General features: G+C 39.9%; 6 protein-coding genes and 1 long non-coding RNA gene across 9 annotated transcripts in view; 4 read left to right on the top strand and 3 right to left on the bottom strand.

Moving 5' to 3' along the window:
- LOC110065183 (FAD-dependent oxidoreductase domain-containing protein 2-like) overlaps positions 1–2,775 on the bottom strand; it is a 23,567-nt gene extending 20,792 nt beyond the window's left edge. The window contains exons 1-2 of the mRNA XM_089288943.1: positions 2,561–2,775; positions 2,340–2,411 (exon numbers count right to left, since the gene is read on the bottom strand). Coding sequence (XP_089145069.1) covers positions 2,340–2,411; positions 2,561–2,669 — 181 coding nt within the window. The 5' untranslated portion in view covers positions 2,670–2,775. The remainder of the gene's footprint in view (positions 1–2,339; positions 2,412–2,560) is intronic.
- Positions 2,776–6,710: 3,935 nt separating this feature from the next.
- Positions 6,711–13,480, bottom strand: LOC110065199 (cytosolic Fe-S cluster assembly factor NUBP1 homolog). Its single transcript, XM_020772308.2, has 10 exons — positions 13,427–13,480; positions 13,230–13,334; positions 12,515–12,648; positions 11,868–11,936; positions 11,129–11,161; positions 10,864–10,954; positions 10,147–10,301; positions 9,634–9,744; positions 9,002–9,188; positions 6,711–7,555 (listed from the first exon to the last, which is right to left on the bottom strand). Exons 1-10 carry the CDS (start codon positions 13,455–13,457, stop codon positions 7,515–7,517), a joined length of 957 nt encoding a protein of 318 aa, XP_020627967.1. The 5' UTR covers positions 13,458–13,480; the 3' UTR covers positions 6,711–7,514.
- A 7-nt stretch (positions 13,481–13,487) lies between these two features.
- On the top strand, positions 13,488–21,908 carry LOC110065200 (ubiquitin domain-containing protein UBFD1-like). The gene is made up of 9 exons (XM_089288953.1): positions 13,488–13,548; positions 13,663–13,965; positions 16,188–16,223; positions 17,004–17,150; positions 17,701–17,732; positions 17,867–17,932; positions 18,265–18,370; positions 19,363–19,445; positions 20,691–21,908. Exons 1-9 carry the CDS (start codon positions 13,527–13,529, stop codon positions 20,799–20,801), a joined length of 906 nt encoding a protein of 301 aa, XP_089145079.1. The 5' UTR covers positions 13,488–13,526; the 3' UTR covers positions 20,802–21,908.
- Positions 21,909–24,955: 3,047 nt separating this feature from the next.
- On the top strand, positions 24,956–32,060 carry LOC110065110 (Golgi apparatus membrane protein TVP23 homolog B-like). Of its 2 annotated transcripts, XM_089288955.1 has the most exons (7): positions 24,956–25,014; positions 25,143–25,222; positions 25,993–26,227; positions 27,191–27,310; positions 27,999–28,127; positions 28,689–28,765; positions 30,178–32,060. In XM_089288955.1, exons 1-7 carry the CDS (start codon positions 25,003–25,005, stop codon positions 30,227–30,229), a joined length of 705 nt encoding a protein of 234 aa, XP_089145081.1. In that variant the 5' UTR covers positions 24,956–25,002; the 3' UTR covers positions 30,230–32,060. The 2 variants fall into 2 exon arrangements, with proteins under 2 accessions (XP_089145081.1, XP_089145082.1); XM_089288956.1 differs by lacking the exon at positions 28,689–28,765.
- Positions 31,628–51,091, bottom strand: LOC110065119 (ATP-binding cassette subfamily C member 4-like). 2 transcript variants are annotated; one of them, XM_089288936.1, is made up of 8 exons: positions 50,855–51,091; positions 48,759–50,475; positions 44,451–45,004; positions 43,515–43,894; positions 35,678–36,936; positions 34,749–35,319; positions 33,967–34,103; positions 31,628–33,007 (listed from the first exon to the last, which is right to left on the bottom strand). In XM_089288936.1, exons 3-8 carry the CDS (start codon positions 44,985–44,987, stop codon positions 32,133–32,135), a joined length of 3,759 nt encoding a protein of 1,252 aa, XP_089145062.1. In that variant the 5' UTR covers positions 44,988–45,004; positions 48,759–50,475; positions 50,855–51,091; the 3' UTR covers positions 31,628–32,132. The 2 variants fall into 2 exon arrangements, with proteins under 2 accessions (XP_089145062.1, XP_089145063.1); XM_089288937.1 differs by having other exon boundaries at positions 49,309–50,475; positions 50,855–51,090.
- LOC149112544 (uncharacterized) lies at positions 42,392–46,504 on the top strand. Its single transcript, XR_016207047.1, has 2 exons — positions 42,392–42,784; positions 46,349–46,504. It is a non-coding gene; the product is annotated as an uncharacterized LOC149112544 (long non-coding RNA).
- Positions 51,092–51,589: 498 nt separating the features above from the next.
- LOC149112545 (uncharacterized) lies at positions 51,590–58,459 on the top strand. Its single transcript, XM_089288933.1, has one exon. The coding sequence runs from the start codon at positions 52,697–52,699 to the stop codon at positions 57,374–57,376; it is 4,680 nt and encodes a 1,559-aa protein (XP_089145059.1). The 5' UTR covers positions 51,590–52,696; the 3' UTR covers positions 57,377–58,459.
- The last annotated feature ends 4,060 nt before the right edge of the window (positions 58,460–62,519 follow it).

Genomic DNA, 62,519 nt, shown 5'->3' on the forward strand with positions numbered 1-62,519 from the left:
ACTCGCTCGCACAGGTTTTCCCGCGCTTACCGGCGGCTACGTGTATTTGCTCTGAGTTTTGATTGGTGCAATGGATTGACTGTATGTGTAATTTGTTACTGGCCAGAGTGATTACAATGGTTTTGCTTTAGTACACTAAATTGAAAACTGCTCCATGATAAATTATATACAATTTTTTTTTCTATGAGTATATCGAGACTAATTTGTGAAATTTTAAGAATATTTTAAGAATAAATCTGAGGCTGAGATTTTGAAAAGAGGATGATTTTTTTGTGTTGAAAATTTGTAAATACAATACCATTATATGTTATTTACTAAACCGTATAAAATTCTTCCGTTCTCTATACTGCAAAACTAGCCAGAAAACAACAAAAACAGCACCAGCCGTGTGTTCGATGCTATAACATTTCTGCAAGAAGATCTGTGTGTCATATCAGGCCTTATTGCCTACAGTCTGGCACCAAAATTACTTCAACGCCATCAAAGTTAATGAAACGGAACTGTCATACGCTATAATCTAAGAATGTTCTTAAGAGTACAGTCTTCCTATAATCGGCAGAAAGAAACAAAAAAAATTCAGCCTGGGCTGGGTAACAAAATTTTTAAACATATATACAAAAAAAGGGCAGAGGATATTTATTGATATCTTAAACTTGCTTTGATGGACGATTGAACGAACCAAGAGACCAATTAATGAAGAAAAAAACCAGAAACATAATGTTAAACTAAAAACGGGTCATGCTTGCTTTCTTTCTATTTAAGTGTCAAAGATGAAAAACAGAAGTGATCAAGAGAAATTTTATGCCTTTCCTATCAACTTACAAACAATATGGGGTTTAACACTTCTTTTCTTCTCTGATATACAATGAGCATATTTGTTATACAAAAGAAACTTTGAAGGATACTGTAACAGCAGATGTACAGGTGCACATAACGCGGAGACAGATGTTTTCATTTTTCAAAGAAATAGACCTAATAATCATGCAATATTGACTTGATTTTTACATAAAAGAAATCCTATATATTGCAAAAGTACCATTTGATATCTGAAATGCCCTAGGAAACAAAACTGAGTTAAAACCGAGAGTCAATTTCCACTCAAACATCTGCCCTAAGCGATATGCAAGATAATATTTTGTTGATGAAGATCTGCACGTAGTGAGACAAGTAATATTTGTCACTCTTAGTTACGTTGAGATCACTTGTTTAAGCCTAAGAGAAAAACATTTAAAAGATCTGCCGGAAAATGCCATTGATTACCACAAATGTTTTAAAATAATACCGTTACGAAGGTTTGCATAATTAAAGAAAATTTACCCACACGTCACTTTGTATTGACATCGCAACATTATCACCCATGTAGTAAAATAGAGTTCCAAGTTTAGTTTCACAGAACTTAGGATAAAAATATAAATAACTTTATTGTGTTATAAAGGAAGCTCAAGGAAACTAGCTCTGTACGAGGAGGTTGAATTTAAATAACTTATTACTATCTGACCTGCAGACGGCTTCAGTACTTGTCCGTTTCAATCTGGGCCCGTTTCTCGAAGGTCCCGAAAAGTTTTCACACCCGACTGAGCCGTAGCAAAATCTCAAACCTTACGATTACAGAGCTGTTTTATTTACATATTCTTAATGTGACCAGAAGTTCCCTTCATACAAGAAGTTTTAGGTGTATACACCTTTCTGTTTTAAGATGCAGATTAATTAAAACTGGCTTTGCGGGCCCGAAAAGTTTCCGAGGCTTTCGAGAAACAGGCCCCAGTCTAGAATGACATGTTCTTTTAGTAATAACCACGAATTGTTCGAGAAATTATAACATTTCAATTTTTTTTCACGTCTTTTTTTATCTCAACTACTTTTGATGGTGAGCATGTCTTCATTTTGAACCTTTAAAATAGGTCGTCAGTGTAGTTAGTAAAGCTTATTTACCAGTTCTGCCTTCTCTTTCCGCTTATTTATACCTGACTCATTCATAGTACTTTCCCTTTTTCGCTCCCAACAAACCAAGCTGCAGTCTATCAGTTGGAAAGGCAGCGCGAAAAACGGAGAGAGAAAAATAGGGAGGGGCTTGGGGCGAGGAAAGAAAGAAGGTCAGTGAGCATTTAAGCAAAGGTCCTTTGAAGATTCTGGCATACCAGGTTGTATTGTTTTTTGTTGTCGTTCTCTCGCTTTCCTGCGTTGCACTGCTGCCCTACTCATTCTCTCGCCTTTTTTCGGGCAAATGTTTTCCCCAAATAACTAAACTTAGCCTAACCGGGCAACCTGAAGGCGATAAAACAGGGTTTTAGAGTAGCTAGTAGTGATATTAAAAGTACCATTATCTTTTAAGAAAATACCTGCTAGACCATCTCGTTCAAAGATTACATAATCGCGCCCGGCACGTTCAAGGTAAAATCCTATTTGAAGACCTGAGGGAGCAAATTTAACAAATTTCAGTATCAACAAGTGCACGAATAAAATTTACAAAGCACTGTATAATTAACGAACACATTTTAACTTAATAGATTATGAACAACAAGGAGTAACTTCCATTAAGTTGAAATTGAAAATTACCTACCTCCCGGCCCAGCGCCGACAACACAATACTCGTGGAAAACTTCCCCGGACGACTTCGCGAACGAAACACACGAAACGAGAATTGCCAGTAAACTGGTTAACCGATTCATCGCGTAATAACAATTCAAGAGAAAACGGCGACAGCAAAATAAATCTGAAAACTGATGTGCTTTCAGTGACTTGTAAACTCACAGTGTGCGCGATTTGCATTCACTAGACGTTAGTTTAAAGGAAATCAGTACAAAAAAAAATATTCTGGTTTGCAATATTCAGTTACCAAAGATATCTATTTTCTTAGCTCGTTCCGGATTGGCTGCTAAAGATAAAGTAAGCACAGGGAATTGTGTAAGACCCGAAACGTCTTCCCACTTTTGAATTCCTTCAGCAGTTATCGACCTAATATTTTTTCCAGTGTCCGGTGGAAATGACTCAGTTTTCTCTGAACGCACCAATATACACTGCATGTTCAGTTCCATTAAGTGACTACCCGCCTGAGCGTTTATTACAAGCCAAAAAATTAAGTCAGTTGTCAACTTTTGGACAAGAAAGGAGACACGTTTGAGGTGACTAAAGATCTGTTCTATCGTTCAACAACCGTCTTCTTCCCTTCAGATTTAACTAAAACTGAATTTATCGCAGACTTAAATTTCTGTGAACAACTTTATATTCGTGTCAACATGTTTCGCGAGATCAAGTTCCGAGCGTGTCCTTTGCCAGCAGAGAATTTAACTGAAATTTAAAGTTCGAAAGACGCAGAAAATTACGGTACAAGCTGCGCCGAAAACCCTCAGTGAAGCAAAGTTTCGTAATAAGAAATGCAGTCGAATCTCGACTTTTGCGAAGCACCAAGGAAAACGAAAATGAGTTTAACACATTGAGATCGGGTGTAAAATTACAGTGAGGAGAGGGAAACGGCTTTTGGTTCGAGTTATCGGGAGGTTCGAAAAAATGAGGGTTAAGTCGAGAAATCGGCGTTCCACTGTATGTTGAACTGAACTTGTGAATTGATGAAAATTGCTTTCCGAACCCTATTCAAGTTGGGTTTAATTATCTCTCGACGGCTGAATAACAACCAAACTATCACCTGTTCATTTCCAATTGCGAAATGTTAATGCTTGGGAGACTAAGAACTTGCGTAAAAATGTCCTGTGACGTTTAAATTGCAGATCAAAAGCAGCGTGTAAACCTTCCATGTGTTTTCCGCTGTTGGGAGGAACATAATTACCGCTTTTATTATTTTTGAACAAAAACAGAAGCTCCGGGTTGTACGACATTTATTTTTTGCATGCGAGTTTAATTTTGCGGATTTGAGACAGGGTTTGAGCGGGAAGAAAACAGAGAAAGTTGATAAAACTAACCTCGCTGGGTCACTTTTGATTAACAATTACGTGAATAAAACCAATCCATAAACAGATAAAATGGTTGGCGGAAGAGTAACGTCGCAATTGTTGATAAATCGGAGCTGTGTGACCCGAAATGCAAAACGGAACAACTGACAGTAAAACAACAAAAACAATGGTTTCCATATATGATAGCCACGATCGTTTTAAAAAAGTTCGGCGATTGTTGCGATCATATCGAAACAATGCTTCAGTGATTGTTGCGATTGACAAATACTTTAATTCTATCTCGTCGACCGCAGACTGATCGTAAGGATCAAATGGAAACAGTCGGTCTAGCAGCGATCATTTGAATACCAGCCTTGAAGGAGGTAGCTACCTCGTTTCAGGATAACGAGAAGTTGGCCGGCAAAGCCTTCCTCTTTCCCTTTGATCTTTGCTTCCTGAATATCAGCTGTCTAAAAACTCGTAAGGATCAAATGGGAACAGTCGGTCGTAGCGATCATATGAATTACCAGCCTTGAAGGAGCTACCTCGTTTCAGGATAACGAGAAGCTGGCCGGCGAAGCCTTTCTCTTTCGCTTTGATCTTTGCTTCCTGGGTATCAGCTGTCTAAATACTGCTGTCAGCCATGAAGCGCTCATTTTAGTTATAGTAGAAAAGCTGAGTTCATTTTCAAAAGTTTGTCGAAATTTATAACCTCCGAGACCTTTTTTTCACTCTTTGAAGGAGCTCGGTCACGGCATTTTGATTTATTTTGGCCATGTACAAAATTGCCTTATATAAACTGAAGGGAACCTGAAAACAGTAGTTTACTTAGATGGAAAAACACCAAAAAAATAATAATACATCATAAAGAAGCCAGGATGGTCAGGGATGGCGAAGATTGACAAGGATTTAAAACGGAAAAATTTAGGCTAAACTTTTTAAAATGCGAAACTGTGACGAGGAGCAAGTACAAGACAAGACTCGTCCTTTCGGAAATCCTCGTTCTCATGGTATTTTTCCATTCCGCTACTGTAAGTTGAAAAGAATTTAGGGATGCAAAGAGATCATTAATCTGTAAACAACAGACAGCCCCCAGTTTTACATAAAAGCTTACGCTCTGTATTACTTAACTGAAGGACACCAACGGTTACATTACCTAAAACCGGTCAGTAAATTAAGTAATTGGTCAAACTAAAAAATGCTTTAACCGCTTAGTGATTTATTTAAAAAAAAATTCAAAATGGAGACGAGATGTCGGAAGACAATATTTATGTTGCATTTATATCTGCGTATACAATAAAGCCTAATAAAATGGGTAAATGGCATGATATCTCTGCACTTCCTTATCTTCATGGTTTCCAGCCACAGTTTATCATCGTGGATGTTTTTGGTATTGATAGACCTTATCAGACCTTATCACGGTTTTGGAAGCCATGTTGACGAGTAGGCAACATCGTCAGAAATTACAGTGTTTGTTTAGGAATCCGATGAAATTCCGGCTGAACAATTTCTGAATAGCAAAGTTAAGATTGTGGGAGGCGCGGTGGCCTCATGGTTAGTGCGCTCGTCTCCGGATCGAGCGGTCCGGGTTCGAGCCAAGGCCGGGGACATTGCGTTGTGTTCTTGGGAGAAATACTTTACTCTCAAAGCGCCTCTCTACACCCAGGTGTATAAATGGGTACCGACGAACTTAATGCTGGGGGTAACCCTGCGATTGACTAGCTTAATTTCATCCCCCTTCCCTTGTCGCTTTGATTCCGGCCGAGATAGACGTTGCACGGACGTTCCCCGCAATATGTTGCATGAAAATCCGCTGGTTTTAATTTTGTGCGTCATGAAGTATCGTGTGCACTGCTCTTACAAACCGACATAGAAATCAATCAATATTCGCTTCGTGCGCACCAGCTGGCGTACTGTCCCTGCAACATGCGTTCTATGCGTACACACAAAGGGGCTTGCCATCGCTTCACGTCCCCACAACACATGCCCTAGGGTGAGCCGATCTTATAAAGAGACCAGGAAAGCTGAAGTGCACAGCCAGCTAGAATGATATACAGCGGAATCCCGATTTTCCGAACCTCCAAGGAAAACGAAAATTGATTCGAAAAATCGGTTAGTTCGAGAAATCGGGGATAAAATTACAGCGGTTGACTAAGGAGGGGAAACGACTTTTGTTTCGAGTTACCGGGAAGTTCGAAAAAACGAGGGTTCGAGAAATCGGGATTCCATTGTATCGATATTCTTACATGGCTCCGAGGTTCTTATTTGGCGGTGCCTTCTTTGTACCGAATTAGCGCCCGGCATGCTAATTTCAAAATTAGGAGAAGACGGGGCGCGCTTAATCGAACGGGGGGGGGGACTTATTAAATTTTTCCCAAATCGTGGCCTGACATGATCAATTTTTGATACATCACCTGCGCAAAAACGGCAACATAAGCTGTGTATCGTCATAAAAAGCTGATCCTAAGGCACCGTTAGTACTTGTAATTTTTTTCCAAACTTAACGTGTTCACAAACTGAAACAACATACAAATCTAATACTACACGACGAAAACTATAAATCCTTTATTTGTTGTCTCATTACTCGTCCACAAAATGGGGGAGGGGAGGGGAGTGCTTATTCGAGGCGGGGGGGGACCTTATTTTAAATTGGCTGATAGGAGGAGCGCTTATTTGAAGGGGGCGCTTATTCGAGGGGGCGCTAATTCGAGGATTTACGGTAGTTCAACTTCATTCGCAGCCAGGCGGTTTCTGCAAACGTACCCTTGCAACAACAGTCCCAAGATTGAAATTCAAATTTTTCCTTAAGTGTAATACATTACCTTTTATGTGAGTTTTAAGAATTTACTAGCACATCAAGAGAATATCTTACAGCTGAAAATTTCCTCGCTATCACTATCGTCTTGACAACGTAATTACACCGTAAGAGGAGATCACATTACAATCAGTGAGACCATGAAACCACAGATAACCCACTTGAAATTTCTTGATACGAACCAATGTCACACGGCTAAACTTATTACAGCAAGCTTGAGTGACAGCCGGCGTGACAATATTACGACGGCGTAGGTAGACACTGGAAGTGCGTGACGCATTACGAGTCAAACAAAAGTCTGCGTAGGAGCATAGAAGGCGCAAAGCGTGATCTCTACAAGATATTCTAGCATTCTAATCTCTACCTACCTTCCTAGACATAACCTTCCTAGACATGACCCATGGAATCAAGCTGCACACAAAATTTTCACCGGCGCCAACTGAATGAGTGCAATCATTCAAAGTTAACAATACGTCTCTTTGCTTCCTTTTCAGATAGACTGTGTTGGAGACATGTTCTTTTATCATGCATATCAGTCCATGGGTGTTTCAGAAGCAGAAGGAAGAAGTTTATCTTTAACTATCAACCTGCCTAACTGTTCTGCAGCAAGCTTAAGTGTGTAGTCGGGTTTTTATTTAAAGGCATGTTTGTAGTTAGTAATCAAGTCTCTCGTCTTCCTGTCCTTTCAATCCGTGGGATTACTTTTATCCTGTGTCGACGATGGTTGTAAGTCTGAGCGTTATTTTCAGGCGATACCACTCATCAGCGCATGTTGTTCTATGCAGTTCTCCTTAATCTTTAACAATTTGCCATTAATTGTCATCCAGTTTCTTCCCACAGTAATCTAAAATCTCTGAAAAAAAGAAAGTGATGACAATTCATGAATTACTCGCGATACACTAAGACCCTGTCCGCACTACGCCGGAGAAATTTGAAAACGCAGCTTTAATTCTACGGTTAGGCGTACCGTCCACACCAATCCGACACAAAAACGCAGCTTTTCGAAAACGCTCTTCAAACCGCAGGAATTTGAAAACGTCGGCTTTGCGTTTTAATCAGTGTGGACGGTAAACAATTTGAAAACGGAGCTTTCCGAAAACAATGACGATACGATAATCATGTGATTTCCTTGCCCAAGTTTTCCTCAAACACAAATCCAAAATGACCGGTGACTGTTGCGTTTTCAATTATCTCCGGCGTAGTGTGGACGGAAAACATTTGATGCGTTTTCAGAGTGAATCCTCCGTTTTCAAATTTCTCCGGCGTAGTGTGGACAGGGCCTGACATTGTAGTGAGACACAAAGCAAGCAGAGCACGCGATTTCAGTAACGTAACAATCACTCGTAACATAGAGCGCGCGCAATACAATAACGTCACAATCAAAACACAAAAAATAGAGCGCGTGCAAAGTTCTACTACTTTCGCACAACCAAGGGCGCGCTGTGATTTGTTATCGTAACAGTCGGGCACACAACAAAGAAGTGCGATTGACTACCGTCCTAATCAGGGCTTTAATGTGTTAACAATCAAGCACAAGGACAAAAGCGCTAGTCACTAATAGGTTTTACAAAGGTGTCCGTTTATTGAACGATTGAAGTAATTCCAGTTGAACTGTCGGTGGATTACTGATACTGTAAGTATAACATAACTTATTTCTATGTTTTTTTCGTGTTTCTTTTTTTTTTTTTAATTTCAGGTGCTTATAACTGCTATTCGTTGCACTTGACTTATAACGACTGTTTGCAGCATAAAGCGGTTTTCAGTTGATGGTCGTAAAACCAAAACCAAAGTAATCACTCCGGCCAATCACAAAGGACACAAACAATACAGTGAACCAATCGTTACTCGCATGTAGCTGACGCGAAGCGCGGGAAAACGTGTGCGATCGACTCAGGATTGGTTTTAATTTAACTTCTGATTGGATGAAAAAGTGGCGCGAGATTTTTAAGCCAATCATATAGCGTAGTAAGTGCAAAACCAAAGTACCTTTCGACACTCAATTGAAAGCCGCTATAGACGTCTAGTGTGTCACACTTGGGGGAGCTACGTCACGGTTTGTGGAAAAGTTTAGCCTATATTTTTCAAGTTGGTCGTTTATAATCCTTATCAATCTTCTCCATCCTCAACCATCCTTGTTCCCTTATGATTTCTTATGATTTCTTTCGTGTTTTTCTATCTTAAAACACTATTATTTTTAGGATTCCTTCAATTTAAAGGCAATTTTGTACGTGGCCAAAATAACTAAAAATACCGTGACTGAGCTCCTTTCACAAGTTATCTACCAAGATCAAGAACGTACTTTGAATTATTTGCTTGTAAGCATCAGCTGCCGGTGACTCTGGCACTTCAGACAGAAAAGATTTCCCTTCATCACAGCAACGACCTATTCTGGGATCCAGCGGTACTTTGCCTAGAAAGGGTATCTCCATATCAGCCGCCATTTTCTCAGCCCCTCCTGTGGTCGGTGGAAAGATCTGAGACTCTTTCTGTGTCGATAAAAGATAACAACAACAACAACAAAAAAACAATTTTGTTGGGAGAGGTCTGAATACAATGTCCAACATTGAGTACAATTTCACAGTTGAAACATTTCCAGAAAGTGTCACACAAAAACATCGTGACTGCAACAAGTTAAAAGTAGAATGAAAAACAACATTCAGGGACTGAGGGCACGCTTTTACAAACACACACGCTGAAATCTGTGACATGTAACTGTGTTTAAATAGAGGTTGTATGTATGTTATTGTATATGTAATGTATGCTGCCAGCTTGTGTCACACACAACACTGCACCACTCGCCAGGCCTTTTATAAGAAACAATAAACATTCAATTTGTAAACTTCTCATTAAGTGTACCTTGAGGGAAAAGAGGAAATTGTTACAACCTGAACACTACAGCAAGTCGGTATTTTTGTGTTGCACAGTAATTACCTTGCATTTAGGACAAACAAAACCACTCATATTTTCCACCACTCCAATTATAGGCATTCTAACTTTTTTACAAAAGTTGATTTCTTTACGCACATCAAGCAGTGACACTTCCTGAAATGAAAGAAAATCAACAATAATTATATAAAACATGCTGAACTTTGTATAGCCTCAATAATAACAAACACAAAAATGTAACACCATCCCCTCCCCCTCCCCATCCCAAGCTATCACAAGAAAGAGAAGAGAACAAGAACAAGAGGCATGTCCAGGAAAAAAGTTGACGTGGGTAGGGAGGGAGGTGGACAAAGCAATTGCCATAAGAATACAGGCCTGCAGTCTTGCAGTAAATGGCTTAGGCAGTGGCTTTGAATCAGATGGAACCAGTTTTGTCAGCACACAGACTTCAACAAGAAGTTCACAACACAAATTGAACAGGATACACTTTACACCCTCAAGGACTTCTGCAAGACATGTATCTGGAGAGAATTGTAATTAACTGATCTATGTCCTTGCCTGTGGAGTTGTTATGATAATGGCTCCATCGACATATGTGTTGCTCAAGTACTGCACAATGGACAGGTGCTCATCAGAGGTGCCCGGGGGTGTGTCCACCACAAGGAAGTCCACCTCACCCCAGTCAACGTCACGTAAGAACTGTTTAATTAAACCTGACAACAGACATACCAGTGGTGGTCAGATGGACTAGAGGCATGTTTTAACTCTTTTGCAATACAGAGAATTAATTTAAAACCTTTTTTTACTTTCTGGCCTACTGATTCTGGAACATAAACAGGGTTCACAACGCTGTTCCCAGCTCCAGTTTTTGCAACACTTTGAGTATAGCAACTGTCTGGATGGGAGAGTATGTGTATATGAAATGTGTCTTGCTAAAGGCCAAGGCACTAATTCCATATGTCTGTAGGAAGTTAAAAGTCTGCATTCAAGAATTGCAGCAAATCAGGCCAGTACTAAGTACAAGTTGTTCTGCTCCTCCCTCACAACATTTCCCCCTGGCATATAGTTTGGTACAGCTGTAGTACTCATTTATAATCCTTGGTGCAGAGAGGCACTGCGAGAGGAAACTGTCTTGACAGGTACACAATGCAGTAACCCGGCAACCAGGGATCAAAGACAGGACCACTGAGTCCAGAATCTAGTGGAGTAATCTTTAGGCCTAAGCACCTCCTCCAAGAATGAAAAAGGAATAAAATTATTTATTAAAAGCCTTACCATTTTTCTTCGGTCCTCTCCAAATGACAGCATCACTGGGGTTGCTTAGCAAGAACCCCACAGACATAACACCAAGGTTGTCTTCTACATACTGAACAAAACAAATCAAATAATGCAGGCTTAAAGTGAAACAATATAAGCGCAGTAACTGAGCAGGTGATAAGAATGAATGATCTCATCATCTGGTTCTCTCAAAGAGAGTAAATTTAAATAGAAAATTACAGAAGCTTTACCACATAACAAGGACACCTATTGTAATTCTTACCACAGGTGACCATCCTGAGCCACTTTGGTGTACCTGTGAGCAAACAAAAGTAAGATTTAACTTTCCAGTTAAGTTGTTTGGCATAGTGCCACAACATTGTCAATGCCCTCGTTCAGACCTGTCAACCCCTGATAAAGGGAAATAAAGAGACCAAACAATATCTGGAGATTCTACAAAAAGTAGAGAGAGTGAGATTCTATTTTTTTCCTGGTAAAAATTCAACAAATCCTTCTTTTAGCCATTTTGATCTGATATGGGATCGCTCTCCCACCCAGCACATGTTGCATGAACTTGCAAAGATTACAGGGAAAGTCAGCATGAAATCAAGGTCCAGGGTTAACTTCTGTCTTCAAAAAATGGTAAACAAAAGCACAAATCACACAGTATAGTACAAATCATTAAATGTTATGGTGGGTAAGAAAAACGTTCCCATTTATAAGTTTATCACTTTATGGCCAGCACTAGTTAGCATTCCCCATTAATTTTCTATTTTTTAGTCAACAGGGTAGTATTTCATTTCAGAATTTTCCCCAAAAAATCATGAGCTGGGGAGTCTTGTTGCAAGGCCATGAGAAAAGGAAAAATCAAGAGAGAGTTGGCAGGTCTGCTCAAAGGGTATGGTAAATCACAGTATTGTCTCACACAATGTTGCTCTATAACCTGAAAGATCTCTTATGCTAAATTTTCTATGTACCTACATCAGAAGTTCTTAGTCTGGTGGTCAGACAGCAAATCTCACCTGTTCTCCCTCAAGACCCATCACTTTAGGAATAGAAGGACCACAAATATCAACATCCAATACTGCAATCTGAAATATGCAGATAATCATCAATTTTTGAAAAAAAAAATCCAGGTTGGAATAACTATTACCGTAATAATTTGATTTAGCAGCCCGGGTGCTTATCTACTTTTGGTACCTCAAAGGAGGGTGCTTATTTGAGACAAGGTGCTTATTTAGGACAGGGTGCTTATTTCTAATTTGAGAAACAACCCGAATGTTCAAAACAAAACTTAAAGATGAGATCATTTGTTTGAAGGAATTATGCCCTCACATGGACATAATAGTTGGGAAACTCCTTTTTTGAGGGAAACACAAACAAGACCACTGTTCTTGTAAAGCGGCATTAAGTACTGTATGTGAACAATTAAGGAAGATGAACCTCTGTTGATATGTACTCTGACGGCACTGTAATATTATAGTATTAAAATAGGGGCGCTTATTTATAAAAACACATTTGAAGGGGGCGCTTATTCAAAAGGGGGCACTTATTGGAAGGAGGGTGCTAAATCGAATCATTATGGTATGTTAACCTAGATTTTGTACTTATGAATGACAGAAATATGATACATGTATGTGAATCAGGGAAGTGAATAATTTATTTTTACCTGTTTGCTGTCATCAGCTGCAAGCCCATGTGCTAAATGGGCTGTAAAAGTACTTTTGCCAACTCCTCCTTTGCCTGACAACACCAGGATCTTGTGCTTCACTGAGGACATTCTTTCCTTTACCTCTTCTACAGCTAAAACAATACAAAATTATTTTATTTCATTACGCAAAGTATAAAAATTGGTATTCTTATTATTGATGCTGCAATTTCTGGCAGCATTACTGCTCATGATAGAAAACAAGACGGCACTGAACCAAGAATATAATTATATGGACTAGGCAGGGGGTAGCAAATGGTAAATGTGAGACTTTGCAAGACAGTGCAATCTCTTCAAGGTAAAGACTTTCTTAGCATTTTAGAAGAAATCAAGGCTCCAAACATTTGTGATGGGGAAGCATGTTAGAAAAGGATATCACAAAGATTTGAGAGGAATATTTGGGAATTTTCTCTCACAAAAAAAAAAAAAATTGTAACTCGGGACACTTTGACTTAGGGTACTTGTCACACCCTGTGTGTAATCAGCCTGGCAAGCACGTGCACATAAGACAAATCCCCTCCCCTCCCCCAGAAAACCACGACAAGACAGCAAAATAACAGTGACAATGCATTTATTTAGATTTACCATTTTTAAGGGGACACACATAGGACACATAATTACGGTGACTTTAAATATAAAGTACACTCCCAAATATTACTACGTGTAAACAAATTACCTGGATCTGGTCCCAACGGTTTGCTGGCGGCGCAAATACTTTGATTTGGACAACCTTGACAAGCGCTGCTTTTCCCGGCCTGCTCGCTTCCCGTTCCGGGGCAGTCTATCAGTTAAAGGAAAAGGAGTAAGGTCGGGCAACAAAACTCACAGATCGAACTTGTTAAAGTCAAGAAACACATGGCAAATCATGCTTACGTTCGGGTGCATTTTCCGGAACGTCCGCCATTTTGATTTTTTATGCGAGCCTGCGATCAGTAAATACATCTTTGCGCATGGTCTCTGAGAGAGGACAAACATGGCGGAAGAAGAAGGCTCTGGTACTTTTTTTCCCTTGATGTATTGAAATCAATCTAATCACGGAAATCTAGTGTTTGAACATTTCAAGTGTTTTCGAAAAGAGACTGTTTAAAATGTTTTCCCTCTCTTTTCAGTCGTAGATACAGAGGACAAGTTGAAGGCAGAACCAGACCAAACTGCGGGATCGGACCCTTGTCAGCCAAAATGTTGTCTGCAAAGTGCTGATGTCGAAAACGAAACCGAATGTATGAACGAAAAATCAAAAGAAGATTTTAGCGTCGAGGAGAAAGAAAAAGACACTACAGAAGAAGACCAGGCTTCTTCGAGTAGAGAAACTGCAAGTTTCCGTGTGGTTTGGAACAAAAAAAATTACGAGGTTACTTTTCCTGTTGATGAAACAGCTGATAGCCTGAAGCAACACATCGAAAATCTGACAGGTTTGGTGACATGTTGGCTCGCGCTTAATGCCCTGTTTCATTCTGTTTAACGTTTCTAAGTTTGTTTGCCTCTGCCCTGTTTAAATCCAGTTTTAACACATCATTGCTATTTAACAATTGAATTTATTGAACGGTGCGGTAAAAAAAATATATTATTGTAAACTTTAAAAGCAGAGTACAGTACAATGCTTGTGATTTTTCGGGCTGAGTGGATTTTTGGATATGACTTGGGGTGGTGTGGGGTGCCATCCCAATTCCCAGATCTTTGCAGTCCCTGCCTGGAAGAGATCAGTGTAATGTCTGGCAAAATTTGTTTTGGTTGTATGGTCATGCAAGCAATTTCAACTAATTAGTTGACATGTCATGTTATGACATGTTCTCTAACAAAGAAATAAAATATTTGGGTGTGGATGAAGGGTAATTTTGGTCAAACATTTGTATTGTTAATTTAGATAGCAGGTATTCTTTCAGTAACTGGTCATTTCGCCTGATGTCAGTTTGCCCAGACTGAAAGTCCCTTTGCCGAAACTGAAAGTTCAAAGAAGGATGTGGTAACTCACCTCTCTTTAAACTAAACAAGCAAAAAAGATGATGAAACAAAAATACACAAAACATGCCTTTTCTCGTTTGTTAATCCACTGACTACAGAGCTTACAGTCCAGATGAACCAACTTTCAGTCCGGGTGAACTGGATTTGGGCGAACTGACTTAAGGGGGAAAATGAACACAATTCATTCTTACTCATACCTGGTAACTGGCATATTAAAGAAGAGTCTGGGATATAATAACAGTTATGAAATAATACCTCTTTCATTGCTAAAAGGCCAATTGTTTTTCATATGGTATGTTGTATTGATTTTGCATTACTTTTTGCATATTAGAACTTGATCTGTTAAGTGGGCTGTCTACCTCCCCTTGGTACCTTCTGTATTCCCCTATATTTTTGAACAATGTTGCAACCGTCCCTCCTACATGTATGTCTCTGTGTTCCTGCCAGGTTGGAGTCCCACTTCCTGTCCTCTCTTACCTCCTGTAAGGTTCCCACCCCTTTTACTCCTAGGTTCCCATCCCCACCCATTCCCGCCCTCCCTGTCCCCCTCCACTATTAACATTATCAGTGAGTCTGTCTTCTATTACTGGAGAGTTATCTCACAATAGACAAGTACTTCATGGAGAAATATGTTTAGTGTCTTTGGTTAATGGTAGCTGTTTTTTTGCATGCAAAAATCCAATTTATATAATATGTCAAATTATTCTGGCTTTTTGATTGGTTCTTACTTATATGATCAAGTGAAGGACAGATGCATAGATAACAACATCAACAAGTTGTTTTTATGTTTTATCCCATCTTACGGTGCACCTGTTCAGTAATTGATAACAAAAGATGTAAAAATGTGGTAAGAACATCAGTGACACACTCGGCCATGGCCTCATGTGCCACTTTTTTGTTCTCAGCACATTTTGATGCCATCTGTGATCAATTACTGAACAGACACATGGCAACATGGAATCTATTTGTTAAACTGGGCAAAATCCAAATAAGAGATTAGCAAATATGAATCTCTATATATGGACTTTATCAGGACAAATTTCAATGTCTCTATTGTAATAACATAAAATTCCTCTCTCAGGGAAGAATTGAACACTGAATAGAGTCAGTTTACTCGGGTTACATTTGACCAGATGTCTAGATTTTGCCCAGACATAATGGATATCTGGTCTTTAGTGAGGCCTTTCAAGGGGGTAACTATGTCGCCATGTCACATCCTTTAGTGTACTAATGTTGCCTAATCAGCAGAAGCAAATGTCACTGTCATTTTTCCGCATGAAATCATATGTCGCTGCTGTTACAAGGTTGATTCTCTCAGAGTTTATGAAAAGGAAAAGCACACAAGTTTCTGACATTTACAGACTTTACAAGAGAATACAATTTCTAAATAGGCAAAAAGTCCAAAAAGGTCAATGTCACTGTCTTTTCTTGTGCTTCTTGTGTCGCTGTCGAATTTAAGTGCTGCATTCAATTCGCTTGTTGCTGATTAGAAATTCTTGTGTTGCTGGTTTTCAGGGTCATGTCACTTGTCGCATTTACCCCTTGGAAGGCCTCTTAAGTTGAAGTTACTTCCTTTTCATCTGCACTTGGCTTACTCAGCCTTGCTGAGCTTTATCATTTGACTAGTATTTTTGTGGTGGTTATTGTAATGAATATAATTCTTTCAAAACAGGTTTACCAGTGTCGATGCAAAAGTTAATGTACAAAGGTAATGACATGCAGGAATTAGTCATTTATTTCCAAAGATTTGTCAGTGCCATTTATATCAGTGTTTGGTAACACTCTTTCAAGTTGTAAAGTGTTTTAAAAGGCAAACCTGTTGTTCAGTAAGAATTTAACCAATAACTCTGAGAAGAACTTACTCGTTGAAAATATGTTAAGATTTTTTTTACAAAAAAGTTAGTTACTGGCCTTTTATAAAATTGTTGTATCAGTTGTGGTTCAATTTTGCTCTTGGTACAATTTGGTATTTTCCTTTGTTCTGCTGTATGGCAATATATTTTATATGAAGCAAACAGGGGGAGTCCAGGATCTTTCAAAGGAAGGGATACTTTGGGGCTGCCCAAAGTTTTTGGCTTTATTTCTGCCAAAATGTTCACAATCTTTTTCATTTTTTTTCATTTTTTGCTTTACCAGGAGAAGCTAGCCACCCAATCCACCCCCCCCCCCCCCCAATCCACCCCTGACAAAGCAAATTACCAAACTGTACCAAAGCGTAATATTGAACCACGACATATTCAAGTGCTGTCAGAAGTAACTGTGTTGTGGTGTTGGGTGTGACACCTTACTCTCACAGTGCCTTAGTCCCCACCCTTAAGAGTGAACGAGAACTGTTGATGTGTTCAGGGAATCTTAGCACAATGCTGGTCATTACCTTTCAACATTTATTCCCAGAGAAGCATTTCCTCCCAGTTGCACAGGGAGCTAAGCATCTGAACAATATAACACGGGGGAGAATCATTTATTTTTATTTCCTTTTATTTCATAGGGCTGGTCAAGGATGGTAGCAAAACGTTAAGGGAATTAAATGTCACCAATGGTGTAAAAATGATGGTTGTAGGCTCAACCATTAATGATGTCATGAAAGTCACTCCCCCGCCTCCAGGGGCTTTAAAAGAAGAGAAAACAACTTCAGGTAGGGAGGGGTGGGATAAAGGGTTTTCTGTTTTTGGAAATACTGGGTGCAAAGAAAACAAATTTGGGGGCTTTCCCTTTGGGCAAGTTCTAACTGTAATGTACTAGCCCAAAACTCCTTCTCACTAACCCTCAAAAAGTTCATCTCTCACAATAATTCTGTAAATCAAAACATTTTCCTAGTAAGAAATTTCACACATTCATCTGGCAAGTGACAAATAGAATTCACTAGCCCTCCTGGGAAATCCACTAGCCCCAGACTACAATGGGCATGACCTTGTTTGCATACTGAAATGTGCTTCAGGGCAAAATGCATATAGGGTTGTCATATGATGACCATACATGTATATTAATTATGTGACTGCCTGTTTATTAAAACATATGAAGCCATGTGTTTGTTTTGGTTATTTTTAGGCCAGTTTGAGTGTTATTTTCTTTGTCTCCTTTCCATTGTCAATCTGATACAAAGGAAATTGAAAAAATTTCAACCAAATATGAATTTATAGTCTGTCTTTTCATTATTTAATTTAATGTCTTTTTATTTTTAACAGGGTCTACAAAGGAACCTCTGTGTAAACAAAAGGTTCAAGACATGAAAAACATATATATTTTTTTCATTTCTCTTTCATTTCTACGGAACATCGTAATCATCAATTTTACTTGTGATTTGCTGTTGGAGGTGCACTGAGAAATGATTGTCATTTGTGTCATTTTCAGATGCATAAAAAGGTTTTAGACAAAGGAAAACCAGATGACATCATGCCAGGAATCAAGAATAAAAAAGTAAACTTTTGTGATTTTGTTGAATCCATTTTACAAAATTCTGGAATTTGACTTTAAAATCCCCCCCCACCCCCCCCCCCCCCCAAAAAATCATATTAGCGTATTATGATCCTCATCTTGGGATCTCTGGCTAGGGCCACTGTTGTAGTGTGTTTCTCAAACCAAGAGCTATTTTTTTAACTTCATTTTCTATCATATTGGGATGATGATTTATGCATGTATGGGACTGGGTTTAAATTTCGGTACTCGGCTTATGGTGGTACTGTGGTGACATTCCTCTCCAACCATAGGCTGGTGAGAGATGAAATCTGTATTAATTGATTCTTGTATAGGAAAAGTTACCAAATGTTCCAATTGCTGGGATGTACAACAAATATGGAGGAAAAGTCAGATTAACATTCAAACTTGAGTTGGATCAACTTTGGATTGGAACAAAAGGTATCTCAGTATAGCTAAAAGAGCAGCAACTTCCTGGTAGGGTACATATAGTCACCTTACTCGTTACCCTGCCTTTAAAATAAATGCTAAAAGCAAGCAAACAACAGGGCGACTTTATGGATGGTCTACCAAGAATTATATGCCTGTAAAAAGTCTCTAAAAATTCAAGAGCCTACCGTAAAAACCCACGTTAAAGCCCTGGGCTTATATAACTTCACAGGGGTTTTGGGTGGGCTTATAAACTGGGGGTGGGGGGGGGGGGGGGGGATGGACATATAAGCGGAAAAAAAAATGTTTTGGAACGACGAGATAAAACGTATCTGAGAACCTTTAGAGCTATTACCCTATTATTAGCCTGTAACTTTCGAATAAAAATTTTGATGTTTGTAAAGAAACGCAAAAGGAACGCACTTATACATTAGATGGGCTTATATCCGGGGGAGCTTATATCCGGAATAATATCTTTGTTAGCAAATAGAAGAGCTTATAACCGGGGTGGGGGGCTTTAACGTGAGACTTTACGGTATATGCCAAATATTTATCAAAATAATGAAACATCTATCGGTTATTGATAGGCATTAAAGAATCTATATTTTTATTTACTCTTTAACACCAAATTACGGACTGTGTGTATATCATGGGCGTGGCAGGGCAGGTGGTCGGGGAATTTCACGTTCAGTGTTCTCAGCTTTGGCCGTAAAAGAGAAGACTGTCAGTACATATGTAGAATTACCCAGGCAATAACAGAGTTTGTATAAGCCAATTTCATTATGTTTCAGTCTATCCATATTTGCAAGCTTTTGATTATATGAAAAGTTCTTAATTATTGTTTTTCTTTTCCTCGCACGTTCGATTGCAAGCTTCTTGAACCCAAACGCTCATTCCAGCCCTCAAACGCGCACCCAAATACAGACCGCTAGACCTGTTTTTTGTGTGAAATTTTTTATTAAATAGAAAGTTACTAATTATCGGTTTGTTTTTTCTTCATATAGAGCGAACAGAAAAGATACCTATGGGATCAATAAAAAATGTAATATCAGAACCAATTGAAGACCATGATGAATATCATATGATGGTAAGAGAATCTCCTCACAAATGCGCTTTTAACGCCCTTCTCAAACGGCTCCCTCGTAGTTTTCTTATCCAGCACTGTTGTGTGAAAATGTTTGAGCCATTTCAGTGATTTCACCATCCAGTTGGAATATGTTGGAGGAAAGGTTTGATCGAAATCAAATTTGCGACCTGCATTGCCCCAGTTATCGCACAGCGGGTGAATATGGCGTCATAAGAACAGTGGATTAAACCAATCAGAAACTTGAACGAAACATGTAACTGGTGCCAAGCGCGGGAAAGTTCGCGCCAAAACACGATTGGTTTTTTGAAAGTTTCCCTCTGATTGGCCGTAAAGAAAACGCTAGGCTTCGATTGGCCCATGCAAGTTTCTATTTTTCTCTCTAGATGTCAGCGCGGAACGCGCGAATTGGCGTTTGCTGGGAAGCCTCTCAAACCCACACTCTCATCCCAGGCAACGAACTCACACCAAAATAGTCTCTTTTGTTGTATGAAATTTTTAAATATGTACCTTTTGACACCAGCGAGCATCTGAATTTTTCAATTCAGTATTGAAATTATAATATGCTCGAAATCCTGGGTTAGCGTTTCATGTCAAGTCTTTATCTGGCCTGAGAGTCCTATTGACCCAGAGTTCAGTCACCGTGCGGTTTCTTTGGCATGGAGTTTTAGGCACGGTGGGAGTCTTATGTCTTGCTTAAGAACATCACGTAATCAGTGAGGGTGATCAGGGCTCTAACCCTGACCGCTCGAACTTGAGCTCAGCGCGGAGCGCCTGCCCTTTAAAACTGTTGTTTCGGAAACAAACTCGTACAAAGTGGTGTAACGGAAAGAATCAAAGAAACTGTTTTCACTTTTCCAATGCTTGGCACCATTCGCATCAGTTCTGACTGGCTCATTGCGCATGAGTAGAAACTGCCTAGATATAACATTTTTGGTTTTGGCTGAACCCATTCCTACATTGTGATTGGCTACCCGAGCTGCTAAGATGGCGCTCTCTTGCCCGCTCGGGATTACCCACTGGGTCCCGCAAGAAAATGATATTGTGCTTCATATAATAAATCCTTTATTGACCAAGTTTGTTTGGACAAGATTGCTGGACATTGGTCTCCCCTTTTTACGTGTTCATAAAACGCGCAAAAAAAGAACTTGGCCAATAACCAGCCATCTTGACCTCACGCTTGGTCAACCCATATATATTGCAGCTCTGTTTAAAGTTCTTTAAACGGTCTTGTTGTTTTTGTTGTAGGCCATTCAGCTGGGACCAACAGAAGCTTCTAGATACTGGATCTACTGGGTTCCTGCACAATACGTGGACGCCATTAAAGACACTATTCTCGGCAAATGGCAACCTTTTTAGACCGTTCTACGCAGTCTTCCACCTATGAAGTCAACTTACAGAAAAAGCTGCATTGTTCAATGGCTTGCTTTTAAACGGAAATACTAACGATGTATCGTCTCAGTTCATGATGTGGTCACAGAGTCAGATATTTTTTGAAGTACAGCAGTTATTGACCTTTTCGAGATGTCAATTGCTGCCATGCCGTTAGTTAAGTAAGCTACTCAGTCATCTTTGGTTCTCGTGCTGTTGACGCCCTGGAATATTCTTCTGTTGCCAGTTTTCGAGCAGTTGTGCCAGTTACAGCTATAAAGGCAAAGAACCCCTCAGTTAACTAATATAATTTTGTTTGGCTATTTTCGAAAGACGGCACATTTTTTAAACTTGATCGTTTTGGTTTTTCATTTGGTGCGTGTTATGAAACCTTGACAATAAGGGTTCCATCAATGGTTGCATCAATCAGAGTTATCTTCTGTTCTCTCGGTAAAAAATCACAACCGAAGTCACTTTAATTTACTTCTCCTTGCCTTGCTGAGAATGATGATGTCATGGCGGTTTTGCATTGTGTAAGTGTTTCAATTGAACCAATCAGGACAGAGTTACTGTACCATTCATCCAACCAGATGCAAGACCAGAACCAATGGTGATTTCGCTAGCACAGAAAATACTTGCCTTTGTTTGTGGCAATGTAACGCCGCGATTGAGCTTAGCCTTGCGTGACGGACAAAGGGCAAGAACACTTGTGTTGTTACACTGATTCTTGGAGGTCGTCATTACAGTCGTCACGCGACGGTGAGAGCACGTTGCGTGACGACACGAGTAGCATACTGCTGTGTGGATATATATGGTTTTACTCAGGAGACTTCTGATTTTACTTTATTGTCTACTTTAAAAGTGACCTCTCTAAAGCTAACACTTGTGAGGAACACGCGACGCAAGAAAGAAAAAGCGATTTGATTAAAGGAACTATTTAAGATTTTTGACGAGTCAGGAGTCAGCTTGATTCTTGTGTACTGATGCTCGCTTTTGGAATTCGTCCGCTCCTAGAACTCTGAATATTTTTCTCCCTGGAAAGTTTGTATCAACTTCATATTAAATAAGCTACCGACACCGATTGTACACATGAAATTATGTGCATAATGACAATGTAATATATTAGGACGTTGGTATAATTCTTCTTGGAAGCAAGGATTCAAGGAGTATTTCCAGCCAGGTGTAGCGTAGACTGTTCACAACCCTCTATTTTCTCGTATTTCTTAAATTTGATCGTTAAACGCGCAGATAGAATCGCGAGAGAACTGGACGCCAGCGCAAAACGGAAGACTTGACTGGGTAGAAAGGGAAGTATGGAAAATTATAGAATTTCCACTCTTGTGTTAACCTGCTGATCCTAATGCTAAATACTAACCCCAACCTTCACCCTATACTTGCGGACTTAGGCCTAGACCCCCTGCGGGTGGGCTCTGCGGGTAAAAAACAGTCACTTCTCATCGCAGTCCCAGCCGGGGGAGGTGGCTGTATTAGCTGGCAGCTCCCGCGCACGATCTGAGAAAAGTCAACGATAGCCTGCGAACGCGGACGTATTTTCGGCTGTCGCTTTGTCTCCGCCGAAAATAACGTCTGCGAACCCGAGCCAGGAAATGATTTCTGTGACGTAATGAGTTTTGTTTCTCCTTGGCCAATCAGATTCCATGATCGAATGAAACTCGAGTGCTCCTCGCAGCTAATACCTCGCACAGTAGTTCTGGGGCTACGTGAGCTAAACTGTGATTCCTACGTCACAGAAATCGTTTCCTGGCTCGGGTTCGCAGACGTTATTTTCGGCGGAGACAAGCGACAGCCGGAAATACGTCTGCGTTCGCAGGCTAAGAGAACGACTGCTAGGTTCGATTAGCGCCTCTCTCTCCGGAATCTGCTCTACTCTCCAAACTGCGCAAGCTAGGCAAGTCTTAACAACTACCCGCCTTGAAATAATGAAATAGAAATGAATTCATTACACCAAAGTTTAAAAAAAAAATGGTCCACGATGAATGAATAAACAGAAATCTCCGCTACACAGCTGGTAAAGGAGTATGGGATAGAGTTAACCTCCGTATAAATCTTATAAGTCGTATGCTCAAGGCAATCCCTCAAGTTTTTTTTTTAGATACGGTATCCAATCATCCCTCTTATAATGCTGCCAAGTGCATTGCGGAAATGTTTTCGTGGAGGATCAAAATGCTTGTAAAAGGGGGCGGGGGTCCCCTGTGAAAAGGTCGGGGATGCACGTCGCCTCGCTTAGTGCTGTATCTTAGCTATCTTTTAGGTTTGCACTCAAAGGATGTCCGTTTTAAAGTGGTACTTTTTAGGGCTCAAATGAAGCTTGAATCACTCCCGCATTGGTCTCTTGTAGCAGTTTAAATGTTAGATGATTTAGACCGAATTCATTTGAGAGCAACAAGAATTATTAATAGTCTACCGCATTACATCCATGGTGATCACATCAGGAACGCTCCATATTGGAACCCTATTGTTTCATTTTACATTAAGAGACTTTTAGTTATTACATACAATATTTACCATGGAAATAGCATCAATCCTCTAAAGGACTTACTAGTGAAACCCGAATCTACTTATAGCTTTAGAAAATCCTTAAATTTTGAGGTGGATAGACCAAGAACAGAAGTGGGAAGATCTTCTTTTAAACATCGTGCTGCATTATCTTGGAATTTCCTTCCCGATGACATCAAGTCTTGCTCTAACCTTGATTCTTTCAAGAAAAACTTAAGGCAAATAAGAGTCTCTTAAATTCTATCAGTTTCACTAAAGCGTCCTGCTGCGTTACTAACAAATCACTGGACTTCAAATATTTTTGATTAATTTATTTATTTATTTTTACTGTACATTGTTATTAATTCATCTATTTTACCTATCATTATTTATTCAGCTATTGTAAATAAATTTTGGATCATGTATTATGTAGGATCTTATTGTAATTTATTATCTTAGATAGTGCAGGTCCACATCAGGACTTAACGTCTTGCCAATTGATCTGTAACCTGCTTTATCAAATAAATCATGTATGTATGTATGTATTTTACTGTCACGCTAATAAAATATAGTTAATAGAGCGTGACGTACGTTCTCAATGAGCCGCTCATGGCGCCATCACTTTCTATAGAACTATTGAGCAGCAAACTGTAAGCTTTATTGTAGCTAAACCTAAAACATTGTAGCTTTGTTACCTTCAGAACGCTATAACGAACCATAGCATTGGTGCAAAGCATTAAAGCACTATTCACTATTCGTGCTAGGGTAAGCTGTTCGGTAGTACAGCCTTTTCTACTGGCTTACCAGCAGGCGAACGTCTCCATATAAAAGTTCAGACAACTGTTTGGAGTCCATTTTGAGTTCGTCTAAGCAACGTAGCCATTACTTATTGTAAATCTGTCGTTTAATTTTCCCTCCCTTTGGAGACGAGGTTGGTCATATATTCCTGCATAATAAACAAAGGGTCACTCCTGTGTGGTGCGGTAAAGTCTGCGCAGCGACTTCCACCAAGCTTATTGTTTTTTCATGGCCTTTGAACATCGCTTGCTAACCGGCGATACTCTTGTCCGATCTAGCTCGTGCTGTCAGTCATTCGGCTCGTAGTGCTGGGGGGATCAGTGAGGTTGTTTTGTCACGCTATCGCCGGAAGTCACATGGGCTAACCGAACGTAATGCAGTGTTCCCCGATCGCGAGTTGTTTGTATTTGATTAATAGCTCTGGTTCAATTGCAAGTTGCCACGATTAACTTACTTTCGCTAGGAACAACAACATTAATTCAAATTTTCCGAAGAGCATCCCCGAACTTTTCACATGGGCGGAGAACCCCGGGGGCTTAGACCGTCCGCATGAGTAAAATTCGCGTCACGCTATGGCCGTTTCTAGACCCTCCTGAGATTTCTGAGGGTGGGAGTGATCTGCAGACTGCCTTAGGAATAAGTTCTAAGGGGGATTACCCTTCATGTTCTCTTCGTTGTATCGTGGAATGCAAGAAACTTAGTTTCCAGGTTCAGGCTGGACCGATATGAGATGATGCACTGAGATATGGAAACTTTTGAATAATGATTGTGAGTGAATGACTGTGAGGCATGACTGAAAAGGGCATGTGCTCAAATTTACATAAATTAGCGCCTGATTAGCGCCTTTTACTGCCACGTCTCAATGTAAGTGGTCAGCGGCCATTCAAATTTCAAGATGGCGGACACGGTAGGTGCATTTGCTTATTCTGCTACATATGTTTTGGTGTTTTTCAAGCTTTGCTGCGATTGTGCTTGTTCTGCTTTCTTTTAGTTTACATTTTGATATCGACACTTTTATTCATCTTTATATTTTAGGACCATTTAGATGCTACGGAAGATGTAGCGTTAAATTTTGGAGATGAAGATGAAATTTTGAACAGAAAAAAGAAATTTAGGTTCGTTGTACGTTATTTTAAGCAGTTTTAAGCTTATGAATGTACAGTGGCATTCTCTAAAGTAAGACGCGTTTACAATGTTCGAGAGAAGGCAGCTAGTTAATGTTTGTATGTAGTGCGTTCGAAAAAACTGCTACCAAAAAAGGAACAGGTTGAAGTGCCATTCAAATAACTACAAATAATCATAGCGTTTGGCCTTGGCGACTGTCCAAGGTGCCATTTCAAGTTTGTGAAGAGCAATTGAACATAAGTTTGTTATTTGTCTTGTGTTCTCATGCATCGTTCTTTTAAAAAAAAAATTATCACTAGATTAGTTTTCTACATCCTGCACCTCACATTGTTTTTCAGAGTTGGTAAAACAGTTTTCCTGTGAACAGCAACAGACATTAACTAACGTTACTGTGTCCTTCTCAAACTCATTAACAACTTTTCAAGTTGAAACATAGGAAATCACATAACCATGATGGTGTATTCAGACATCTGATTTCTATTAGCATAGAGCTTTGCTAATTTATTTGTTTTACCACATTTCCAATACAAAAATACTCTGCTGTGCATCATATTTTCTTCTCAGTGTTTAGAAATGTGGTAAAACATTGTCTCTCATGTTTGATTTACTACTTTTTAATAGTTTGTTTTGATAAGAGGTAATTCATCATCATCACAATCCTTATTGCCCCCAGTGGGGCATGGGGCTGCAAGTGGTAATTCACTGCAATACAGTTTTGCTAACTTAATTTAACATAGAACTGTTGTCAATTCATTTTTAGAAGACCTATGGTAGCAGCCTTTCATCTTCTTTTCCGAGTGGCATCAATTATTGCATACCTCCTGTGTGGTTGGTTCAGTGACAGTTTTATAACAAACTTTATTGTCATAGTGATGCTGTTATCATTTGACTTCTGGACAGTCAAAAATGTCACTGGACGGTTATTAGTAGGGCTTAGGTGGTGGAACTATGTGGATGAAGATGGGAACAGCCACTGGGTGTTTGAGTCAAAAAAGGTATACACCCTGTGAGAACGTATGCATAAGAGCTGTGCATGTCCTTCTTTAGCTTGATAGAAACACAAAACCAGTACAAGCTGTTGAGGTAATGACTGCACAAGCAAAAGAGATTTTCATTCTATAATCAAAATAAATGAATGATTTTTCTGTTTTTCTCAACGTGTTTTCTGAAAGAAATTGAAATCATTTTCTGTGTTTCTACTAAGCTAGAGAAAATATTTGTAAAAGTTTGGGTGACCTTTCTCCCAAACGTCCCATTGACAGTGTACACATCAAATTTAAAGGTCAATACTGTGGCTGTGTTTGGATATCTGATCTTAATTAGCAAAGATTTTTACAATTTTACTTCTCTGTTTTCTCCTTAGTTTTAGTGGAAATTGGGAAGACATATCAAACACACGAGAAACACCTCAAACTTCGCCAAAAATAGTTTGTGGCACACTAGATTTTCAACTTTCTTCTCGGTATTTGGAAATGCAGCATTACACAGTCCCTAATGTTAGTGATGATATATTACTTCCACTTTTGTTTTAGCCTCCTACGCAGACACTCTTTGGGCTTGTGACTTAATCTTCCTCCCCCACAAATCCCACAAAGGAAGATTGCGTGATGAGCCCAAAGAGCATCTGCAGCTACTTGTGTTTCTCTGAATCCGGATTGATAGAAACACAGAGTTAATGGCACTTTTACCAAAGGAATAGTACATGTAACTACACTCCAGGGCTGGGTTGCTGGAGAGCCGGTTAAAGCTCAACACTGAAGGAGAAACAATTTTTAAACAGAAAATGTCACTGAAACTTACAAAACTAAAATCAATCTCTAATCCTAGGTTAGCTTAATCAGGCTTTGAACAGCCTACCCCAGGTCTAGAAGTAAAGTATGAATTCAAGACCTGGCTAAGTAAGAAGGGACTGCAATTTATTAAGTTTGCACTTGTTTTCACTTTTTGTTAACTGCCAGGGTGACAAAAATGTGACCACTGTTGAATCACGTCTTTTCTGGCTGGGTTTGGTCATTTGCCCTCTGATTTGGATGTTCTTTTTGGTTGCTGCATTATTTTCACTGAAGTTTAAGTGGCTGGTGAGTAAAGAGCTGTTGTTGTCTAAATAATCACTTACTTTTGTTTAATGGTTTGGTCCCACACAATGCTAAGTGACTTTTATTACCTGAAGTTTGTGTGATCCACAGTTGTCTGTAGCAATGATAACGATACAAATTACCACTAACCTAACTCCTTACATGCCAGTTGCAGCTAGTTGCATTTCATGTTTGAAAGTGTGTTGCTTATGAACATTTTGGGGAAGAAATAGCCTGTTCCAGACTCTCGGGCAGTAGGGACAATTGAAAAGTGGGCATGAGACAAGCAGGGTCTGGTACCTCCCCTTTTTCTCTACCAGACCTTGCTCATTGCTCATTGTGCATCTGCTTATTTCAGTCGTCCCCACTGACCAAAAGGCTGGAACAGGCTTGGGAAGAAACAAGTACCAGTACTGCACGTGAAAACTCTCCAAACATAACAATATATAGCACCATTAAAATGCCAAAAAAGGTTCAGTCTACAACTGGCAGATTATCACAAGAAGTGATCTCTTTTTTCAAGAGTTAAATTTACATATAAACCATGCATGATGTTCAGATGTGGTTATTACCAGAAAGATTGTTGCATCTAAGATTTGGGGCACTTATTTTCAAAGGTTTTTTTGAAAGGTAGGAGAGGGCTTATTGTCAGAATTATACAGTATAACACATTCTGTCAATTATGTTTCAGCTGGTTGTTGCTGTGGGCCTCTCACTGAACATTGCAAACCTGATTGGTTATGTCCGTTGCAAGAAGGATGCTGGAAAGAAGATCAAAACTTTTGCTGGAAACTTCTTAGGAAGGCAACTCCTCAATCAGGTATTTTTTCTTCATATGTAAAGAATACTGAGTGATAGGACTCTTTTTTCATCAAATAGTGTGTCAGTGAGCACCAAGAATATGCATGCCCTCTTTAAAAAAGGTCACTGGAAATTGCAAGGGAGGGAGGGCAGAGGGGCTCAAAAGCAAGAAGCTAAGCTAGAATATTTTCCAGAAGGGTAAGGTTGAGGGGTGGGGTGGGGTGGGGTGAAGGTTCAATTCAAAACACTTATGTGATGGTAGGGGTATAGATATTTTCTGGAATAACACTAAATTAAAAAAATTATGTGAGTTAAAAATTGAAAAATCATAATGTGAGATCTCTCATGTGTTAACAATATTTTATGCTTAAAGGTCTTCTGCATACATGTAGAAAAAAAGAAAGATTGATATAGTAACACATCGTAACGATAGCCACTTAAGAAAATATAAAAAAATCTATCACAATCCTTACTACCATGTACTTTCTGCTGATAAATCATGAGACTATTCTTGGAACCCTTGAATCTTTTTTGTCTTTAACTGTCTCAGTTCTGTGTGGCATGGTTATATTTTACTCAGCAGGTTAACACTCCTCGCAATCGGCCTCCTGGAAGATTCTTTGTACAAACCCCTTCTAATCCTGTTCCACAACTACTGTAAGTCTCTGAGTGCCTTTCACTTCATTTCTGTTATTCTCTTTACTTAACTCTAATATCTAATTCTGTTATCCCTGAGATGTTGGGGCCATGTAATAAAAGGCTGCTTATCAAAGTGACTCCTTATCAAGGACACAAACATATATCTTGGCTTTACTCTTTTGGCTTAAGTAGTGCGGGGCTGCTTCTCCTATGTTGTTGATTGTATGGATTGCAAAACACTCCGACTAGCAGAGAGAAGAAGAAGACAAAGAAGATTGCAATGAGACATTGCAAAATTACATGGAAAAGGACAATGACTTTGACTTTAAAGTATTAAGGCAGCTGTGAGCAAAGACCAACTTTGCCCGGGTTGAATCATAACAAATATATATAAAGAAACAGTAAGGAGAATTTTAATGCTGATCCACTGTTCCTTGAGTTGATCATGTGGTAGAGTATCACTCCTGTCTCTTACAGTCAACTACAAACATTTTCTTTTATCGTGGCAGTACATACATGTATAACAAAAGAGTCATTTGAAATAAAACCCAGCAATTTCTTATGCTGTCTAGATTTATATCATTTTGTTTCAATATGTTCTTCAATATAGTGATTCATCTATGAAAGACAACTTTACTATTAAAATTATACAGGTCAAATGCTTTGAACGTGAAAAAGATAAAAATATATATATAATTTAAGATGGCTTTGAAAAACAACTCATTATAATAATAAGATAATAAAATGATTATAAAATATATATAGAAAATCTCTGATACAACCAGTTCAGTCTTTCTAAAACCTTCTGTGGCACAAAGTACACTTATAACATTCTGCAAAATGCAGAAATGATGAAATTACCCTGGAGTTGTGAATTCAAATCTTTAACAATAGATTTCTGTTATTTCTTTCTGCTGAATTTAAATGCCACCGTGTATATATTAAATGTGTACTGATGAGTTAAAGGATGGTGCCTACTTTTGTAAATTTCTTGTAAATTCCTCTTTTGCTCAGGATTACTCTCTGAGACCTACAGTTGAACCTCTACAAAATGAACCCCTACTGTAAAGACCTAGATTACCATTGTGTTTTTATTTTATCTAGTGATTATTTCACTGGTGATAAGTTTAAGTCGGCATGGGAATCCTGTGATCCATGACACTGACACAGTTATCTGGGTTCAAGAACATTAAATGACCAAGAAAACATTATAAAATCCTCAGGTTCAGGTTTGATTGTGCTTGTGTTCACTTTCAATATGGGTTTCTGAACATGCTTAGAGAGACTAACCGCTTTAACTAATGCTGCCTCACCTTCCAATTTCTCCCAGAGGTCTCGATTTCTTGGTGGTAATCAAAAGGATCGTGGCCACTGGGAACGAGATTGGTGATTAGTTGGTTAATTTCTGTATCGCTGTTTTCTATTCACAGGCCATGGGCTCAACAGACACCCAGTAGCAGCAGAGAAGTTCCAGACTTATAACCTGAAGGTCGTCAAGAGCCTCTTTAGTAAATTATTGGATGGTTTTAAAAGGAAATATGTGTCCAAAGTTTGTTGGAAATGTAATGTAACCTACATGTATATGTTTGTTTAAAGACATGGGAAGAGCACTAAACTGTAAAGCCATGTTGAATAAGGATTTTCTTTGTGATGCCATATTAGATGTCAGGAATAATGATGTCACAGGCTGCCCTGTTTATTATAGTAATAGCTATTAGCTATTTTGTGGCATTGCGGGGGAGGGGGAGGTGATGTCATAGAATCAAAGATGGTGGCACTTCATGGCCAATACTCATGTTTAGTTCACTGCTTTGCCTTACAACTTTGACCGTATTTCCATTAAGGTAACAGCAATCTGGAGGTTTCCTTTAAGCTCACTGCATTAGTGGCAACAACAGGAAAGTTACTAAACAATTATCTCATCAATGCAGTGGCTTTATGAGAAGCACATGGTGTTGTGGTAACAGGTCTGGGTTTTAGCTCGGCCAGAATCCTTGCACTGTGTTCTTGGGCAAGAGAGTTGATTCACACAGCTCCTCTTACCACCCAGGAGTACAAAGACCTTGACTTTAAGTTAAATCGACAGACTAAAGATTATCGCACGCGTTGGGGACATGCACACAATAAAATATGGGTCGTTTTTGACTTTGAGAATCTCGACACTTAATGACACTGAGCTGTGCAGACTTTGATTTTGACCTACATAGGCTTGATTTCGAGTAGCGAAGACGTTATATTTTGGAGTTCTCTTTTAGTTAAATCGACAGGCTAAAGATTTACGTACGCATTGGTTATGTGCATAGTCTATAAAACATAGGTCGTTTTGGACTTTGAGGGTCTCGACGCTGAGGCGCGGAAATTAATTTCATTGTCTTGATCAGCTGTCGGGTTGTTTCAAGTATCAAGTAAAGTAAAGCTATTTACCTTCAACTTTATGTTCTTATTTAGATGGCTATTAAAATCGACATTAATTTTAAGTGGCCATTTCGTTATCAAAACCGAAGAGACAATGATCAATGCTGGCAACAGAATATTGCCATACCATCCCGAGATGATCTGATAATTAAAGTTCTTATTTTATAATGAGTCCAGAAAAAATTATATAGCGTCAACACTATTTTTTTTTCTACTATTGCTGACTTCATCTAGCTGTGAACAGTTTTATTGTTTTTCTAATAAACAACGCTACTGGCCGAACTCTTATATTGATAAAATTAGCATCAATATCACGGTTATTAAGGTGAAAAGTTTTGTCTGACTACTTTTTCCCCAAAATCGCCCACCCAAACTTTTCTTTTCAAAACAAATACTTACAAAAAGGGCTTACTTTCTGATTATCTTACCATATTGTAGGTAAGTCTCGATAAGTCAGGTTCTAAATTTTTGTTTTTTTCGCTGTAGATCGCAATTAGACAAACTTGTCGGATATCAACCTAACCATTACAGTTAGGAGTCTACTGAAATGCTCCTTCCTCCAGAGGCTTTTAATTCACCTAAAAAAAACTTGCACGTCTTGCATGCCTATTTTTTTAAACATGTAGGGGACTCAAAAGGTGCATCATTGCGAGAGAGATGATATCGGTAGTACAAAAGTTTGTAAGTAATCAGGCAATTGATAACGATCGCCAGATGACAATCGATGAAGTTATGGAAATTTAACTTGTGACTAGCGAGTGGTCATCAACTTTGTTAAACATCCCATAAAACAAGTAAAAAATAATATTCAGTTACCCAGCACCACTTAATTGAAGACGTTTTTCTTAGCGACTGCCTTGATGATTATGAGAAATAAAAAATGTTGTCAATGACTTAAGTTCATCATTAGCAATGCACGATTCTTCATTGTTCATTGTTATCCGGACGGAGAGAAGGTCCACAGAGTACACTATCTATTGATATCGCTCAGTAGCATGTCAAAGGTATCAAACTCGGTCACCTCTCCCTCCTTAAAAACCAGAATCTTGTCACAGTCTCTGATGGTGTTCAGACGATGAGCTATTGTGATGACTGTGGAATTCTTCAATTTCTCACGTACTACACTCCACATTGTTTGTTCTGTCTGTGGATCCACGTGTGCAGTGGGCTCATCCAATACGATAATCTTGTTTTGCTGTAACAGTACACGAGCCAGACAGATTAACTGCCGTTCTCCAACGCTGACGTTTGCACCATGTTCCAGCAGCTCGTGATCCAGCTGTCCCTCCAGACCTTCTACCAAATCTTTTAGTTGCACATCTTCTAAAACTCGCCATAAATCTGCATCTTGGAATCTCTCTACGAGATCGAGATTTTTTCTGAGTGATCCACTAAACAGGACAGGGCTTTGGCCAAGAACGGATATACATCTTCGAGCTTGTTGGAGGTTAATCTTCTTTATTTTTACACCATCAACCATTATCTCCCCATCAGCGTCAGGCATTCGCAGCAAAGCTGCCACAAAAGATGACTTGCCCGCACCTGTGCGACCAGCAACACCAATCTTTGTTCCTCCTTTAATATCAAGGTTGATTTTCTTCAACACTTGAGGTCCCCCCGGATAATAAGTCAATGATACGTCTTGGAAGGTGATATTTCCTTCACCTGGCCAATGCTCAGGAGGGCGTCCTACTACTTTGTACCCAGGCTCTGGGTCCAACTTGGTATACGCCATAACTCGTTCCACTGACGTCATGAAATTCTCGACATCTGATGATTTTTTGACAGCGAATTGAGTTAAGGCCGCCGTTTGGATCACATAAGTAAGTGCCAGTCCAACTAAAGCTGATTGAAAAAAGAGAATGTTTTTCTTTTTACCGTTAGTATTATGGAGCAGGGTGACGAGGCCTCAAGGTCAAAATGAAAACTGCTAGCTATTTTCGTCAATTTTTTCACAGAGAAAATGGGCGAATGTTTTACGATAAATTCAGTCTTACTTTGTGGTAAGCAAGAACTGGTCAGCGTGTTATAGGAAAATTTTACCATATCTAGTTGAGTAAACGTACTTGTGACGAACGTTGGATCACTGCAAGTGTTCCGCTGCTCTACAGGATTTCTGCTTTACCGTTTATCATTGTTTTACATTTCAACATAATTAAAGACTTCCAAAGACTCTCGACGAAGATCCGAATATGTAAGGACAGGTATAGCTCCGACAGAACACCTTATATGGCGTATTTAGCCACGAAATAGCGCACTATTTAAGGAATCTGACAATGCTTTAGTTCTTGGCCTGGACCGAACTTCTAGATGTCGGTATATTATTGAAGGATTTGTTTAAATTGTCGTCCGGTAGCCGTGAAGTAACACATGACTTTTTCGGCTGACATACCACTCGCAGATTTGCTTAAGATCATTAACTACTTATTAACCGAGAGTTAGGTCTTTACGGGAAAATCTCGACCGAGACCTTGCCGTATTGACCGAGCTATCGCTCGGTCAATACGGCAAGGCCGAGGGCGCAGGGCACAGGGCGCAGCCCAAGTCAACTATCACGCATAGAAATCGAGAGCGCATAACCTAATTGTTTTAGTATAAATCAACTAGTCATTCAAAACGTTATGTAAATCCTCCTCACAGACACTTCGAAAATGCCAAGAAGCGGCCGTCATTTTGCAAACAACCGCAGACTGCTACGCTTCTCACTAGCTATCACAGAATAGATGGTGAGTAGGGTAGCCAATCAGAGAACGGCATTTGTGATAGAACGCTAGTAGATTTATACTAAAATAAGATATACTTACCGGCATCTTGTGACGCCAAAACTGCCGCTAGGGCCACTATACCAATTAACAGAGAGGTGATAATCTCCATGCGAACCCCAAGCCATCTACCACTGGCGAACACCATAATATATGACTTGTTATGAATATCTTGATATCTTCGAGAAAAAGCAACAGGTACTATAATATATCCAGACTTTCACATCGCAACTTACTTTTCTTCGTACGTTTTATCCTAGATACTTCTTGTTGACATGTTTAATATTCAAGGAAGTCACACTGTATCAGGCTCTTTAAGTTATTTATTTGGATTATAAATGGTCTTTTTTATTGTGCAAACGTTTTCGTTTGGTTTATGGATATTTGTCATTATTTTTATTACTGACCTTTTTTTTTTAAGAATGAAGTTAATAATATATGCACACGGGTTTGTCTCATGTCAACCCTATATTTGAAACGTGGCTGTCTTGTGTCATTAGCTTTCAAAATTTCGTGAAATGATTCGTAATTAAATCGAGATCTCTGAATTTCAAGAGCTCTAAATACGCAAGAAACGAAGTACAAATACGACGTGCAATTAATTAGTTTGCAATGACAATCTTTCCTTTCGAGTTTACGACTACTCTGAATATGGCGCTTATTTTCGATCAATTTTGGCCGATTTTGGGCATCGAAAAGAAATAAACTGCGTCAAAAAAAGATTGATCGAACCTAAACCAATATTTCTGTAACTAGTACCCGTAGTGCTTCATGTTCTGAGCGAGTTTGATGAAATTCCAGTTTTTCGCTATTTCCCAACGTACCTGTTAAATTGATCCACGAAATCTCTTTGTCTCCTTCTTGTTCGAATCGTGTCCAGGCCATTCAGAGTCTCCGAAATGTGAGAGAAGACTGGGCTGCGGCATATGGACTCTAATCGTTTCAGTTCTCTGGAAGTCTTCAAGTAGTACTTGGAGATGTAGAGGACCAACACAGTCAACGGAACAGTAGCAAACAGAAGCCAAGGATTTGCGACAGATGGCACGATGACGGATGTAAACAACAGCAATACCAACTGGATTGAAAACAGAAATCTTAGTGGCAACAGTTCGTCCATACAGCCCACATCTTTAGAAAATCGATTCAGGATTCGTCCCGCAGGATTCGAATCAAAGAACAGAACTGGCGCTTGTAAAATAGCCGCAACCATTTTGTCATGAAGACGCTTAGAACATCTTCCACAAACCAAGAGGAATGCGTATGCACGAATCATTGCAAATATAATGGCTGCCCCAACAAGACAGCCATAAATAGCCAAGTTTGTCTTGTCCTGCTGTTCTGTTGGACGTTTCTTGGTCAAAAACGACAGCCACACATCAGGAGCTAATATCGTTGCTGAAAAATGGTAAAAAGTAGCCCGATTAGTAACTATTAATTATTGCAGTCCAGATTGTGATCATACACAAAGACTGAGTTGTGAGACCAGCGAAAGGAGCGGCCTTTGTTTGATAAGTTCATTTCACGAATTTTCTGAAAGCATGGTATGTTGAGTATGTCGGTTCTTTCCTTCTTAATGGCAGATTACAGTTTTAACGACTAGAAGAACCACAATTTCTGCGTTGTGTTAAAGTGAATTCAGGAGTAATAAAATTCGCAGTAACCTCACTGCGAATCATCCACCTCTGTGGTTGCTACGTGCTTAGCTTTAGAAATCTCAAGACTTTGATATCAGAACAACTTTGCAAGAGCTTACCTTGCGTGATTAGACAAAAACAAACCAATGCGATGATCACTGAGGCAGGTACTCCACTTCTGAAGTAGTTCCAATATAGCTTACTTGACACTACTCCGATTGTGCGATCTTCTACAGAGATTTCCAAACCCTTGGCGTCACTGGGTATTCCAGGTACCATTCTTTCACCTTCCCCTTTATTCTCCTCAACAGCATTGTTTCCTGAGTTATCATCGTTTGCAACCTTCTGGTAGAGTGGGTCAAGCGTTTGATTTAAAATGCCTTTTTCTTGTAGCTCAGTGAATTTACCCTTGCTCAATACACGACCTTTATACAGCACGATCACTTGATGAGCTTCTTTCATGTGCTGTTCTTGATGAGTGGTCAACAGTCGTGTTTTATTACCCAGTAGGTCTTTGATACATTTTTCAAAGATTTGTTGGCCAACTTTAACATCTACCGCACTCAGAGGATCGTCCAACAAGTAAAGATCTGCATCGACGTACACTGCACGTGCTAAGCTTACTCTTGCCCGCTGGCCTCCACTCAGAACGACACCGCGTTCGCCAACAATGGTTTCGTCGCCATTGGGAAACTGCTGGATATCTTCCATGAGGGCGCATGCTTTGATTATTCTGGTATACCTGTGTTCATCGTATGGTTGACCAAACAAAATGTTTTCTCTTAGAGTTCCAGAGAAGACCCAAGCTACTTGTGGCACATAGGCAATGGTCTCTGGGCGGGTTATTCCGCTTGTGTCAGAGATCTCTCCAGCGATTGCGGAGAGAAGAGTAGATTTTCCACTGCCAACTGGTCCAGTCACTACCGTCAAACTTCCTGAAGTTGTAGTTAATTCGATATCTTGCAGGATAAATTCATCTTTTCTATTTAATCCTTTATACGTCAAATGCGACACACATAGAAGTGCCTGTGTGCTAGTATCTTTCAACGCCGTTTCACTTGTGTTTTCTGAACGCTTTGCTTCAGGGATCGAAGGAATCGTCGATAGATTTTCTGACGAAAGAAAATCTTGAATTCTACCTAGAGAAACATATGCGTCGCGTATCTCCAAGAAACCAAAGGCTAAGTGAAAACAAATGGCTAATCTTAGCATACCCAGAAAAGCAAGGAGCATAAAAGCATTAACTGGTGTGAGGGGTTGACCAGATAACACAAGAGCAATGATTGATACCAAGGTGGCCACTAGTACTGAAGTGTACTCCAAAGCAGCAAGACTTGCTAAAATGGCACACTTCGTACGGATGATGTTTATCTCGCGTCTGAAAGAAAAAGAGGAGACTGTGATGTTTGGCAAAATTTGTATTTGCAGAACATGGCAAGTCATCTATAGCTTTTACAAAAAAAATAACACCACGAAGCATACATAATTACTTGGTAAAATTCAAAAAGGACGAGGAAAGCCCGCAACGCATGCAGAAGCGATGACGTTTAAAAATTGTTCCTAGAAGATTGGAACACGAGCAGACAAACTGATTCTTAAACTTTTGGGTTAGAAATTTTAGGGGTTTACATTTAGGGTAGTCCATTGGTGGTTCATTCAAGTAGTTCATGTACCAGGTCCATCTTGTTAGCCCATGTGCTAGGGGTCAGCGAAATGTACCAACCCAAATAAAAAGCACTCCGCTGAAAAGTTCCTCTCTCTGAAATCAACACCTTATTATCTTTAAAGATATTTGGCAAAGCTAATTACGTCACCGGAAATTAATTTGTTGTTTTAACCATATACTTGTCCAAGAGAAAATCATTTTCTCGTGACTTGTCATATCGCGTGTGCGACCCGCTTGTCTATCTAAAATTGTATGTATCGAAGATATGTTATTATGAGTTTGCCCGTGAGCGCAAATTTATCCGACACTGTATAAACGAAAATCCACCCCCAAATCTTCGTTTAAAAGCTGAAATTAAAAGCACTCCGCTGATCCTACAAACAGCAAAGGAAAGCCGCAAAGTACAAGTTTCTCTCTCTGAAATCGACACCTTATTATCTTTTTAAAAAGATATTTGGCAACGCTAATTACCTCACAGAAAATTAATTTGTTGTTAACCGTATACTTGTCATCAATGAACATTCGTATTGTCTTTACCCTGACAAAACGATTATCTATTGTTTAATCACAACCACTCTTTCGTTGACAGAAAATATAAAACAGCACATTTCCAAAACTTCACAAAAAACTGAAAACTGCAAATGAATCGTACCCTGACTTCATTATCACTACTGTAAACTGTACATTTCAGCGCTCATACAATGCTCATTCAATTCACTTCGAGACTAGCAAAAGTACAACTGCGCTACCAATCCGTAAATTTTATGTAGACCCCTCAGCTATCGCGTGTGTGACTTGTTTGTCTATCTAAATTTGTATGTGTGGACGATATGTTCTTATTACGAGTTTGCCAGTGAGCGCAAATTTATCCGACACTGTATAAACCAAAATCAACCCCCAAATCTTCGTTTAAAAGCTGAAATTAAAAGCGCTCCGCTAATCCTACAAACAGCAAAGGAAAGCCGCAAAGGCAACCCGCAAAGGAATATTACTCTCTCTGAAATCGACACCTTATTATCTTTAACAATATTTGGCAACACTAATTATCTCACCGGAAATTAATTTGTTGTTTTAACTGTATACTTGTCATATCGATTAAAAGCAGTCTGCTGATCCTACAAACAGCAAAGGAAAGCCGCAAAGCCTTCACCTATCGCCTGTGCGACTTACTTGTCTATCTAAACTTGTATGTATGGAGGATATGTTCTTATTATGAGTTTGCCCGTGAACGCAAATTTATCCGATACTGTTTAAACCAAAATCCACCCCTAAATCTTCTTTTAAAAGCTCCAATTAAAAGCACTCCGCTGAACCTAAAAACAGCAAAGGGAAGCAGCAAAGGAACTCCCAGAGGGCATTTCGCTTCCACGGGGGGATAAAAAGTGCGCGACATAAGCGCACGGACATACGCGCGACATACTATGCGAAATCACTATCCAAAGGAATGCATGCATACCAGCATAAAGCGATGACGTCACACAATACGTCATCGCTTAAAAAATAACACCACGAAGCACACATAATTACTTGGTAAAACTCAAAATGGACGAGGAAAGCCTCTGTACTATAGTAATACTACATGAATAAACGTAAGCAAGCGAGGAAGGAAGTTTTAACATTCTTTCTCAAACTCATTAATAATTCATCAAGATTAAACAAAGTAAATCATGACCGTGACGGTGTATGGATATCTGATCTTAATGGCCCGCATGGATTTTTACGATTTTAATTCTCCCTTTTCTTCTTAGTTTTACTTTCGATTGAGAAGATATATCAAACACTGAAGACAGTGTTTGACCACATTTCCAAACACCTCGAAGGTCGTCAAGAATACTCCGCTACGCGTCGTATTTTCAACTCTCTTCTCGGTGTTTGGAAATGTGGTCAAACACGGTCTTTAGTGTTTGATATAGTACTTCAAGCCCTCGTTTTCCTCCCTTTCCTCTAAGGAACTCGTTTGTCTAATTGTCTACCATAATTCTGCAATTACCCCGAGAGTGCAGTACACAGGAGTGTGGGACGTTCATCTTTCAGGCAATCCAGTCTTAGCTATTCTTTAGTAGTTCGCTCTAATCCATTCGTTACGCCCAGGAAATGGTATTTCGGTCTCTTTTTATCTGTCGGATTGGTGCACGATGACACATAAAGAGACGATAGGCATTCAAGAAGGAATTTGTGGGTAACAAAGCTGCGGTTCCTAGTTGGAGTACGCGAGGCCATGCAAGTAGAGAGCACTCCGTAGAGGTTTATTTCTCTTTGTTCTTCCTTTATGTACCATGGCCCAAAAAGGTCGACTGCGCTGTGCGTTAATGGGGCCACTTGCTCAAGTTGATCTGTTGGAAGACCATCTTCTGCTGTGAGCAGCTAATATCGGTTTCCAACAAATAAAGTCAAGTTTTTTTGATACATTATGTACGATGGTAGAAGCGCCCTTTAACATCTAAAAGCCAGATGCGCGGATTTCAGCGTGATATTTTAATCGATCGTAATCACAGCCTGACCGCTGATGAAAGTGACGAATTGTCAGCTCTGTCAAGTGCGATCTCTTCGGCAATATTGCGTGATGCTTTACGACGTTTGACACTTCCGCTTGAATTGTCCTCCAACTCGCAAAATGCAACCTTTGTCAAGGATTGGGTCCCGGCGGTTTACTGGACTAATCTCTTAGTTGAGGATGCACTGCTGGGTTTACCTCTCGCTGCAGAACTCTTGGCATGTGTCTACTGCAAGGACGCAGAGTGTAAGCCATTACAGGAAGTATAGACTTTTCTTCCACGGCAATCCTTCTTCATATGTCAGCACTTCGCGCAGGGCGTTAGACTTAATTCACAGCTTTACTGTACGACGATCGAAGATGACTTGAAATCAAACTATCTTAAATTTCAACTCCACGCGATAGAATATGGTAAGACCGTTTCTAAAACTCCAAGAAGCCAGTATGCTCTAGATAATTCACTACTTTAATTACTTGCCTAAAATCACGCTTACCCTTAAGGGTCCCTGTCCATAAAAATGGAAAATAACTCGGCAAGGGCCGAAAATTCGATTTCGCTCATATTTTCATGGTAGATAGGATAGGGCATGACAAAAACTACTGGATAGTTTTTTTGGCAAAATATCTATTTGTTTCAAAGAAATAGGCAAATTACCAAATTCCGTTAAAATCGTCATTTGACGCACCATTTTATTGAGCAAGTTTGAGAGCCTCGCATGCAAAACCACATCATTCTTCCGTCTTTAAAACACTCAAATATTTTTGTGCAATGTTTAAATGTGTACTGGGTTGATTTTAGGGAATGTTGCGTTGTCTTTTTGGGTGCAAAATAATTACACTTCGGAGACATGTTTTTCATTCACTTAAAAGTACTTCGTGAATGTAATTAATTTTCACCATGTGCGAAACCTTCAAATGGATTAAGCTTCTGGTGGTTGAATCGCAGAAGGATGGTCTACAGATTCTTGTAAAAATTTCTTTGGGCAAATGATTGTGAGCGACGCGAGAGCTTTTCGAAGTACGTCGAAAATGCAAACATTTGACCATCCGTCGTCAAATTTCAATTTACGGGTTAGACATATATTTTAGCATGCGCCACATGACTTGACTTATAATAAGTTGAAATTGACACAGAGCTGATAATTTCGAAATGTTCTAACCTCATTTGCTGTAAAAGGCAGGTCCAAAGCCGATTTGACGTGTTCCTAGTCGATCTCTCACCATTCGTGGCACATAAAGCAGAAGTTTGCTTTTGTTTACACAAGGTTAACGTCCTATGTACATCGCCTACCCTATTTTTTCCGCCCGCCGTGCCCTCCACCACCCATTCCCACGGGCATTTTGTACTCTCCCCAGGTTCGCTCGCATCAAGAAATCAAGATGGCGGCCCGTCGAACTCAAAGATCGACATCTACGATCTCACGGAAAAATAGGGGACTGTGAACAGTCTACCGACTGTCAACCTGTTATTGGTCGAATACCATCTTTCTGCGCATATGAACATCACTGCATCTAAGTCAAAAACGGCTGAGTCATTTGTAGATAGTTGCTTGCTTTGCACTGCGCCAGAATATTACGTTTGATCGATTGCCGACCATTGCTGATAAGCGTGTCGGCGCACCACAATCTTACAGCCGTTATTTGTTCGTCACGCAATGCTGTCACGGCATATGCTGCACATTTTGATCTATTTTGTATAGAGTACTCTCAGGATAAGTGAAACAATTTAATCACTGTTCATCTGTTTGTTCATATATATAATAATATGTGTATATTTATATAATCGTATTCCATAGTGTACGTGGCCTCGGTCCAAATCACGTTTGTTGTACGTTCTGATGTTTCAGGCAACAGCTGATAAAGCTAGTGCCTGTACTCACTAGAATTTTGAAAAAAACGCCGTAAACAAATTATAGATCAATGAAGCAAGAACTAGCGGAAATAAAAATAGGAAATCACGACGTGTCTAATTCGTGAGAAAAACAGACTAAATTTAATTAGTAATTACGTGAGTAAATAGCCCTGGCCATGCCATTTTATTTGGCGTATTTTGTTTGCTTAGTGGCGAGGCATTGGTATGTTTGTAACAGAAAATAGAGGACTGTTGTCAATACAGTTCAAAATTATTGTCAGTAAAATATTGTAAATAAAACACCTATTGACCGGTTACCTCCGCGGCCACCATTTGGTCGTTCCGATACGGGTTTCATTATTGTCTTTACCCCTATTAAGCGGTCACCCAAAATTTAAAAACGTTGTTTTGGAAAGGGCGATGGCAGATAAGAGTCTGAAATTGAAGGTGTATCACGAGTGATAATTCAAGCATACGTCTATCATGATTGTCTTGAATTGACTCCATGTTCACCATGAAATTTATAACCCGATAGTGAAAAATTAAATATTCAAGGTACACCAACCTCTAATTACGCGGCTAGCCCCATTAAGCGGTCACCACCCATTTCCCCGAGGGTAGCCCACTGTATTACATGTAAACCAAAAATAATTGCACAGCGCGAAAAGACCTAGGTATGAGTTTAGCGTTACAGTATCACGCAGGGCACGTCGGTAGCGGTGGTCGAATAAAAGATAACAACAGGGGCAATGGTAAACTATTCATTCTTTTCATTGCTTAATTTAATCTCTTCCTACTCAACACGAATGTGTGCTCTCAGTGGTTCCAAGCCTTACGGAGCCTTACGTATTAGGACAGAAATTGTCCTACACCTACCCTTTAAAATGGGATGACAGCATTGCGTGACGAACAAGGAACCGCTGCAAGCAAGGATTCAAGCCATCAAACCATGATGATCAAACGTAACATTTTGGTGTAGTGCAAAGCAAGCAACTATCTACAAATGACTTAGCCGTTTTTGACTTAGATGCAGTGGTGATCATATGTGTCGAAAGAGGGTCACAGATTCATGGTATTCGACCATTAAATAAGTTGACAGTTGGCGATGTACATCGGACGTTATGTAAACAAAACCAAACTTCTGCTTTATGTGCCACGAATGGTGAGAGAAACACGTCAAATCGGCTTTGGACCTACCTTTTACAGCAAATGAGGTTAGAACGTTTTGAAATTATCAGCTCTGTGTCTATTTCAACTTAACATAGGTCAAGTCATGTGGCGCATGCTAAAATATATGTCTAACCCGTAAATTGAAATTTGACGAGGGAATGGTCAAATGTTTGCATTTTTAACGTACTTTGAAAAGCTCTCGCGTCGTTCACAATCATTTGCCCAAAGAAATTTTTACAGGAATCTGTAGACCATCCTTCTGCAATTCAACCACCAGAAGCTTAACCATTTGAAGGTTTCGCACATGGTGAAAATTAATTATATTCACGAAGTACTTTTAAGTGAATGAAAAACGTGTCTTCGAAATGTAATTATTTTGCACCCAAAAAGACAACGCAACATTCCCTAAAATCAACCCAGTACACATTTAAACATTGCACAAAAATATTTGAGTGTTTTAAAGACGGAAGAATGATGTGGTTTTGCCTGCGAGGCTCTCAAACTTGCTTAATAAAATGGCGTCAAATGACGATTTTAACGGAATTTGGTAATTTGCATATTTCTTTGAAATAGAAGGATGTTTTCCCAAAAAAGCTATTCAGTAGTTTTTGTCATGCCCTAGCCTATCTACCATAAGAATATGAGCGAAATCGCATTTTCGGCGACCCTTGCCGCGAAATTAGGAATTTGTCTGATTTTTACAGGCAGGCACTCTTAAAGGGTTATTGATTAGAAACATTTTAACAGTAACATCACAAATGTTTGTCTTCCTACCTTCGTATAATTTCTGTCTTCACCCGGTATTTGTCCTCCCAGCCATGCGTCTTAATAGAGCGGATTCCAGAAACTACCTCTGTCATCAAGGAAATTCGCTGGTCAGATTGCGCTGCTGTGCGCAGGCGTAGTACCGCACTAAAAGAGGACATCAAGGCGTAGTATGGTGTGAGAAAACACAAAAAGATCACACCGATAAGAGCTTGCCAACCAATCAAATGCCAGAGCAAAAACGTCGCCACCACGGTTTTAGGCAAGGAGATAATTACTGCACTAAACCAAAGGGCTGCCTCCTCCATTCGCTGAACATCATTTGATACGTGGTCAATCACGAGGCCTCTTGAAAATCTGGACAATGCACGCTTGTCGAGGAGAAGTGTCTGAAAAACGAAAAATGTTTGATTGATTTGCTTTTGCTGAAAAAAGATTTGCGTAGCTGATGCCCGCTTTCATTCTCAGCATACATCCAGCAATTCAGTCAGTCAGTCAGTCAGTCAGTCAGTCAGTCAGTCAGTCAGTCAGACGGTCAGTCAGTCAGTTAGTCAATCAGTCATTTGCTCGCTCGCTCACTGGTTTGTTCATCAATTTGATATAATAATTATAATAGTACTGAACTGAAAACATTTAGACAGTTGTCAATGTGGAACCTGTTAAAAAAATAAATTAATATCAATGATTTTCAGAATGAATAGAAGCATATAAAAGTGCGAAAAAGTGGTATAAAGGTGCTAAAATGCAAGCATTTAGAACTAAAAATAACTACACCTTTATCGTGAGATGCATACATGGTAATTTTCAACTTACTTTTATCAATACTGATAAGCTTAAGCTCACGCAAGAATTTCCCCACTTACCACGGCGAAATTTGGAACTGGCTGCTTTAAGGACCCATTAAAGTACTAAGAAATTAGACGGGTAAGAGTCTATTCAGCTCACCTTTCTGTAAACTAGACCTTTTATGGCGCTACTGATTCTAATACCCTGTAGTTCACATTGGTAGGAAAAATGATGCATAGCGAAGCAACCAACCAACGCGTTAATACCCATAGCCACTGCTAATGCGCAACCGTAGAGAAGATTATCTTCTTGTTGTTCGCCTGAAATTAACATGGTAACCAGATATCCGAGAAACAATGGTGAAAGAAAGCAGGAAACTACCCACAAAACACCAGTGAAAGCCACAAAGAGGACTTCCTTAATAGAGAGCATCATGAAGATACTTTTCCAGAGTTTCGGCTTCGTCTCTTTTCCTTTGGATTTTGTTATCTCGTCGTTCCACTTTGTTTGGAGACGTTCTGTTACTGACGAGGTAGTGTTCTCGTTTGAAAGAGGTAAAAAGTCATCTTCATCCAAAGCTCGTTCACTGCCTGTCTTGAAGACACTGTTCATCCATTGAAAGAGAAGAAGAGACACAAAGCTGACTTTTTCTGCCTCGTCATCGCTGGGGATCTTCTTGTAACCATTAGTTGCCATGAGTCTAGATCAACAACCTGATAAAAATATTCACATACAGATGTTACACTTAGCTTTAAAACAATGTTACACTACAAAACAGTGCCACAACATTTACTACACAATGGAAGTCTGTATGATAAAAATTAGTGAACTAAAAATGTTTCGGACTCTCTCGTTACTGTTATCGCTGAACATAGAACTGTCGTACGAAGTTATAGCATACTGTTGTAAATCAAAGATTCTGACTGATAATTAAAAGATATCGTGAATTCACTCTTAATCTCGAATTGGCTCAATTTAGTCATGATTAGATAATATATTCTGTTGCTATGGTCTTGTAATAGCCATCTGTTTCCAGGAAACTATAAGAAATTATTTGATACCTTTTTAGTTTAGACTAACGGAAATATTATAACTTTTGACCTAATCAAATCAACTGCAAGTGGCGAGAATGTTGTAACAGCGAACAAAAAATTAAATAGTGATTTTCCCCAAATTTCGTGATTTCTTCCATTCAGCTTAAATGAGGGTTAATATAACTGTCACGGTCGCACTATCGCCATTAACCACATTTAGTCACGCTTCGTATATACGTTTTGAACTTGATTTTTGATTTTTTTTAAGTCAGTGTTCAACTCTTATCGTGTTTATCAGTTCGTATTGTTTCCTGGCGCTTCGTTTCTCTTTCTTGGAAAAATCAGCAATAAGATTCATGTTCCTTGCAAAGTTTTCGCCTTAATTTTCCATCGGTGTGTGTATGCCTTACTTCATCAAATTCTATATCTCTGTTGACGCTTTTCAAGCTTTCTGATTGGTTCATGCACTAAATAACGGTTACCAGCCATTATACCTGTGTTTCTCCGTATACGGAAAATGAATGCGGCAAGAGTAGCTTAGTTTAAAATGTTTCGCCGGAAAAGGGTCTGTCGGTGAAAATGAGTGAAAGCAGCACATTTGTTTAACTTTTTATCACGAAAATACAGGAAATAATGACAGTGCCATTCTGGAGACAACAACAACAACAACAAAAATTTTAAGCACGGAACACTTAATTGAAAGGGCCTATAAAGGTACAACGAAAGCGACTGAATGAAGTAGAAGAGCTGCAAAACGTTCACTGTAAAATCCAAAAACCAACACATTATCGTTCCAGTTCAGTAGGTAATCAAATGATTTTGAGTGCAATTTGGAATAAATAAGTTCGAGTAAATTTTTCTAAGGCTAACAGAAAAAAAATCATTTCGCTTTATGAGAGCTTTAAACTAAACAAAAGTTTATGTTCTATGATGATGCAAATCACGGACATCTGCTAGAGACCCAGTCAGTCCAGACAAATTATGCGTCTGCTGTCTTGTGAACTAATGCTCTTTGCTTCTTAGATACAAGCACACCATTAGTAAGGTCCGTTGGATGCTTCGTCATGGAATCCACGCCAGAGTTACAGGTAAGGGTAGAACTGACGATTGAAACAGATCACAACTCAAGAAATAATACGCTAAGACCCAAAAAGAAATTATTCGCCGTCAATTCAAAAATCTCCTTAAGTTTAAAACAAAAAAGATTCCTGTGGTTAGTATTCTATTACGCACTGCAACATTAGATGGTTTTCAGATCTTTTCACTGTCACGCAACGAAAAACAACGAAAACTGTTCAGTGGATAAAGTCAAGAAATTGTAATGTTATAGGAGATAGGTAAAGAAGACATTTCTCCAAGTTTTGGGTCTCTACGTTTTCTCAAACTTTGGATATTCGTCGAAATGTTTTGCGCAAATCTACAGAGCGCAGTATGGAGTCGCCATGTTGTTGCAGCTCTGTGCTCCACCAATATGGCAGCCGGAAAATAGTGCAAACATCTGGAACTTTCTTCGGCTATTTAGTCGACTGATTATCTGGACCAGACCATAAAACATTTACACAAGCACTTTTCGTAATACTTTAACTCCTAAAAAGGCTAAAAATCACTAGATAAGTGTATATTTTTCCACAATCGCGATCGGAGCGGTATTTCACGCACTGCCATAACTCTGAACTTCAAACTGCGCTGGTTTCTAAGCCAAGCACACTATTGAGCTGAAAAATTGCAAACAGATATAAGTTTAGATCCCCTTATGCCTGATGAGGATAAAACCTTTCGTGGCTCTCAGACGACGATCGAATAGTATCCCATGATGCATCTGGTTTAGACTTATATTATCACTGCCTACTTGACGTCATCATTTATTCCACGCTCTCGCGATGAAGCCATGGCGTGGTTTCACACTTGTCTGGATTCCGTGGCTTCTGCTTTTAAGAGTACCGAGTCAGTTTATATTCACTGCGTTTCAAAGTAGAATTTTGCCGTTACAGTGAAGGGATTTACTTGTGTTTCGTTGGTCTGTCGAGAAATACATATAAGCTGTGTGGAAAACATGGACGAACGAAGAAGAGCTCTCGTTCCTGTGGTTGTTGTGAATTCGCCTACGGACGATTCGCTGGGGTGAGAAGCCCTGTGCTGATACAAATAAGTTACAACAGGTACATTCTCCGAAGAGAAGTTAAGGGGTTTTCTGATTTTTCTTTTGACATCTCTTGTCCGCTTCTTAGCAGGCTTGTTCCGTATTGTGCCGTTTGCTGCATGACATCTCTTACAGCTCCATTGAACTATTGAAATTTACGAAGTTAAAAACCCCGTTATTAAGGCTAGTTATCACTGCTGAGCATTTTGCAGTTTCGGCTCTTAAGTTTTGGATTTTGGAATTTGATGACGTCACGTGAAAACGATCAATTTAAGTTATGGGAAAAAAATTCGGCCACCGTGCAATTTAAAAGCGGCAGTCATTTAAAAGCTATGGGGCTGGCGGGTGGGTAGAATAAAGCGTTCCTCTGGGCATTATCCTCAAACGGAGGAAGAGATTTGATGACATTCTTTTGGCGGTACCGGTTCCTCTGCATTTGGTATATTTCTCTAGGCTGCTGCAATCAACAATATCAAATTATTCATGTGGTTTGTTGACTTACATGCAATATCGATAATTTATGCAGTACGAATATCCATGATAGAAAAACACCACGGATACTAAACTTGTTGGGTTATTGTTCGTGTCCTGTCTTAAAAATAGTGAAGCAAGTTCTGCATTCCACATAAATTGAAAATTAAAAGTGCAGTGATGTATTTTCAGGTCTGCATTGTTAGAAATGATCCTTCTGTAACTTGGTTACGGCTGGGATATATTCAAATTTACTCGTGCTGCAACTGAACGAACCAGGAATGAACTGATAATCGATGCAATGCGAGAAGAACTTGCTAATTCCCTACCCAGTCTAAAAATTACAAGGAATGACATGAAAATATTACAGTTGCGCCCAGGTGCGCCCAGGGCTCAGTAGACGACAAAATAAGAGCAAAAAGCCAAACACATACACCGTTTCATAGTAAATGAAAAACCCGGACGATCACATTATACGAACTATATACACCGTTTGTCGTAAATTTCGCCATGGCGATCGTCTGCAAATAAAAATTTTAAGGTAAAATTTCCCAAACCGCGTCGCTTGGGTATTTCAACATCACGCTACATCGCATTAAACTGTGCCGCGTACATTGCTAATCATGAAAGTTCTTCACACCTGATTAGTAAACTGTTTACGTTCCGGTTCGTATATCGCATGCATTATAAAAATCATAAATGCAAACTGGAAATAAAACAACCAAAGAGAGTGAGAGACTGAGAGATCTTCACACTTCATCCCAAGTAAAGAAACTTCAATGAAACAATTACGAGAGAACAAACTGGCCCCAGCAGACTTACTAAGTGATATCTTGCCTTAGACAGTACTACTCAGATAGTCAAACTTCAAGGCGTGTCGCTTAAAAGCGTGTTTGCTGAGTGTCGGGACTATCTTATGGGTCGTCTGCGAGGTAGCAAGAATCACGGAAAACCAAGTTGACGGTTAACGGCGATTTATTGCTTCAAATAGTAACGATCGTAAACTGAAATAACAATATAACGAATTTCTAATCAATTTACTTGAAATGCGGCGTAACATAAGATCAAGGGGGCGTGTAACAATCTACGTGTCTACGTCGATAACGCGGCAAAATAACAACGTGCAACGTAAATTAACATAAACCATTATAAACTAAACAATCAAAAGATGAACATTTGCGGCTGATCGGAATAGCCTAGTCTTAAATGTGGGCGTTCACTAAATAAGGCTCTAATTTGTGCGATTGCTCTCTTTTTGAATCCAAGACAATCAAAATTGTGTTGTGTACGATTCTGTACATAAATCTGCTTTCGCCCAAAATAGTACAAACTAAATCTAAACAAACTAAATAAAACTACGAAAATCACTTACATATCGGTCCCGCTTGTGCTAAGGTTAGGAAACGGAGAACAGCAAAGGTACTACTAATCAAGGCGAAATCTTACGAAAACTCTGTTAAAGGGACGCTAACTACGCTTTTATATGCGCGTGGGGACGCTAAAAGATCCGATTACAAAACCAATAGAAAACTAGATAAGCATACGTAAACATTGTAACTAAGTTCGTTACTAAGACCAAGGCACGCTATCAAGCTAATCGATAGTTGATTTAATAAAAATTGAGACTTTGTCTAATATCCTCAACGCTCATTATGGAGACACATTCAAAGTTAGAATGGCTGATACGATGATAAGAATGTCAACGGCTAAAGCGACCAAAGGGGATAAGACAAATATTTGAAGCCGTTCTGATGGTGGAACTTTGCGGGATAAAGTCCTCAGAGCTTGGAATACTTACAAAGTAACACTGATTCACAAAGGGGTGTAGAAGCCGCAGCGGTGGAGTACCAAGCTGTATCATCTATAGTGAGATGTTTTGACTGAGATAACTAAATTGTAACAACATTTTAAAATAAAAGCAGATGCACTATATTGAACACTTGCAGTAGCTCTTAAAACTTGGGATTGCCATGCAGCTTTCTGAGTAGTCACTTGCATTATGTCATTATGTATTCTGTTTTGGTCCATTCCATTCTAAATTTGATATCCTAAACAGCAGCATGCTGTAGCTTTCCTTGTTTGATCACTACAGTGTAAGTGGATAAATTTAGTTCTTGGGAAATCATGATAGCAAAGTTAATTCCAAGCCCATAGTCTTTTAAAATACCAGTTGGTAATTCCGTCAGCATTTGCTTCAAACACATTGGCTCGTTCAGCTCCAGGTGGGTTGACAATTATGCAGAACTATACACATGAAACACCTATTATTTATTGATTTATTATAGTCTCCCACTACTACCAACATTCAAAGGAAAACAAGCATAAAGAAGCGGGAGATCAAAATAATCAGCCATAGATGGCTGAACAATAACATTCCATCCCAGAGTAGTAAATTTCTGTTAGAGATAACAATTCAAGATAGGCCGTGATCATGATAGTGAAAATTCACTATAAATGAGATGATATCTTTAATGGACTAGCATCCAAAGCAGGATCCAAAAATCTTGAACATCGGCCAAACAAACGGATGACATGCGCACTACAAAAGAAAATAATAAACAAGAAAACATTAAGAGATGAAGGGAACAAGCTGAACCACAGAATTACACTCTTAAAACAAGAGTAGAAATCACACAATCACTCCCGCGAAATACCGCGAACATCTGACAAATCAAGGAAAATGCCCCAACTTCAAGTCCGATTTTGACCGTTAGAACGGCGGGGCCCGCTTGGGCCCGCCGGACTTTTCTTAAAGTTCAACTCTCGAACTAAAGTTTCACGTAAAAATAATTCACAATACTGATCCCTGTTACCCCGCAAACGACCAACAGAATATCCATGTCAAGCGCGTGTGGTAAACAAACGTTTTCAAAATAGCATGATTTCCATTGACTAGTTCTGATGCAAAAATTGCTTACCTGCACTTGAGGCTTGGCAAACAACTGGTCTAGATATTACACTAGCAGCTCCTAAGAAAGGTTCGTTTGATTCTCATGATGAGTGCACAAATCGGTCGAAAAACGACAACCTACTCTCCATTCGCAACGAAATATGTGTCCACCATTGCTCCGGCTGAGACGACATATGATTGGTCGAATACTGTCACGTGAACCGTGTCCAACACCGCCTGGTGGAGTACTGTGTAACGTAAATGAAAGGAATGTTGTGAATGTAAATTTATAATGAGAGTTTACTATATATAGTTAATGGAGCGTGAGGTACGTTCTCAATGAGCCGTTCATGGCGGCATCGCTTTCTATAGTGCTATTGAGCAGTTGTATTCCAAAGGTCAGCAAACTGTAAGCTTTATTGTAGCTAAACCTAAAACATTGCAGCTTTGCTATCTTGAGAACGTTATAACGAACCATAGCACTGGTCAGGAGTCCATCACTCCTGCATTGGTGCAAAGCATTGGGATTAAAGCACTATTTGACGCCCAAGTAGCCATATACGGCCACTTAATGGTCGTGCCCTTTGTACCACTTGTGACGTCATCAATTTAAATATCACCAGATATTATTGATAAGCAGATGGTAGTACTGGGCTAGGCCTTTCCCTACAATGATCAGGTTTCGATATCGACGACATTCCGACGTCGCAAATCGAAAAACAACGTTATCGGTTTTGGTGTAAAAACGGTGGTAAAATGGTGTTATGAGAAAATTCGCCGTTGCACAGGCATTTCTTTATTATTTGGAAAATTATAGGAAAAAAACCTAACGGTAGCCTCTTTTCAGTTAACAGCTGGGAATCTTAAGTTATTGTTCCACTTTGTACTTTGCCGATTCTTTGTACACCTAAGCGTGTGCAACGCTGTTTCACTAACTTTCATTTAGAAAGCAAGTGGTTCGTTATCGGGTCATTTGAGTTTCTTTTTATTATTTCAATCTACTTTCCGTTCCCCCAGAAACTAGCCAGCTGAACTACTTTTCACTAATGAAGTTTTATTAGTTTCTCGAAAGTTAGCCAGCTGAACTACTTTTCACTAATGGAGTTTTAATGCTTTCTATTCATAGGATAATTTTTCCTTGCTGTCGGTAACACCAATTCAGAAATTCATATTTAAGTATCTCACTTTTAATTTCCTAAGTTTGTCTATCTTAATCTCAGCCTGTGTAATTTTAATCCTAGCACTCTATTTTTAATTTTGGAAGCCTCATGGTGTTGATTAGAATTCGCTATCTTAATTATGTACTTTCCGCTCGTATTGTATACTTGAAGTTACATTAGCATATTGTAAACACTTGACGTGTAAAGGATGATATATAAGCAAGTACGTTTGTAAAGCTTTTTCGATTACATCGATTACATCGGCTACATCGTTACGATTTTACAGCGGCTACTCCGCCGAGTATGTCAGTTTCACCCTCGACGTTAGAGTGCAGAATAAACTACTGTTGGACCAAGTTATGTCTCTTCCTTGACGTCCGTAGTGAAGACCATTGAAGTAGATCCTCGTGTACCAGGAAATCGTGACGAATTTCCGTTCCCGCAGCAAAGCAGTGCTCTCCAGAGTTAGATTCCCCCAGTTGTCAGTTCAAGTGTCCGTTCAGTCCGAAATTTACAGTGTTGCAGGAAAAACCTATCGTCACAGTTGTGGAGAAGAGTGGTACTTCGTGGATCTTCCAAGGACGTTATCAAGGCCCCAGAGCAGATTCAAGTTCACCGAAGACGCTAGTTGTTGTAATCCCTTGAGTGCGAGCAAAGGATAAAAGCCGCTCAAGTAACGTGAGTACAAAATCAATTCTTTGTCCTCATATATGAAGTCCGTGAAGAGAGTTTTTAAGAAGAAACTTTCGCCGTATAATTTACGAAGTAGGAAATCAGCCGTTCCCGTAGTTAAAGCCAGTACGCCTAAGGTAAATAAAGAAGTACAAGCTTCGTTGTCAGAAGAAGAGAATTGTACATTGTTGTGTGAATTACCATATTATCGAAGTGTCGTCCACGAGTCGTCGACGCACGCGTTAGATTTAAACGAAGAAATCCAGCCAAGCAGACCCAGCGACGGCCCACGTTTGTCCACCGCATTTTCCAGTCCAAGTCAGGCCGATAGTACGAACAGAGAAGCCATAAATATCAGTGTAGATCAACGCCAAGAGTCGTCCATTGTTCAACCGAGTTCATCAAAACAAGCCACTCCCTGTGGACCGCGTGCAACAAGCAATAGCAGTTCCTTAGAAGACTTCACTCCAATTGACTCCAGGCAGTTACAGATCGGCCCTCAGATTGCTTTAGAAGTCGAAGAAATCAGCGAACCCGAAAACGAAGAGCCAGATCTAGAACAGAACTCGAGTTTAGCACATAACTCAAACCTGTTAATTAATTCACAGTTGACTAATCACAGTCCAGGAGATAGCATAAATTATAAAAAACCAAAACAAAACAAAACAAAGACTCGCAGCGACTCTGTCCCTAGCGCCGACTTCAGATACACAGAAACGGAAAGCGAGCGAGAAGATTCAGAGGATAGCGAACACGAAGAAAATCAAAACCATAACAAAGAAAAGAGAATAGAAAGCGAGAGAAATCAACCCGACCTATCAGTCATCATGGAAGCTGAAACACTTAGAGAATTAAGAGAACAAAGGGCTACTCTACATACCCAGTTGAGGTTACAACAGAGGGCCCAACAGCAAACAGCCAGTGCATTGGAGCAAGCACCAATTCCAGAAACAGTCAGCAGGCGAAGACCAGCCCCTTTCCATGGTTATGACTCTGAAGATGTGAACCGATGGTTGGATAAAATAGAAAATTACCTAACTCTTCGCCGCATAGACCTAACCAGTAGAACAGCACAGGCGGAGCTGGTAATGAATCTAGCCGGACCCGCAGAGGATTTCTATTACTCCTTACCCCTTGATCAGAAGTCCACGTACGCCGACCTGAGGGATTCTTTGAGAGAGAGGTTTGCAAATGATAACCAGAGCTGGATAATTTGGCAGGCAGTTACCACTCGCCAGCAGGGAGCAATAGAACCTTTGGACACATATCTAACTGACTTAACAAACAAGTTCAGGCGGTTGAGCATTACTGACACGGAAAAGATGCGTTACTTTGTCCAAGGGTTACGGCCAGAAGTCAGGGAGACAGTACTGTTAAGACAACCCAAGTCATTCCGCGAGGCTGAAGAAATAGCAAGGCTGACTTGTGCAGTGAAAAACACCATGGGTTCTCCTGTAACTGGCGTGGCGCGACAACCGAGTCATCCCACTGGAATAACTGAAGCAAGCGCGACCAGCCGTGCGCTCCTAGCAAAAATGGAAGAGATAAGCGAAAAACTTCAAAAAATTAAGGAACCCGCTAAAGCAGAGGATACGTTAACTGACGCTAAACTCCTTGCCAAGCTAGATGCATGGATCGCGGGCCTTCCGGCTAACCCAGGTATACAGCAACCGTCGCAATTACAAGCAAAATTAAATGAACTTGTAGAGAAAACGCCATCCAAGGGTGACAATACAGCGATTCTGGCAGCATATGCAGAACCAAACAGGAGAGAAAATCCAGATTTCATGCGCGAACTTCGACGAATGGAAGATAAATTAGAAGAACTTTCTCGCCAAATGGATGCTCGGATTAAAGGGCTGGCTCGACGAAATCCGCCAAATCAGGTTGATCAGCCGAGACAGCGAACACGAGAAGGTCGACCCATCTGTTATACTTGCGGAAGAGTTGGACATATTCAACAAAATTGTAACCAGAGATCTTCACGCGAAACCAGTAACTACGACCGATTCCAGCCGAACCAGCAGCGACGTCAAACAAGTGAAAATTATCCTTCCCGCTCAGGCTACAATCAATCCCAACGACGGAGCGAATTGCCTTCTCAGTTCAATGCAAGTGGCCCGCGAATGGCCGTGCTCGATGATGGAGATTACGAGGATAGTTTCGTCGCTCCGCTAGAACAAAATACAATTCACCAGACAATTCCAAAAGAAGGAGGCCAGTTTCCAAGAATAAACTGGAGCGATGTCGGATCGCAAATTGGCAAAGAACTATCTCAGCAGTTGCCAAATACGTCTCACTTGGTCCCAGAAGTGTTCCAGCAAGGTCAAGTAAAGGAAAACCAGTCGCCAACTGTGGTTATTAAAGTATCAAAACCAAACTCCGAAAGTGGTCAACGAACAATGGAGCCGAATAATGAAAACAGAGCAACTGGTGAAGTAACAACCGCTACCCGTCCCGAGCGCGAGTTACCTGGAAACCTGGAAACTAAGCCCAAACCGGAAATACGTCAGCCCCTGGTCACTAGTCCGCTGAAACCGAACAAACTCAGTGGAGACCAAAGGAATAACCTACCACAGAGTCAGAAAAACCATGATGTCCCATTTCCTAACGCTGTACGCCGTACCGAAACCAGAATTTCAGCGGATACAGATGTTATTGTTGACCTATGCACGAACGAGAACATCCGGAATCCCTCGGACCCAGATCTCTCTCAGCCACGACATAGTACTTCCGCCGGAAGAGAATCCACTGAAGTCAATAATGACAGCTTGCCTAACCATAAGCCAGATCCTGCCCAGACAGAACGTGAAACTTCACCTTTAACCGATGAACAGTGTAACATTACAAATAATCAAGCCAAGCCACGTGACCTAAGAGTCACTGCCCAGCTAAATGGCCAAGACATTACGTTACTCGTAGATACCGGAGCAGGCATGACAGTAATCGATGAACAGTTTACACGAGACATCTATAAAGGTCAACTACCCAAGTTGGGCTTCCCAGGTAACCCAAGCAATCAGCAACCACCAGAATTGCAAACAAAGTTAGAGAAACTCTTAGGAAAAGTATCAAGAAAATTTGACGGCAGTCACGCCAGAGATGGAAATACAGGTAGCATCGCCGCGTTTTCAGAAGCCAACAATAGAGAGATGCCGGAATTGCTGAAAGAAATTCGCCGAATGGAAAACGGTTTAGAAAATCTGAACCGACGAGTAAATCGCATGGACCGCCTCGCCCGACGTAACCGCACCGTGTGCTATAGGTGTGGACGCACTGGCCATATCCAATATAACTGTTACTATTATTACCAGCCAGAAAGCCCGTACCAGAACCAAGAAGGGAGCCAAGAGTACCATGCGAATTACAATCAGGAAGAAAATCAGTGTCTGGCAACTCATCCCTCGGCCCATTTGTCCGTATTAGATGCTCAGTATGCCCAGCGAATTCTAAATTACCATGACAACAAAGTAAGGAGTTCAGGATCAGCTGAACAAAGCTCCCGTCAGCCAGTACGCACTTGCAAACTAACATTTGAAGGAGAAGAAAACTCGTCAGATCGTGTGTTAACCGCGCTACCAAAGCAGGAGAAGACAAACAGCCAGGAAAAAGCAACAAGTACAACACAGTCACAACAAGAAGTGAAGCTGACAAGAGCCAATAAGCGACAACCACAAATCTCGCATAAGCAAGTATCTTTGCCCGCAACAAAACACCGTCAATCGAAGTCAGCAGCTCAGCCAAGCAACGATTTCTCGTCTGGTAAAAAGGATTTCAAGCTAAAGTGCAGTGATCTAACTACAGAAGGTGAAATAGCAGGCCAAGCAGTTCAGTTACTCGTGGATACTGGAGCGTGCGTATCGGCCATACACGAACAGTTTTTCACGAAGATTTATGGTCAATTCCCGCCTAATATGAGCGAAGGTTCCTTATCGGCTGTCCAGACAGTAAGCGGAGAGAAAGTCCCAGTGTTAGGAAAGATTACGATACCTTTACAGTTGCAAGCAAGAGAATATACCTGTGAGTTTCATGTCATGCAGAACCTGACCTACGATGCTATCCTTGGTCGAGGTTTTCTACATAAGAACGGAGCCCTTATTGATCTAGTAGATGGTACTCTTTCCTTCAAAGGAACAGGATACGTTGGAGAACAAGCCAGCACAAAGACTGTGCCAGTGATGGGAACCTTCCTTTCCCAGCAGAAGTTGAATGAAAAGAACACCGTGGTCAGTGATGCAAATCTAGCGCCTTTACCAGAGATTTTAAAGTCCAAATTTGTTCAACGTAATGAAAAGAACAAACTGATGTTTTCTCACCAGTCACTCCTACTTTTGCTGCTCATTGTCCTATACCTACTGACTGCTTCATGCACGCCACCCACGGAAAACAACGACAAGCCCGTTATTCAGAAACTACCCAAGTTCTTCTTCCAGGAAACCCCCAATGATATCCTTCAAGGTGGTCACGAAATTTGTACCCCACTTAGCCTAGCGAATTACAAGAGATCTGACCAGAGTGAAGCCCAAAATGAAAGAAACGTACCGAGAGTTAAAACGTTGAAGTCAGCCGTATCGCTCTTTGGAACCGGTGACGTTCAGAAAACCTTAAGGGCCATGTCTTCAAGCAAAGAAAACAGTTCTAGGTTACCACAAAAGATTCATGTCTACCGAAATGTAAAGAATCAAGAGAGCCAGTTTACCATTGACCAGGAATTTTGAGAGAGGAAGAGGTGTTGATGACATTGAAGAAGTAACGCATTATTGACGCATATAGACAAACAGGTTAATGAGAAATATATCCTCACAGAAATGAGATTATAGGAGGGATTTCAGTGTCGAAGTAGACAAGTAGACAGTTTTTCCAAAAGAGACAAGCTAATGGAACGAAATTTGATAAGGAATATTAAAGTACCAAGAAAGATTTTTAGGAATTTTCTGGAGACCATTTTAACGCTTGTAAACCATGTTCAGATAGTCAAGTTGAGTTGTAAATTCCTTTTATACGTCTTGCTCGACCAGGAGGTCTCGATTTTAAGGTGGGAGGAATGTTATGAGAAAATTCGCCGTTGCACAGGCATTTCTTTATTATTTGGAAAATTATAGGAAAAAAACCTAACGGTAGCCTCTTTTCAGTTAACAGCTGGGAATCTTAAGTTATTGTTCCACTTTGTACTTTGCCGATTCTTTGTACACCTAAGCGTGTGCAACGCTGTTTCACTAACTTTCATTTAGAAAGCAAGTGGTTCGTTATCGGGTCATTTGAGTTTCTTTTTATTATTTCAATCTACTTTCCGTTCCCCCAGAAACTAGCCAGCTGAACTACTTTTCACTAATGAAGTTTTATTAGTTTCTCGAAAGTTAGCCAGCTGAACTACTTTTCACTAATGGAGTTTTAATGCTTTCTATTCATAGGATAATTTTTCCTTGCTGTCGGTAACACCAATTCAGAAATTCATATTTAAGTATCTCACTTTTAATTTCCTAAGTTTGTCTATCTTAATCTCAGCCTGTGTAATTTTAATCCTAGCACTCTATTTTTAATTTTGGAAGCCTCATGGTGTTGATTAGAATTCGCTATCTTAATTATGTACTTTCCGCTCGTATTGTATACTTGAAGTTACATTAGCATATTGTAAACACTTGACGTGTAAAGGATGATATATAAGCAAGTACGTTTGTAAAGCTTTTTCGATTACATCGATTACATCGGCTACATCGTTACGATTTTACAGCGGCTACTCCGCCGAGTATGTCAGTTTCACCCTCGACGTTAGAGTGCAGAATAAACTACTGTTGGACCAAGTTATGTCTCTTCCTTGACGTCCGTAGTGAAGACCATTGAAGTAGATCCTCGTGTACCAGGAAATCGTGACGAATTTCCGTTCCCGCAGCAAAGCAGTGCTCTCCAGAGTTAGATTCCCCCAGTTGTCAGTTCAAGTGTCCGTTCAGTCCGAAATTTACAGTGTTGCAGGAAAAACTTATCGTCACAATGGTCCTCTATGCCTATGATTGATCAAGGTCCATTTCTAGGCTTCGCCCATAATTAACATCCAACTTTTCACGGCAGCCAGAAAAAACATGCAACGAAAAAGGTAACCAGAGTAAAAGGGCCGAGAAAAAAGATTAGCACAAACCGCCTTGAGTCCAGAACCCCCATTATACATGTGTGTTAACTGACCGCGATTGTTGATCTAGGATTATTTTCCAATTGAACAAGCCGCCTGCCTTGGTATAATAATGCGCAAAAAAGTGCAGACGTGGATGTTGGATGAGATATTTTTTAGAACGGGAGCAGATGTCTGATGATATTGAATTTTTATGACCTCAACAGAGGCAAAACATTTTCCTGTTGAATTTGTATCATGTGTGTATAAAAGCGGAAGAAGATGAATATTGGGCTAATAAGGTAATACAATTTTGGCTAAAACAGAGCTAGAAGAGCATTTTCTTCAATTAAACAGTTCCGCCGCGCCGCTAAATGAACGCGTTGTGAAAACAATTTTTTGTGCCCCCAAAATATCAGTCAATGAATGAGTTGCCAGTAATCGGATACCCGTGTTTGCGCAAAGAACTCTGGGATCGTCAGGGGGCAATCATTGCTAGGCACTAGAAGGAAATGTATGGCGAAAAGTTGTTTCGAGGTACAAGAAAACGATTTTTGAGAGAGATCAACGCTTTTTCGCCGTCATTTTTATCGTGAATAGATTTGGGCAATGTTGATATGTGGTATATGTAAGTTTTTCTTTGAATAAGCGTGAAATATGTGACAAAATCTACCAATAGACTCCGTTGCTTGCGTGAGGTTAATTGTGAAATTTACATCGCGTAATGGTCTGAAAATATTACAAAATTAATTAGGTATAAATTGAGAGGAAATAACCCAGTAAAACCTTTTAAGTTGTGTACAGGCTACTTTTGGCTTATTTGAAAGCTCAGACATACAAATAATACTGGAAATATGCCCGGTGGCGATCATTGCACCGCGCGACTCATGCTGTGTGGCTACTGTCTCGCTCAAAGCCTTTGTTTTGCTTTTACAAGCACGTATTTCAGTGATTTTCCTTTTCTATAACAGATCAAGGGTGGCTCCTTGAATATATCTCTGAGTATTTGTATTTAAAAGTGCCATTTGTGAGTGATTATGCTTTCCAAAGTTTGGTATTAACGGTTGAGTGAAATTGTCCGACACAAAGGGTAGTAGTTCCTTCTGCAATTTTCGATTTCTGTTTTAGAGCTTCTTTTCTGTCTTTATATTCAACTTCTCGGAGGGTCTTTTCTACCATTTGCTCCGGGTAGCCTCTCGAGATCAGCCGTGTATTGAAATTTTCAATATTCTCTACAATGTATTTCACAAACCACACTCAAGCAAAAAGGAGTTTATCGGTAAATTTTATCACTTATTTTACGGTTATTCAAACAAAAACTTACATTTTCCATGTATCAACATTACCAAAACCCATTTGCGATAAAACAACGGCGAAAAAACGTTGATCTCTCCCCAAAACCATGTTTTTGGGCGTCGAAACAGTTTTTTTGCCATAGACTTTCTTTTAGCGACTTGCAATGTTTGCCCCCTGATGATCCCAGAGTTCTTTGCGCAAACACGGGTATCCGCCGATTACTGGCAACTCATTCAGTAAAAAACACGCCGAGGGTTTTGCTATAAATGGACGCCATCCGCACCCACGAGGAACTGACAGCCGATTTTGAAGAAAGGTGTAACGAGGTAAATGAAGCCCTCGAAGAAACGTACACCCGCTTGGAAAAGCTAGAAGATTCTAACAAACTTTTAATAAGTTTTGCCAAATTTGGGGTGGTTTTTTTGGCTGCGAGGATAGCGACCGCTGTAACGAGGCTAGCTTGGGCCTTGACAAAAAAGAAATCAACTGAAGATTGGCTGGTCTTAGGTATGAAAAAATGGGCCGCGTAAGAAGAGGGCCAGTTGATCAAAGCCAAAAGAAGCCAGAAATTTCCAAATACCCAAGAGATAGAGGAGGAAATAAGTGGTGGCGCTTTGGAATTCCGAATCATGACAAAAATTTATTAGTCTTACCAGATGTTTTTGTAGACGCGATGAAACGAATGAATCCACAAGAGGTCAAACAGGCAAATTCATTCGAGCATAAAATTCCTGAGCGCCCAGGAAAATCAGCGCTGAGTTCGATTTCTTATTTTTTGAGGGCGCACAGGTATGCGATCTATTGTTTTACACGCGCGCACTTATTGTTACTTGACGTAAAAAATAACAGGCCCGTGATATTCGTGTTTTCGTAGCAACCCGGATGACATTTAATTCTCAGAAAGACAGGGACTTTACCTCGGAAATGAGTCGTCCGGTTTTTATTGTTCTTAAGTCATGAGACAGTCGTATGATTTTTTAAACCAATCAATTTCTTACACGTCAGATCCTTGTTCCTTTTTAGTGCAGAGTGCACTATTGGGATGGTTTGGGGGTTGACGTCGCTGAAGTATTATGGCAATAAAGGACTATGGCACTATGGCCATAAGATGTAAACTTTAATGTTTGTATAATTAATTAAGGACGGTGCCTACTAATTGCAAAGGTTTTTGCGCCAGATTAAGACCACGCGGAAAAAGTAGATCTTTGCAAGGGCTATTGGAATCCACAAAGAAAAATGGGGGTAGCCACGCATTTTTTCGAGATAAGTAGCCTTGAATCCAAACAAAAATGCTGACATCAGCATTTTCCTGTAAAAGGAAGGAAAGGATACTTCTTCACAGATTTCCGTAGAATTCGCCTTTACATACAGAAAAGCAAACACATTTAAAAAGATCTTTAAACTACATGGCAAATGGTAACAAAAAAAACATTTTTGATCTGTTTTTAATCACAAAATCATTGCAAAAGCGCTTTTAGCGTATCTGACAGCCTTCCTCTAGTTCAGCTAAAATACAGTCTAAATACCTTTTGCTCACAACCAGAAACTAATCACGTGTTGAATAGACTTGCCACTTCCATTTCATAACATAAAATGTAGGGGTAACCACGCGTTTTTTAAAGTTATTTATCTTTTTTGAAAACTTTTACGGTGCCGTTACATTTTTTCCTGTCACCTCCCCAGTAAGTAAGACATTTGCGTATCTCGCACTTGTTTTGCACGCGCACTACGCCATCTGCAGGTACATGTTTACAGTTGGATTTCAGAATAATTTTCGACAGATAACAGCTAGGTTTTCAGCTGGAAGACGTAAACAGCTAGTGGTTAGCGATATGCTACTATTCTGGTGTTCCTGGTTTAAGCACAGGTTCATTAAACCTGGTTTGGTCACAGTAGGAAAATTTTGCGTTCAATTTAGTCGTGTACGTGATAGCGTAGTTGATTGCGTCAAAGGTCAGCCCCAGCGCGAGCGTGGAGTTAAACCATGGCTTGCGTGATGCGCAGAACGTGTGCGCACTAACAAAAGTAAGCACCATCCTTAATTTCAATTTATTAATTAGGCTTGCAGCAAGGGGGTAGGATGGGGTAGGTACTTGTGAGCACTACATAAAATGACTTTTGTTTGTATCTACGTTACTTCCTTGAGTTTTTTAAGGAGGTATTTATTTGTTTCAGAAAGACCCTTGCTCTCCTTGTGGTACTTTTCTCTTTAGAACAAAACCAGTATTTGCTCTAAAGGCATGTGCAGATAAATAAGCGTTAGTGTCAACTACATATCAGATGGAAAATATATTTCATACAAGATCACACACTAACGCTGAGCCCTTTTCCGTTTGGTAGAACCCTAATAAGTCATGCACATGCGTTCTAGCATCGTTAGCGCGATACAAGAATGCTACTGTGACTGCGTGTCTTTTGGGATTACACCTAACTTGGTTCAAGAAATATCATCTGCTGTTTCC

This window comes from Orbicella faveolata, unplaced genomic scaffold (genome assembly GCF_042242905.1).
Source record: "Orbicella faveolata isolate gen_17 unplaced genomic scaffold, um_ofav_v1 contig_2, whole genome shotgun sequence".
In the NCBI taxonomy this organism is placed as follows: domain Eukaryota; kingdom Metazoa; phylum Cnidaria; class Anthozoa; order Scleractinia; family Merulinidae; genus Orbicella; species Orbicella faveolata.

Excerpts from the sequence above, each read along its gene's own strand:
- LOC110065199 (XM_020772308.2), bottom strand. The coding sequence starts at position 13,457 with ATGGCGGACGTTCCGGAAAATGCACCCGAAC. Across the intron at positions 10,955-11,128 it reads GCTCAGGATGGTCACCTGTG|TATGTAGAAGACAACCTTGG; the intron begins GTAAGAATTACA and ends TGTTTTGTTCAG. Across the intron at positions 9,745-10,146 it reads TTATCATAACAACTCCACAG|GAAGTGTCACTGCTTGATGT; the intron begins GCAAGGACATAG and ends CTTTCATTTCAG.
- LOC110065200 (XM_089288953.1), top strand. The coding sequence starts at position 13,527 with ATGGCGGAAGAAGAAGGCTCTG. Across the intron at positions 13,549-13,662 it reads GGCGGAAGAAGAAGGCTCTG|TCGTAGATACAGAGGACAAG; the intron begins GTACTTTTTTTC and ends CTCTCTTTTCAG. Across the intron at positions 17,151-17,700 it reads AGAAGAGAAAACAACTTCAG|GGTCTACAAAGGAACCTCTG; the intron begins GTAGGGAGGGGT and ends TATTTTTAACAG.
- LOC110065110 (XM_089288955.1), top strand. Across the intron at positions 25,223-25,992 it reads AACAGAAAAAAGAAATTTAG|AAGACCTATGGTAGCAGCCT; the intron begins GTTCGTTGTACG and ends ATTCATTTTTAG. Across the intron at positions 26,228-27,190 it reads GGGTGTTTGAGTCAAAAAAG|GGTGACAAAAATGTGACCAC; the intron begins GTATACACCCTG and ends GTTAACTGCCAG.
- LOC110065119 (XM_089288936.1), bottom strand. The coding sequence starts at position 44,987 with ATGGCAACTAATGGTTACAAGAAGATCCCCAGCGATGACGAGGCAGAA. Across the intron at positions 35,320-35,677 it reads TTTTTGTCTAATCACGCAAG|CAACGATATTAGCTCCTGAT; the intron begins GTAAGCTCTTGC and ends ACCATTTTTCAG. Across the intron at positions 34,104-34,748 it reads TTCGTGGATCAATTTAACAG|ATATCAAGATATTCATAACA; the intron begins GTACGTTGGGAA and ends TTTTTCTCGAAG.
- LOC149112545 (XM_089288933.1), top strand. The coding sequence starts at position 52,697 with ATGAAGTCCGTGAAGAGAGTTTTTAAGAAGAAACTTTCGCCGTATAAT.